This window comes from Lipophrys pholis, assembly GCF_963383615.2.
Source record: "Lipophrys pholis genome assembly, chromosome: 12".
Lineage (NCBI taxonomy): Eukaryota > Metazoa > Chordata > Actinopteri > Blenniiformes > Blenniidae > Lipophrys > Lipophrys pholis.
In genome coordinates, this window is record NC_137641.1 from 12,185,815 (window position 1) to 12,252,720 (window position 66,906).

Here is a 66,906-nt window from a genome sequence, read left to right on the forward strand (position 1 = left end):
CTCCTCGTGTATTTTTTTTTTTCCTTTTGTCTCTGTTTTCAGATTTTTCTTGTGGTGTTTAGTCGATGTGTGTGTGTGTATTTTATGTTGGATCGTATTGTCAAAGTTACCATCGCCTGGAATGTTTTTTAAAGTTGAATAAAAAAATAAATAAAATAAAAAAGTCGATCAGTCACGTGTGTCTGTCTATGAAAACTACAACTTCCTGGTTCTGTGACGCCCCCTGATTTCAGCCAATCAAGGCGCGCCGCAGCGCGTGTTGTTTTGTCGGAAGTCTCCGTGTTGTTTTGACTTGTGTGCGTGGACCACGTGGAGGCGCGGAGTGACAAGTGTGGTGCTGCTGCGGCTTTATAGGCTCCTCACTCCGTCAACAGCTAACTACCAGAACTTTTTGTCGTCGCTGTAAGAGAGAGCGAGAGAGTGAGAGATGTCAGCTGGAGGTCAGACCACCAGGAGCAGGGACATCCCGGCCGTCAGGAGAGTCGCCATCCACGATGCTGCTCACATGCCCCAGGACTACTCCAGCACCCCCGGGGGAACTCTGTTCAGCACCACTCCTGGAGGTAATGCCGGGGTAGAGTCAGATTGAAAAAAAAAAAAAAAACAGTGAGCTTGACAGCTTGTTATGATCCTTCACATTCATAAAGTGATTGATATCCTCCACCCTGCAGATTACACACGACACGTGGCTGCGTGCTTAAATGTAGTACTGTTCAGTCACATCCTATTTATAGACACGCTATTACAGCATGCTGCTGCATGTTTACCATGCTCACTTTAGAAATAAAAAGAACTAAGGGCTGCTCTAGTGGTCATCCGGTCTGCTGCAAATTACTATGATCACAGTACGGTTTGTCAAAATTGTGCTATACATTGCAAAAAAAAAACAACCTTCAGCTTGTTTCATGAGGTCACAGTGAGATTAGAGGAGACAGTATATGTTAGCAGGTCAAGGGTCATCAACCTTAAAGGGGAGCAATGTGAAGGACGAGTTACAGACGCCCTGAATGTTAAGAGTTCATGTTTAACGACTATAAGTATTTATGTATGCCAAGAGGCTCAGACAGCTATTAATAACAGTGGATGTATAGTGGAAAAGTAAAGATGCATTTTCTTTTTTATACCTGTCATTGTAGTTTTTACTTATTTAACACAGTTGGACATTGTTTTGTCACATCGTGGGTGTCAATGGGTTTCCACAGTTGTTTGACCTATATATTTTACTCTTGTAGTCAAACACACACCAGCTGGAGGCCTTGGGAAATATCCACATTGGTGATAAAAAAGTTTCACCACCACCACCCCCCTCTCTGCTTGTGAGAAACCTGACTCAGATGCACATGTCCACTGTAGATACCGGGTCCTGTTCACATCAGCAGTTGAAACAGATCAAACAAACCCAATTAGGTCACTGAAGGTGTGTGAACACATATATAGGAGACATGAAACCAGGTTGTTAGTGAGGAGCACGTTGGTGACATGGTACCATGTCCATTCAAGTACAGAATCACTGTAACAGTAGATATTCCTGTCCAATCTTTACTGTTGGATTTTGTTCTATATTTATTTGTCCATATTTACATACAGACAAATGTCAAAAATGTGAAATATCACTGAAGTTTTAATCATTTTAACTCTTGATGTATAAACAAAAACTCTTCTCACTTTTTAATGCTTTTAATTGTGATGATTATTGCCTATGATGGAAGCGATTTAAAATCGATCCAAATAAATGTTATCCTTTTTTATGGATACTTTATTTTTGTGAATATTAAGATAACATTAAAAAATAAATTAAAACACATGTAAGAGCTCAGCTGATGTAAAATATATTTGGCACTAATATAAGAATTGGCATTTTTTGTATTCAGTATTCTTTGTGTACATGTATAAATATTACTCAGTTTTTTAAATAACTGTAGTAAATTTGTATGGTATTCAAGAAGTTTTTTTTATATAAATATAATTATTACAACTCAATTTTATTTCAATGAACACAGTTTCAACTTATATAATTATATAATTTAGTGTGAAGATTTTTATTTCATTTTAACAAAAGTAGCAACTTTGTACTATTCACATAGATGATGTTAATTTTATTGTTACTGTTTTGATATTGGTTTACTTTAAAGTGTATGTTAAAAGTCAGGGTTTATTCATTTATATTTTTGTTCTTTAATAATTCAGACCGAAGCAAAGGCAGCTATTTGTCATAGATTTATAAAAAAAAAAGTAAATACCTAAAAGAATAACACATACTTGTTAGAACTAGTCACTAGTACTCACATCTTAATATATTGTATGACTTCTGCTGAAGCACAATATTGACAAAAGGCTGCTTTTCCTGTGTTTATCTCCTGTCATCATGTTCAGGTACCAGAATAATCTATGACAGGAAGTTCCTCCTGCAGTGTCGGACGTCCCCTCTGACTCGAACTCCCCCGAACCTGCCTGACATCCCAGGAGTCACCAGGCCTCTCAAACCTGACTCCTCCAGCGATTCCAACCATCCTGAGTTGACGCCCCGCAAAACCACCGACCACAACTCTCATGCAGAGGAGAGCACCGGTAAATACGTCTTCAAGTTTTTTATATGAAACTGAGAAGATCTGTAGCCTCTCCTGTAGTTTCCTCCACTGAACTGCCATGTTTGTGTTTTTCTTGTGTAGGGGAGGATGCCCAGTTTGAAATGGACATCTGAAGAAACCTCACTGTGAATGAAAGTAATCCTAACATATCATAGTTTTTGTTTACTGGGATTATAAACAGAAATATCTGTTAAAATGAGGATGGTCTAACTCAGCGGTGTAGTCTAATTTCAGATTTGCTCTGAAAACAAGATGTTTTTCATTGTTGTAATGCCGGATATTTAGTAGTGAGAAACAACACTGACACCTCATGCCGTTTCTTTACTTTTATCACGACATCTGACTTTGTACAATATGACCCATAACATATTTTACAAGTAGGTCAAGGTTTGGATATTTTCCAAAATTGTGTTTTTAACGTTTTATGTATTTTGATTTATTTTATAACATTAAAGACTTGTCTTTAATTTTATCAGCAAATAAAACGGTATCTGCTCGTCAAACTGATGTTGCATTGAATGACTCGGACCACTGGGGGGCAGCAGACTCCTTCCGGAGGTGAATGATTGACGTTCTAGGAAATATCAGGAAGGTTTTGTGAGTTTTTGGGTGAAATTAAAGTGAGATTCTGAGAGACACTGGAGCTGAAGTTGATAATTACAATACGACGACTACCAGACAAAGTTGAAGTCTTCATACTCAAACTTGAGTCAGAGAGGAGGACTGATGTTATGAAAAAATAAAGCATGGCTGCAGAAAGTTTCCTCCCTTCAAGAGGAACTGGATTCTAAACTGAGTCAAACTTATTCTGATAAACTTAAACCAAATAAAATTTTGTGCTGCAAGAAACTGATTCTGAGTGTTGTAATGGTTATTATTTTTCACTTCTCTGTGGAGTCCTGTATGGCCTGGCTCTTTGTGGAGTTTGCATATTGATAGGTGGATGTATTTTACAGGGGACGCACATTTCTGCATTCCTTCTTTTAATCTCCCTCCAGAAAATTTAATTAAATGTCACTTGGAGTCTGGTTTGTATTCCAAGTATTTTAAAGTTATGAGACCCCCCCCCCCCCCCCCCCCCCCCCCCCCCCCCCCCAAAGTGAGAGGTTTTGGAAAACGTCTCAATGTGAATCTAAGTTACTAATTCTCTGTACAAATAAACAGTTTTAATGTTATTTTTGTTTATACTAAAAGATGGAAATTAGAACACACCCTGTCACCACCTCAGTGAAGTGCTAACTATCAAGATTTGCGTAGTTATGGTTAATATGGCTGAGCAAGTGAACAAAAAGAATAAAAGAATATAGTTTGTAGGGCTTCATTTCAACTGAACAGCCATAATTCCACTTTCAGCAAGCAGATTCCGAGACATTTTGACTGTGGGCTCATAAATGACCATGATTTATTTCTCATCAATCGTACACAATATACAACTTCAAATAAGGTTCATGTCATTGCATTTTTCACATTCATAATTTATTCTAGACTCTTGTATTTCAAGAAGTGACACGTGAAACCTGCTAAATAAATATTTTATTCTAACACAGCAATCACTGTACAATTTAGACCACAGATATATCGAAACACTTCCATTTCAGGAACAAAAATTCAGTTCTTTGTGCATAAAAGAATAATTTATAGTGCTTCGGTCACAGAGACCGTTAAGTTTTTGAATTGATCCCACTGTTATAAGGGGGAAAACCAAAAAGTTCCTATCATTTCGTCAACAGTATAAGCGATCAATGTTGCATTAGTTGCATTTTTTTCATTTCTTGCATGACAGCAGGAGTCTCTGCTGCAGTGTCGGGCTGGACGGGACTGTAAAGTGGGTGGTTTAACGGCAGTTTTCAACCATAAAGTTGCATTACCGCCATCTGCTATTTCCTACAGTGTTTCCCTCCGCTCTCGTTGCCCTTCTGATTCTTCTTCTTTGCCTAGGTTGAATAGCGGTTGGCATCAATGAAGTTGCACTACCGCCATCTGCTGGTTCCAGCTTGTCCATACCATTCGAACCGCAATAAAAAAAAAAACAGCTGATCCAACCTGTAAGGTTGATGTCCTCAAAAACACCTTCCTGTTCTCCACCCTAATGACAGCCACACTCCTCCACCACCATGTTCTCATGATGCCTCATCGTGATCTTCCCTTTCTCGTAGTACAAGGTGGAGAGCGGTGACAGGCGCGTGGGCGCGCAGGACAGAAACGGCACCTTGTCTGAGTGGTACAGCTTCAGCAGGCCCTGAAAAGAAAGGAGAATGAAAAAGAAATAAACAGGTGATTAAAACACAACAAATAAAGTTTCATCTGTATGTGTTGCATAGGGAGACGATTATATCCTTACCTGCATGTATGCATGGTTGGTCGGAGTGAACTTCTCATCCACCGGTGCCGGACAGTTCCCTCCACAGCGATAAGCATTGAACCGTTTCGGATAGATGATCCACTGGTTCCAGCCAAGCTTCTGAAAGTCCACCCACATGTCTTCTTTTTGGCAGAGAGGACGCTTGGTCTCCAGTGGGGTGGCTCTCACGGGCCTCGACCTGCCCTGCTCTGTCGGGCTTCGAATCCTCGACATCTCCCTCCACTGGCCGACATACCTGGAGTGCTCTGCCGTGTGGATCAGCATGGGAACTTGCTGTCCAACTGGGTTCTGTCTCAAGAAGATCAGCATCATAACCTTGTCAGTTGTTGGGTGCTGGACTGTCTCCTTCACTTCAGGTGCGTCATCGGGCCTCTTTGTGGAGCGGTCCTTCTGCAGCCAGTGCTGCAGGATCTTCGTAACGTTGAACACTTTCCAAGAGGAGCTCATCGACCTCGGGCGAGCCCTGAAGCGGCCGACAAGTAAGCCGTTCGTTGTGCAGTCCACGCCAGGGCAGCGGTCGGAGTGGTAGATGTCTACCGAGGCGCTGGAGGCCTCGGTAAAGGCTGGCAGGTGGATGTGAAGTTCAGCCAGTTGAACGATGTCACTCGAAGACAAGGCGGTCATGTCAAAGGTGAAGGACCACCTCTTTCCTGCCTGGTGGCATCCTAAAGGAAAAGAGAGAGTGGGAACTTTAAAACTTCACTCAATGGAAAGCAGAATTTCATGCTACATTTCTGTCACAATAAATGTGAGCTTTTCCTAATGAGCTGCAAAAAAATTTAATAAATATAAATCATTAATAATAATAATAATAATAATAATAATAATAAATTTGATATTTGAATGTAGAATTTGAATCTTATTCAATCAACCAAAATACTTAAGGAGCTCAAATACAACTTTCTTTAACCATTAAAACAAATACAAAAAAGGAATATGGCAACCAGGTAATTTTTAACTGATGTTAAGATTTCCAAATGATGAGCCAGACACTTTAAGTAGCAATAGTAACTAAATCGGAAGGATCTATTTCTAAACTCCATTAATATGCTCTGGTAACTCACTCTTCGCCATGGTGCTGATCACGGAGTCAAAGTCGTGGAGATCGGGGTTGTCCTCAGTGAGTCTCACGCCAGGTACCGGAGTCCTGACCCGGTCCTCGATCGTCATGGTCCGGTAGAGCTGCATCATGTAGAGATGCAGTCTGCTGCTCTGCCGCCGCTGCTCCCGCCCGCTGCGCCCGCAGCAGCCGGTCCAACGGGCCCGTGCGTCAAGGCGCGTTCCGGCTGAGGACTGCGCGTCGCTGGACTCAGTAACCAAACCAACCAACAGAAGAATTCCAAAGGTAAAATCCATCCTGTCTCCAGGTGACTCCGCTCTACTGTCAGATTGCAGAAGGGAATGAAGCGAAAGGCGGATGGTCGGATTTATGAGGACACACCTTTGTCCCGAAGTCCTTTGAAGAGACTTGTCCAGAATCAGTTGGTGAATGGACCGTCAGATCAGAAACGCGTCGAGCTCCTTTGGGCCCGAAACGCGCTGACCTTTGAAGAGGCAGGAGATGTGAAAAGTGTCGCTGATTAGAGAGATCACGTTGATAAGCCATGAGATCTGATTAATGAGGACGCACGGCGGGCGGTGATCAAAACAATCCTTTGGCTCAGTTGAGAAACTTGAGTTAAAACCTTCTTTGCGCTCGACGTTATCCTATTAGTGATTTACCTGTTTGAAAAATCGACTTGTCAAGGAGAGACGTAAACGCATCTTTCTTAAACCCTAACTCACGTTTCTGGTGACGTTTACAAATGAAAATATAAACTCATATGCATGTAAAGCTTACTAATGTGGTGAAACAGGCACGAAATAGAAGCCACATTGTATAATAGTTGTCAGATGAATTATATATCCAAGGGTCTATTTTATTCGAGATATCCGATGGGGTTGAAAATGGGTTTTATTGTGTGTGAGATAAGCTGATCGCGGCTCATCTGTAAAACTAACTGGACTTGACCTCTTTGGACAGAAGAAAGAGCTGCAGGCACTCTTCAAAGCCTCCATTCTGTTTGATGAGAACAGCCAAGAAAATGTAAGCCATTGATATTAAACTAGTTCTCCTACTTTGGAAGTCCACTATTGTAGCAGCGTCAAAGAAACTTCAAAGACAAAAAACCCTGATTATAAATTGGAAAAAATTAAGAAAACCGTGTCTCTTTGTGGTGCAAAAACCTGGACTGAAACCTGTAAAACGCTCCACTTGTCCTGGTTCAGATTAGAGACTTTGGTTTTGATATCACGCTTCGTTACGTGTCACTTTGTGATCAGTGCTCAACTTTTGTTTGATGTTTTTGTAGCGGTCGACCGTCTTTGTACAACTGTGGGTATATTGACATCTCATGTCTTATTTGCACCTCTGTAGTGACTGACTGCCTTTGTGTATCACAATGGGTTTATCTTTGTGATGGATCGTGATAGGCTTTTTGTTTTATGAATTTATATATTTTTTAAACAAGTGAAGTGGTATACAGTAGGGAATAATTATCAATAAATGGGTCTTAAACAGAATTATTAAACACAGAAATAGTTGAAAGAGTTAGGGTTAATCGTTTAATCGTTTGCAACTGATTTACAAAAATCAACAAACAGGAGTTGCGTTTAAAACCTTTCCAAATGTGCACCAACTCCTCCGAGGAGCTGAATATTCAAAATATTTCGTATGCCATAACATTCACCACTTAGAGCATCACATATATTCCGCATTTACACCAGGGGTGGCTGTAAAAATAAACTTTTTCCGAGTAATTTATAACATTTTAAACTTAAACTGGGGAGGATTGCGACATGAAAGCTCCAGAATTATTAATTAACTTAAAGAAAATAAAACAACATCAATTAGTCACGAGCATCCCACAACGTTTCAGACTATATATTTTATTTTCTAATGGTTTTATGTCGTCTTTCAAACCTAATCGGAAGTCACTGTGAGTGCGCGCCGTGACGCACGTGTTGCACTGAGAGCCCATTAAAGCCTCCCCTCTCAGCTGGCACTGTTTGTTCCGATGAGCAGAGCGGGCCAACATGGACCGCTGCCTGCTCGTTGCTTTGCTCCTTCTTGTGAATCTGGAATTCTCCAGAGGTAACTTTCAATTTTCTCTGTTAATTCCAAACCGTATATTGTCAGATCTGAACAAAACGCTCGTTTTTCGTGAAATCGAACCAAACATCGCGAGGGACCGTGCATGACATTTGGATTAGGTTGCTCGTTGGATTGATTTTCTCATAAACTGAACTTCCTTCACTTAATTTGTACTTTTTCCACGTTTTTAGGTCGTTTTCTTTTCCATGTTCATTCTCTGCTTTTGCTAACTTTATCTCACAATCCAGAGTCACAGATCTGAGGACATGAGAATCTTTGTTTGCCTTGGAGTCACTTCCTGTCAGTTCATTCTATTTGGCATGAGTGGAGCTCATTGATCAATTTAAATTAAATCAAGTAAAAAAAAAAAAAAAAAACTACATTGATAGCGATTGACAAGTTGCCGTAAAGCGAGCCCCGTTTGCGACCTGCCGTAAACTGCCGTTAGCAGCCTAAAGCCATTGAGTGGATAAAATGTCAGCAGTCTGGAGGTATTTTAATGTTGACAACGAAACCTGCTTGGTTTTACTGAAAATACTGTTTATGTTGTAGTTTTTTATAGTTTATGTTAGTCAAGCTGATTCACTGGGTTTCATTTTTAATTTTTTTTATTTGCCACAAAATCCAGGTGAAGTTGTTTAGGTTAACATAAATAGGCGATACAAGACTGCAGAGTGTAATTGTTTTTTTTGTTTTTTTTTGTTAGGACTGAATAAAGTTTAAATAAGTTCTTAAGTCAGTCTGAGAAGAATTGTGATTCAATAAGTGAGTTTTACAATAATTTCTAGCTAAACAAAGCTTCTGCCAATAGTGCTTTTAGCTTCAGGCATCTTAGTTGCTCCAAAAATAGACTGAGTATATTTGCAATAGCAATGTAAGTATCAGATCGGGAAAGTATCGGTATCGGCAGATACTCATTTCTGAAAAATCTGATCCGTATCGGGGGCAAGAAAGTGTGATCGGGACATAACTAAGGAATTACATGAAGATGATGGAAAATTGTAATGAGTTGTCACACTTGATACTGAAATCTCTTCTGTTCAGTCAGTTTGAAGCGACTGAATTAACATAAACTATTCAACATTTTTCTTTTTTTTTTTAAACACTGTACTTTAGAACTGTATCTATCATCTATCCATAACTTTTCAACAACCTTACTTGGTTTATCTGTTTGTCAAAGAAAATGTAATGGCTTGTGTTAAAATGTGGCATAGAGGTGGGAAAAAAAAACATTTGCTCACTTGGCATCAGTTTTCTTACTCTTTTTCTGGAGAGCCATCGTCTTGAGTGTAATTGTGAGTTTAGTTTAAAAAAAAACGTAATCCATGTGACTTACACGGGTTGGATGAATTCTTCCGGCTGCTTTTCACTTTATGTCGACAGGACAAAACTCTGGATGCTTTCAAGGCCAGTGGCAGTGCGATGATGGCCTCTGCATCCCTGATGTATTGAGATGTGATGGACAAGGGGACTGTCTAGATGGATCTGATGAAATGAACTGCCCTGGTTGGTATTTATATTGCTTCTCAAAGAAATTCTAAAGCATAACGGAACATGACTCAAGACATACTTTTTTTTTTTTTTTTTTAAAGCCATCTTCAGTTTTTATTGGTTATGGCACATTTCACAGAACATTAACACAATGTGTTCTACTCTCATCAATAGCGGTTGACCCTTTTTGTCTGCTGAGTAAATGAAACTTCCACATTTCTGTCCAAGCAAAACGGGATCCCTTTAGTATTTTCTTCCTTTTAACACGTGCACTCTCAGGCTCCTTGGATTGTCCATGGGGTCAGTTTGCTTGTTTGGACACCGTCGGCTGTGTTGACTCGTCGGCCCGCTGCGATGGACAAATCCAGTGTCCAACCGGCTCTGACGAGGAGAACTGTCCGGCCATCGACGGCTGTCTGGACTCCGAGTGGATGTGTCAAAACCGCATCTGTATCCCCAAAGAGCTGCGCTGCAATGGGCAGGACGACTGCATGGACAACTCTGACGAGGACGACTGTGGTGAGGAAGATGACGACTTGGGCTACATTCACACTGCAGGTCTTGGATGTTCAATTAGGATTTTGTGCTGAGATCCGATTTCTTTGCGTGATCGTTCACACTACATTTTGATTGCAATGTGACTTGACTATGCAGACGTCAGTCGCATTGAAAGACATCGGATACATATTGAATTCGGTGCCACATATGATGGAGGCCCGGGTCCAACATTCATGGGGTCACAAAACAGATTGGGTATGGGACATTTGTGTGCAGAAAATCAGAATTGGGCCGAATTTACTTGCAGTGTGAACGCAGCTTTAGAGTGACTGACACACGTATTAACACTATCAAATGAGGTGGGCTGTATGGTGCAAAGCAATAACCACAAGAAGACCTTTTTTTTTTTTTTGTGGCAACTGCACGTTGTCCCTGTGCGTTCACACACACTTCCTGTTTCTTTGGTTTTCTTGCACATGCGTTTGGTTAGTTAGTAGGAGGTTTGAACGTATGTGACTCTATGTGAATGATTGGTGACATGTAAATTGAACATGGGCAATCTGTAAGTATAATGCAGTCAAAGGTAGAAGTGCAGCTCATCTCTCCTTTCTGCAGATGTGTGCACCGAGAGCAGCGTACGGTGTCCTGGAGGGACGTGTCTCTCTGCTGAAAAGAGGTGTGATGGACAGTTTGATTGTTCCGACAGCAGTGATGAGCCTTTAACCTGCGGTGAGCCAGAAGGGGTCTTTACTGCAACAATAAAATGCTGCATGAGCATGAATGCTTGTAATGTTTAATACCGTGCTTCCTGCAGGTCGAATCTGTGCGATCAGCAATGGTGGATGTAGCCATGTGTGTACCGATGAGCCCTGGGGAACCCGCTGTACTTGTCCTGCAGGGTTTACGCTCTCTCCCAATGGAGTAGTCTGTAAAGGTGTGTGGGCCGCTCTGAAATCCCAAATAACACTGAGAATAATCGTCTGGATGCTGTCAATTAACTAAACAAGGCCAGATATATGGTAGTAATGGATGCTGTAGTAGAACTTCAGCAGATCTAGTTGACCCTTCATGCCCGCTTTTGCCAAATAACATGAACGTTTTTAATTTTCGTAGCTCTTTCACATATTTCTTTATATTTTGTCAAACTAATGTGAACACTTATTTCTCAGATTTGGATGAATGTGCCACACCTTTCCCTCCCTGCCCTCATTACTGCCTTAACACTCCTGGGTCCTACTATTGCCACTGCAGAGATGGCTTCAAACTGTGGGAAGGCGCCACATGTCTGGCTTCAGGTAACAAGGCAACTTTTTATTATTTTTTTTAGATCTAACTATGTAGTGCACGTGCATCACTAAGTTGTTTGCTGCCAGTTTCACCTCATTTTGAGTAGAGTAGTATTGTTGCGGTCTGTAATATACCGACATACTGACCTACACAGAGAAGATGCTTGTAAACGGCTTCATCTAGATCTGATCATAATTGACTCTTTTGATTCTGTCTTTTCAAATGATCAATGCCAACAAAGTGCACTTGGACAATAATTTAAATCGTAATTGCTGGTGACTTTGATGTGGATGCGCTCATGACTAAAGCAAGAAACCCTTTGTGGTAAGATTTGAAGAGGGGGGGCCTTGTAGTTTAGGTAAACAAGCAACAAGCAAGGCCTCTAAAGAAATTTATCAAAGACAGTAAAGTGTTTTTACTGTTATGATGAAATGCAAATTTCAAACAAAATATGCAATGTAATCAACATTCTTTGTCCATCCACAGTCATTGATTTATAGTCTAGTGCTGATCTGATTGATGCAATTGCCTTGAAGTTGTTTCAGGTTATTTTAAAGATGAAAAGCTCTATTTTTGTGTAAATAATACCGCCAGCTCCATCCAATATGAATTTCTGTTTAGGTAATGGGACTCGACTGCTGATGGTGCAGAAGAGCACCATGGGATTGTTGAATGTGAAGTCTCAACAGTTCAACGTTATCCAGACTTCAGTGTTTGACCCTGTGGCCTTGGCATTTGACGTTACCAGAGGGTGGTACTACTGGGCTGACCGCAATGGCAAGATTTACAAAAGTGATGGACAGGAGAGCTGGACTGCTTACAACGGTTAGTTAAGGATGTTTATTTTCTGGAATTTCTTAAAAGCCTGTTGAACAAATGGATATAAAGTTTTGGTTTTCTTTTTTAGGAGATCCTGGCATTATTGGTCTTGCATGTGACTGGCTTAATGGAAACCTGTTCTGGACCAATCATGAAACAAAATCGATCTATATGCAGTCGTCGGATGGGAGAAGTTACACAATTGTTCTGAGCAAAAACATCAGCCCATCCGAGTTGGTGCTTGTACCTGTGGAGAGGTGTGTGTGTGCAACATTTAATCTGTTTGAACTTCAAGAAATATACTTGAATCCATTTATTCCTGTGTTGTGCTCGCTTGGTTTGTTTGGAATGGTGTGGCTTTGAATGATGACTTTTGAATTTAGAGAATAAGATTTTACAAAGTCTGGCACTGTGGTAATGTCAAGCTATCAAGAAAACATGATTCGTCATAACGACTCCCTGTCTTCCAGCTCAATGTTCTGGATCAATGCGGGTCCAGGTGACAGGGAGACAATAGAGAAGTCTTGGATGGATGGGTCAGAAAGAAGCTGTCTGACTATCATCACTGCTCAGTCTGCTCACAGCCTCACCGCCGATGTCGCTGCCATGCGGCTGTACTGGATCAGTGACTTTAAGAAGGTGAGTTTTGGAGAGGAAAACAAAAATATCGGAGCTTGTCGTGTAAAAATGGTTTGCAATCACTACATAACTGGGAATATTTTCACATTTGTGCTTCGATCCCAGGAGATTAGTGGTGTAACACATTTTATTGGCATTGGAGTTCCTGTCTAAAATTCCTCATTATTGCCATTTTGTGAAACCTTTGTAAAGATGTCTACCAGACTATAAGCAACTTGTCCATTGTTGTATATTGAGCAAAATCTATCTACATCAGCATATCCACTGTAGATTTTAGAGTGATTTGTAGTCGTGTATTAAACAGTCACCATATTTTTCCCCCTCATTCAGTCTGTAGAGACGGTGATGATGGACGGGTCTGGTCGTTACTCGTTCACTGGATTGTTCAACGGAGGACCGGCTCTGAGCTTTGCTGTGTTTGGAAGTGTATTCTACTGGGTTGATGACCGAGGACTGTGGCAAGTCGCACAAAACCAACCAACTCAGAAGAAATTACTTTTGAAAAGTGATCTTCCACTGTTGGCGGTGTACCATGAGCTACAGCAGCCCCAAGGTACTTTCAAGACTTTTTTGAAATCTGCAGCACATTAACGTTTTTCTTTCTACTTTTCAAGTCATGGTGTAAATGCTACCCGAGTTTGCAACTCATTTTTAACCCTTTAATTCCTATCCACATCGGGTTAAGTTTTGGGTTTGATTTTTGTTGGCTCGTGATCAAATCCTAGTCTCAAATCTACGAAGCAAAGTGAAATGATGTGCTTGTAAAAGGGAGCAATTGAAAAAAAACTTATCCTGTCACTGGTGACTGCTTATAACCACAACTCCCAGACATTTTGATATCTAGAAGCCTCAAACTACCAGAAAGTAGAGAAATGGAGTCGAGGCACTAACCATCACAGTGAACCAAAGGCCTTTGGCCAAATTTGACTGAGATTGGACGGGTTGTACTACAAAGTGTCATATTTTAGAACATGAGCTTTTTGTTGTCAAAAACGGTAATATTGAAGAACTGCCAGATAATACAAGTTGAAATGGTCTTTAAAAATAAAACCAAGCATTGTAGTTATGAGTTAAATTGGCAAGAAGTTTGTATTGAGTTGACTTCAAAATATAAAAAAATTCACATTTTGGACAACATATTGTGTCATGACACTATGAATCTTTATTATGTTCATCATTGTCAAGGTCAATAAGATTTGTTAATGATGTACAACTTGTCACTGATCAGGTTCTTCAGCGTGTACAAAGACTGATTGCCGACTCTGCCAGCTCACTAAAAGCAACCTTGACGGATACATTTGCACTTGTCCAAACTCCAAAGTACTGTTGCCTGATGGGAGCTGTGAATGTGAGTTTATCAAATCTTTAATTTACCTGCTTCCTTTAAGCTCAAATATCTACGTCTTGCTTGAGATCTTGTTTAATGATAAACATCAGTCCATTTGATAGCAAAAGGAAAGCTGGCATTCGACTATAAATCTTTTTGGTTTCACAGATCCACGATTCCTGTATAATACGGCTACAAATATCCACTTAGTAGAGTACAGAGCCAGAGAGGTTATTGACACCCAGCTCTTCACCGCCAAAGATGGCATCCTGTCTTTTGATCTGGACTGGCAAAGAGACTGGGTGTACTGGGTCAACCAGACTGGTCACGTCCAACGCACCAGCCTCAAAGCAAGCAATGTCGAGGCCGTCCCAGCTGCTCTGCCAGGTAAATACTCGAACTGCTGCTATAACTTCGTCATGAGATTTTTCTGCCTACCTACAGTATGAGTCACCCGATAAGCGTTGAAATAATCCCCAGATTTCTAGCTGGCAAGAATCTAAACTCTTTCCATACCTCTTTTCAGTTTGTTTTATAACTGTGGACCAGAGGACTGGAAGTCTTTTCTGGGTGTCATGCGACCAACACAGCATTGGTACCGCTGTCGATAAACACCCACAGCGACTGTACTACACGCCGCGTGCGATCCAAGACCTGCACCTGGACTGGATGGGACGTCTGATGTATTGGTTGGAAGAGGATCGGATTCTCAGTATGAGCATGACGGGAGGCAAAACTAATGAGCTGCTGCAGTTAGCCGGAGGCTTCGGGGAGAGCGTCGCGTTTGATCTCAGGGCTAATAGTTTGCTGTGGAACTCAAAACAAGCAGGTTGGTATCTTTTATGAATTCAACTTTGTTTGACACGCTGGAGCACAAATGCACCTCCTAAGTCTGATTAACTGAGCCTGAAAGAAACCAGTTGACACATTTTGAAATTGTCAGTATAAAAATAAAGATGACTGATTCTTTTAGGCTTTTCTGTAGCTGTACAATCAGTCTTGACTTTTCTTAGGCTCCCACCATAACTTGCAATCAGTGTAATTCTATGAAATGGTATTATAATAGAAAACTGACAAAATAAGACATAAGGATTCTGGATTATAAGTGACAGTGGGAAATTTAGTATTTTAAATACTTGACAGTTTAGGTCCTTGCTCCTTCTACAGGCCTCACAAAACTGAGTTTGCTGCAAGACAAAAGCCACAAAGCTGGAAGAAGATGGAACATCTCGGGTTCAGTTGCAGCTGCTCTTGAACCATACCTGCTCACAGTTTCTGATGACGTAATTAATTTGTGGGATCAGCGAGATGGACGCCTCATTGGAGACATGACAGCGAAGGATCACGTGTTCAGTGCGATTGCCCTAGTTGGGAAACTTCAGACAGGTCAGATGAAACTAATCTGTTTATTTATTCACTTTCAGAGTTTCTTTCATCAGCTTGAGCCATATTGCATGTTTTCCTTAAAGGGGGTTTGGATTGTTTGTTGCTGTAATCTTGGTGTTGAATCGTGCAATCTGTTGTTCCTCACATTACATTTCTATTGAATCCTAACCTATAAAAATAAGTAGTAAAAAGGCACTTGCCAAGTCGGTTTCTCTGGAAAAAAAACTGCCACTTTTAAGCCTACCTTCTTATTCAATTGGATTTTGACTTTTTTTTTAAGCTCTTGAATGACTTGTTATTAATCCAATGTTGTGCTAATCTCCTCAGTGCTCGGTTATCCAGCCTGCAATGAACCGTCTGTGGTGTGTCGACACTCGTCAGTCTGCCTTTCACCAGCTCAACTGTGTGACGGCAAAACCGACTGCCCTGAAGGCGATGATGAGGAGTTTTGTGTTGGGACATGTCCCTCCAAAGGTATAAAGTTGACTTGGCACTGGATTCTTTTTGTATGATGGTGCTGCCTTTAGGTTTTCTATCTTTTTTGGCCGGTTGATTATTTTTTCTTTTCTCGCCTGGTCTCAGAGGATTTTAGGTGCAGGGACCGTAGAAGTTGTATCACCAGAAATCTTGTGTGCGACGGTCGCTCTCACTGTCGTGATGGCTCCGATGAGGTTGATTGCTCAACCATAACGTCACTTGTAACGCCGGCAAGCATCCTGAAATGTCGCATGGGATCAAAGCCTTGCAGTGATGGCAGAGAGTGTGTTTTATACAGCCATGTGTGTGATGGGGAAGAGGACTGTAGCGATGGTTCAGATGAACTTGAATGTGGTGGTAAGTTTTCTAAAGTGAAATTCAATAGCATTGACAGTTAGTCTTCTTAATTTATTGATGTAATGTTGAACTATTTGGTTTGACTTATTTTTTTCTGTTTTTTGAAAGATGTTCCACAAGCGACCACAACTGCTGCAAAACCCAAAAACAGTCAAATTGATGAAAAACCAGCCTGCTCCAGCCCATCTGTCAAATGTCCCTCTGCTGACGTCTGCATTACTCCACAACAGTTTTGCAATGGGAAAAAGGACTGTCCTGATGGCTTTGATGAAAATAACTGCTTGAAGAAATGTCCCTCAAAAAGTAAGCCATATTTTGTTGTAACTTTGAAATCTAATGACCCAAAATGGGTATTCAGTAATTTTCTTCTGTTCCAGGTGACTTTCTCTGCAAGGACCGTCGGAGTTGCATCTCTAGCAGCCAAGTTTGTGACGGTCGTTCCAATTGCTACGATGGCTCTGATGAAGCAGCCTGTTCAAATGTGGCTGCTCCTCCTCAAACAACTCTGAAATGTCGCCTGGGCTCCCGACTGTGCCGAGACGGGACTGAATGTGTCCTTTACAGTCACGTCTGTGACGGGGAAAGAGACTGTCGAGATGGATCAGATGAACTAGGCTGTGGTGCGTATTTATCTGAAGATGAGGACGTTGAAAAGGTTTATTATATTTTAATGTGCAATGATCTGCGTATTGTTACCTAATGTTGTTTTTCTAGATTCCACAGAGAGTACCAAACCTATTGTGGAAATCCCAGGGTTGAATGACTTGCCTGCACCCATTAAAGCATTCACTGAGCCTCCCACTAAGCCACTGTGCACCAGCCCTTCAGTTCTGTGTCCAGGTTCCTCTGTGTGCCTCAGCCCAGCTCAGATATGTGATGGAAAGAAAGACTGTCCTGATGGATCTGATGAGAAATGTCTGCAAAGGTGTCTGTACAGAAGTAAGTCGTTATGGGATAAATTTACTTTTACACAATATTGTTTGCGCTCCACAACATAGAAAATGGAAAATATGACTATGTTCTCGGAGTTAATTTAAAGGTTTGAAGTGAAATCACTTCATCATTGTTGTAAGTTTTCCATATACATGGCAAACTCAAATGCAATTTTACCTTTATCTCTAGCCGACTTCCTCTGTAAAGACCGCCGGAAATGCATCTCCAAGAGCCAAGTATGCGACGGTCGATCTGATTGCATCGATGGTTCAGATGAGGTCGACTGTCCAAGTGTAGATCTTCCTGCTCCTCAAAAAACTGTCCTGAAATGTCCACTGGGATCCAAGCTGTGCCAAGACGGGACTGAATGTGTCCTTTACAGTCACGTCTGTGATGGAGACAGAGACTGTCGAGATGGATCAGATGAACTGGGATGTGAGTATCGTAGCAGACACTAGCCTCATGATGTTATGCCATCATCCAGATGTTGCAGAGTGTCACTTCTGTTGTTTGCTCACATTTAGGTGACTCTCTTGCATCTAATAAACCAGTAACTGAGCCTCCCACCAAACCACCGTGCACCAGTCCTTCAGTTCTGTGTCCAGGTTCCTCAGTGTGCCTCAGTCCAGCTCAGATATGTGATGGAAAGAAAGACTGTCCTGATGGATCTGATGAGAAATGTGTACAAAGGTGTCTATACCGAAGTAAGTTACTTGAAAATATAATCTTTGCTACTAGTATCTTTCCCCAACAGGAAGAAACCGGGCTGCCTAAAGGTCTTGCTGGTGTTGAGTGCTACATGGCTTTTCATAAAAATGTCACTACAGACAGTTTTGTGAAATGACTTAATCCTTATTGTTGCAAGTTTTCCATATACTGGGCAAACTCTCATGCAGTTTCACCTTTTTCTGTAGCTGACTTCCTCTGTAAAGACCGCCGGAAATGCGTCTCCAAAAGCCAAGTATGTGACGGACGATCTGATTGCATCGATAGTTCAGATGAGGTCGACTGTCCAAGTGTAGATCTTCCTGCTCGTCAAAAAACTGTCTTGAAATGTCCACTGGTATCCAAACTGTGCCAAGATGGGACTGAATGTGTCCTCTACAGTCACGTCTGTGATGGAGACAGAGACTGTCGGGATGGATCAGATGAACAGGGATGTGAGTATCGTAGCAGACACTCATCTAATGCTGATATTCCACCTTCTACATGTTGCAAAGTGTCACTTCTGTTGTTGTTCGCTCACATTTAGGTGACTCTCCTCCATCTAAAAAACTGATAACTGAACCTCCCACCAAACCACCGTGCACCAGCCCTTCAGTTCTGTGTCCTGGTTCCTCGGTGTGCCTCAGTCCAGCTCAGATATGTAATGGAAAGAAAGACTGTCCTGATGGATCTGATGAGAAATGTCTGCAAAGGTGTCCTTACTGGAGTGAGTAACTTGAAAATGTAATCATTGCTACTTGTATCATTCCCAAAAAGAGAGTGCGCTGTTTAATTATCTTAAATGTTTTCTCAGAAATTGTCACGAGAAAGATTTTGTGAAATGTCCATAGTCGATACATTTTAGGTATACAATAACACACGGTGCCATTTATCTCTTCGATCTCCTTCAGCTGACTTCCTCTGCAAGGATCGTCGGACCTGCGTCTCCAAAAGCAAAGTATGTGACGGTCGATCCGATTGCAGCGATGGCTCGGATGAATTCAGCTGTCCGAGCCTAACTCTTTCTCCTCCTCGGAAAACATCGCTCAAATGTCGCCTGGGCTCCAGACTGTGCCAAGACGGGACCGAATGTGTCCTTTACAGTCACGTCTGTGATGGAGACAGAGACTGTCGAGATGGATCAGATGAACTGGGATGTAGTGAGTATTCATCTGAAAGATTTTCTAGGTGGACTGAAATACATAACATTAGCTGTTACGAATAACTTGACGTCATTGCTTCAGATGTTGCAGAGGGTGCCACTTCTGTCACTGTGGAAAAGTCACATACAAGTGTCTCACGTGAATCCAGTAAACCATTTACTGAGCCTCCGACCAAACCACCGTGCACCAGCCCTTCAGTTCTGTGTCCTGGTTCCTCTGTGTGCCTCAGTCCAGCTCAGATATGTGATGGAAAGAAAGACTGTCCTGATGGTTCTGATGAGAAATGTGTACAAAGGTGTCTATACCGAAGTAAGTTACTTGAAAATATAATCTTTGCTACTAGTATCTTTCACCAACAGGAAGAAACCGGACTGCTTAAAGGTCTTGCTGGTGTTGTGTGCTACATGGCTTTTCATAAAAATGTCACTCCAGACAAATAGATTTGTGAAATGACTTAATCCTTATTGTTGTAAGTTTTCCATATACTGGGCAAACTCTCATGCAGTTTCACCTTTTTCTGCAGCTGACTTCCTCTGTAAAGACCGCCGGAAATGCGTCTCCAAAAGCCAAGTATGTGACGGACGATCTGATTGCATCGATAGTTCAGATGAGGTCGACTGTCCAAGTGTAGATCTTCCTGCTCGTCAAAAAACTGTCCTGAAATGTCCACTGGTATCCAAACTGTGCCAAGACGGGACTGAATGTGTCCTCTACAGTCACGTCTGTGATGGAGACAGAGACTGTCGGGATGGATCAGATGAACTGGGATGTAGTGAGTATTCATCTGAAAGATTTTCTAGGTGGACTGAAATATATAACATTAGCTGTTACTAATAACTTGATGTCATTGCTTCAGATGTTGCAGAGGGTGCCACTTCTGTCACCATGGAGAAGTCACATTCAAGTGTCTCACGTGAATCCAGTAAACCATTTACTGAGCCTCCCACCAAACCACCGTGCACCAGCCCTTCAATTCTGTGTCCTGGTTCCTCTGTGTGCCTCAGTCCAGCTCAGATATGTGATGGAAAGAAAGACTGTCCTGATGGATCTGATGAGAAATGTGTGCAAAGGTGTCCTTACTGGAGTGAGTAGCTTGACAATGAAATGACTACATTTTGAACATGCACGTAGAACCAGATATAGTTTGGCTTCATTGAGTTCGAGTCAGTATTTGTGGTTTTTTGTCTGCAGCTGACTTCCTCTGTAAAGACCGCCGGAAATGCGTCTCCAAGAGCCAAGTATGTGACGGACGATCTGATTGCATCGATGGTTCAGATGAGGTCGACTGTCCAAGTGTAGATCTTCCTGCTCCTCAAAAAACTGTCCTGAAATGTCGCCTGGGATCCAAGCTGTGCCAAGACGGGACCGAATGTGTCCTTTACAGTCACGTCTGTGATGGAGACGGAGACTGTCGGGATGGATCAGATGAACTGGGATGTGGGTATCGTAGCAGATTCCGCTCATGTTGATATTTTGCCTTCTTGATGTTGCAGATTTTGTCACTTATTGTTCGTTCACATTTAGGTGACTCTCCTGCATCTAATGAAACCTTTACTGAGCCTCCCACCAAGCCACCGTGCACCAGTCCTTCAGTTCTGTGTCCAGGTTCCTCCGTGTGCCTCAGCCCAGCACAGATATGTGATGGAAAGAAAGACTGTCCTGATGGATCTGATGAGAAATGTTTGCAAAGTTGTCCTTACAGGAGTAAGTAACTTAAATATTGTTGTTACTTGTATCCTTCCCCAAAAGAGCAAGGGCACTGTTTAATGATCTTCGTGGTGTTGTGATTTAAATGGTTTTTCATTATCACTTTAGAAGAATAGAATTGTAAACTGTCTATAGTCGATAAATTGTAGGTATGCAATAACACTATAGTTCCATTTGTCTCTTTGACCTTCCTCAGCTGACTTCCTCTGCAAGGATCGTCGGAGCTGTGTCTCCAGGAGCCAGGTTTGTGACGGTCGAAGTCATTGTCGCGATGGCTCCGATGAGGTTGGCTGTTCAGATGTAGCTCTTCCCACACCTCCTAAAACTACACTGAAATGTCGATTAGGATCCAGACTGTGCGAAGATGGCACTGAATGTGTCTTGTACAGTCATGTCTGTGATGGAGACAGAGACTGTCGAGATGGATCAGATGAATTAGGATGTGGTGAGTGATTTACAATTTAATGTGAATTTTAAGCGTCAGTCTGTTTTTATACTACCTCTGTTTTTATTGACTTTCTTTAGATGTTGACAAAAGTGCTGCTTCGGTTGAGGAAAATTCACATTTAGCCGATGCGCCTTCACCCAATGAACCATTCACTGAGCCTCCCACCAAGCCACCGTGCACCACTCCTTCAGTTCTGTGTCCAGGTTCCTCGGTGTGCCTCAGTCCAGCTCAGATATGTGATGGAAAGAAAGACTGTCCTGATGGATCCGATGAGAAATGTGTGCAAAGATGTCCTTACTGGAGTGAGTAGCGAGATTAATCCTTATATTTGTCACATGCAGATATAGTTTCACTCATTTCTAGCTATATTCTTTTATTGTTTGTAGGTGACTTTCGATGTAAGGACCGTCGGAGCTGCGTCTCCAAAAGCCAAGTTTGTGATGGTCGATCGGATTGTCATGACAGCTCAGATGAAGTCAACTGTCCAAGTGTAGATCTTCCTACTCTTCCTCCTAAAAAAGCTACACTGAAATGTCGCCTGGGCTCCAGATTGTGCCAAGATGGGACTGAATGTGTCCTGTACAGTCACATCTGTGATGGAGACAGAGACTGTCGAGATGGATCAGATGAACTGGGATGTGGTAAGTATTTATGTGAAAGTGGTTGAGTTAAAGCACCTGGGATAAACAATGCATTGCCATGGAAAAAACACTAAAGGGGTGAAAGAGTGCATATATGATATAATGGGTGGAGAAGAGTGTCAGATCTGATGTCGGAAAGAAATTTAGCTGCAAGAGCAAAAGGGAGGTTGACAATATGGTCGGGTGACTTGCTCTGATGTATGGTTTGATAGCAGTGAGACAGGAGGCAGCTTTGGTGGCAGAGGTGAAGATGAGGTTGCCATTGGGAATTACCACAATAGACAGGATGAATAAAAAGATTTGAAGGACTTTGAGCAGATTAGAGATAATTAGACAGACCAAGTTAAGATGGTTTGAACATGTGCTGAGGAGAGAGTTTAAATGATGAGCAAAGGATGTTTGAGATGGATCAGTCAGGCAGGAGGACAAGGAGAAGCCCTCAGAGGATTAGTTGTAGTGATGGAGGACATAGAGCTTGTTGGTAATAGAAGAGAAGACATGTGATTGATTGAAATGGAGGCAGATGGTCCACTCGGTCAATCCCTAAAGGAGCATCTGAAAGATGATTCGTTTAGCGGTTCACAATCTGATGATATGCTGCTTTTGTTTTTTTCATTCTTTGTAGATGTCGCAGAGAGTGACACTTCTGTTGTGGGACATCCAAACCTAAACATCCCTCCTGTAGCCTTAACTGAGCCTCCCACCAAACCACCTTGCACCAGCCCTTCAGTTCTGTGTCCTGGTTCCTCTGTGTGCCTCAGTCCAGCTCAGATATGTGATGGAAAGAAAGACTGTCCTGATGGATCTGATGAGAAATGTGTGCAAAGGTGTCCTTACTGGAGTGAGTAGCTTGACAATGAAATGACTACATTTTAAACATGCACATAGAACCAGATATAGTTTGGCTTCATTGAGTTCGAGTCAGTATTTGTATTTTTTTGTCTGCAGCTGACTTCCTCTGTAAAGACCGCCGGAAATGCGTCTCCAAAAGCCAAGTATGTGACGGACGATCTGATTGCGTCGATGGTTCAGATGAGGTCAACTGTCCAAGTGTAGATCTTCCTGCTCCTCCAAAAACTGTCCTGAAATGTCGCCTGGGATCCAAGCTGTGCCAAGATGGGACCGAATGTGTCCTTTACGGTCACGTCTGTGATGGAGACAGAGACTGTCGAGATGGATCAGATGAACTGGGATGTGGGTATCGCAGCAGATTCCGCTCATGTTGATATTTTGCCTTCTTGATGTTGCAAAGTGGCACTTATGTTGCTCATTCACATTTAGGTGACTCTCCAGCTAATAAAACGTTTACCGAATCTCCCACCAAGCCACCGTGCACCAGTCCTTCAGTTCTGTGTCCTGGTTCCTCTGTGTGCCTCAGCCCAGCACAGATATGTGATGGAAAGAAAGACTGTCCTGATGGTTCTGATGAGAAATGTCTGCAAAGTTGTCCTTACTGGAGTGAGTAACTGGAGAATATAATCATTACTGCTTTTATCTTTCCCCAAAAGAGATAAGGTGGGCTGTTTAATGAGCTTGTTGGTGTTGTGCTTAACATGGTTTTTCCAAAAAAAGTCACTGTAGAGAGATTTGTCCATAGTTAATAATTTTTTAGTGTACAATAACTTATGGTACCATTTGTCTCTTTGACCTTCCTCAGCTGACTTCCTCTGCAAGGATCGTCGGAGCTGCGTCTCAAGGAGCCAAGTTTGTGACGGTCGAAGTCATTGTCGCGATGGCTCCGATGAGGTTGGCTGTTCAGATGTAGCTCTTCCCACACCTCCTAAAACTACACTGAAATGTCGATTAGGATCCAGACTGTGCGAAGATGGCACTGAATGTGTCTTGTACAGTCATGTCTGTGATGGAGACAGAGACTGTCGAGATGGATCAGATGAACTGGGGTGTGGTGAGTCTATCTAAAGTTTATAATATCAATGGGATTTTTCTTAAGGTGGCAATTTCAGAGTGGAACTTGGTAACCTTAGGTTTCAAATCTAACTTTAAATTGCATATCTCGTTTCAATTTTAGATGCTCTGGAAATGACTACTTCTACAAAAAGCCCCCCCACCAGGCCACCCTGTAGTCGTCCATCAGTTTTGTGCCTGGGTTCATCTGTCTGCATCATGCCAGCACAGTTCTGTGATGGACGGAAAGACTGCCCCGATGGGTCTGATGAGGACTGTGTCAAGAAGTGTGGTGACCAAAGTAAGTGCTGGCAAAGCAAATTCAGGTTTTATTTTTGGCTTCATTTAATAACATTGGCCGTAGTTATTAAATGAAGATGCTTTCTCCGTAGCTGACTTTCTCTGCAAGGATCGTCGTAGCTGTGTCTCCAGGAATTTGGTTTGTGACGGCCGCTCTCACTGCCTTGATGGTTCCGACGAGCTCAACTGTCCGAGGCGCACTGCTCCTGCACCACGCACACAGGTCTTGGCGTGCCGCATTGGATCAAAGCTGTGCGACGATGGCACGGAGTGCGTTCTGTACAGCCACCTATGTGATGGAGAGGACGACTGTGTGGATGGTTCTGACGAACGGGGTTGCACTAAAACTTGCGAACAAGGTTTGGACTAACAGTTGGGAGCAATGTTCAATCATCAACCTACAAGATTGAGTAATTTCATTACTTTGAATTCTGCTCTGCATCCCCCCAGGTGAGTTTCAATGTGCCCATGGAAAAATGTGCATTCCTGAGGCTCAGGTGTGTGATGGGAAGTCACAATGCCGGGATAACTCGGATGAGATGAACTGCTGGAAACCAACCAAGAGCTGCGAGCATCGCTGCGCTGACGGCAAACGCTGCCTCCCAAAGAAACTCCTGTGTGACGGAGAGAGAGACTGTCCTGATGGCTCAGATGAACTGGGCTGTGGTAAGCTCTAAAAATATACTTTCTGGGATTTGTCTTTGCTAGAAATCCTGCACTTGTATTCGTTTATTACCTCTGGTTTGAATCGCACGTATAAGTTTATCTTGAAAGTCGATCAAGGATTTCATCAGGTTCTCTTCTTCCAGACGCCGTGATTGCTGCGACAGGAGAGTCTTCTGCTGTCACTCCTGCATCGATTTGTGTTGCACCTTCAGTCCTCTGTCCAGGTTCAACACAGTGTATACTACAGCAGCAGCTGTGTGATGGGCAAAGAGACTGTCCAGATGGGTCTGATGAAAGTGGCTGTGTGCTCAAATGTGAAAATCCAAGTTAGTATCCACAAAGTTGCAGAAGTTTACATGTCATACAATTGACGTGAATCAAAATAACAAACACACACATGATGCGCTGTGCTGTGAGGCTACCATTGTCACAGCCGAAAAGAAAATGGGCTCACAAGAGAAAAACATAGTATAATATTTTGGTTATTTTACCACAGTGCGTAACTTGGAAATAAACTGTAATCCTATTCCTGTTTTGGGGAGAGAAAATGCAGATCTTTATAAATATCGGCAGTCTGTCGTTGGTTACAGAAACGGTCTGAATTTCCTTGCAAAAGCGACAAAGATCAGGCAACATGGGCTCAAATCCCAAATGTAATAGCAGCTGATGCACATCTTTTTGCAACCCTAATTGATCTATCGAGGAGAAACTGGTGAAATGGATTTGTCATGATTTCACTGGGGAAAAAAAATCTATTTCAATGTGACAAATTTTTAAAGTTTTCAATGTTCTACATCATGTTTCTAAAATTAATGACTTTTCCTACCCCACATCAGACGACTTCTTATGCAGCGACCAGAGAAAATGCATCCAGATGAAAGAAGTATGCGATGGCCAGATTCACTGTCCCGATGGCTCGGATGAGAAGCAGTGCTCGCCACAGAAAGACACTGCCACCTGTAAGTCGGGAAGAAATGTTAATCACAATTATATCCCCAGGCTGTAGTCATATTGAAAGCCACAACTATATATATGGTTTGCGTCTAAATTCTGAAGACGTCCAAAAAACCTCCCTTAAGCAACCTCTGGCAAGCCGATTGCTGCTTGTCTGAGATCAAAGTGTTGGTTGCTCTTATCACCCATTTAATGCTTTTTTCTTTTTTTCCCCCTCTGCCAAGCCATCAATGTGCCCAACACTCCATCAGAACCTTTAAAGTGTCGCAGAGGTTTCAAGCCATGTAAAGATGGACTGGACTGTGTGATGTACAGCCACGTCTGTGATGGAGAGAAGGACTGCAAGGATGGCTCCGATGAAGTTGGATGTGCCAGGAAGTGCAAAGAGGGTTTGTTCTTTGAGCTGGAGAGAGGCTTCGGAGGAAATTAAAGATCACAATTGAAGTTTTTTTTTGTTTTTTTTTCTCCCTCTCCTTCCCAGGTGAATTCCTCTGTTCTCATGGGAGCAGATGTATCCCACAAAGCAGTGTGTGTGACGGGCAGTACGACTGTCAGGACAGATCTGACGAAATGAACTGCTCAACCCGAAGCGACGGCTGCAACCACCACTGTGACAATAAAACTCGCTGTATACCAGACACCTTCCTGTGCGATGGAGAAAAAGACTGTGCCGATGGGTCGGACGAAGAAAAGTGTGGTGGGTAACTTTTAGCAGTTGGAGACAAAGTTGACAGACGTCAGTTGACGTCTGTATTCGTTTCCTTTCTTGCCAGGTTCGGTAACTTGTTTGAAGGACCAGTACCGTTGTGTTAGCGGGCAGTGTGTATCTGAGGCTCTGAGGTGTGACGGATACGCAGACTGCAGCGACCGCTCTGATGAGGCCGACTGCTCCAGACCGCCGCGCTGCCCGGCGCAGCTCCGATGCCCGCACAGCCACGAATGCTTGCAGAAAGAGTGGCTCTGTGACGGCGAGGAAGACTGCAAAGACGGCTCGGATGAGACGGTGGGGAAGGACAGAAGAGCAAAACATGAATTGAAGGGGCACTTTGTATCTGTGTTTCAAACCATATTCATGCTTTTTCAGAATTGCAACGCCCCACCGGCAAAGTGCAGGTCATACCAGTGGCAGTGCCGAGACAGCGCTCAGTGCATTCCTGTTTTGTGGAGGTGTGACAGTATGGCGGATTGCCACAATGGCATGGATGAGGACGGATGTGAGTGCTCGGGTTCATTTTCTACTTCAAACATTATTTGAGCATGTTTAGACAAGATTAGTTGTACATGATTGAGTTGGATGATTCCATCAATTTTAATAATGGCTGGTAGTTTACATTTTCTTGTCAATAAATCAGTCCTGTTTAGAACAACTCAAAATTGAGATACTGGTGAGGGAGGGATTGCTTCTATTTCTGAGCATGGATTGTGTAACAAGCGTTTAAAGAAAATAGGCATGAAAGTAATTGTCTTTGCAGAATCCTTTTTTTTTTTTTTTGTTTGTTTTGTTTAAATGAAAATGATTGATGTGCTTTCACAGGCACCAGGAAAAACTGCCCCCCTCACCTGTACCAGTGTGTCAGTGGAGAGTGTATTGACCCCAAGCTGGTGTGTAATGGCTTATCCAACTGTCTTGATGGCTCTGACGAAGGCGTGGGTTGTGGGCAACGCAACTGCTCCAGTCCATCAGCCCCTCGGTGTGACCATCTCTGCGTCAGCACGCCAGTGGGACCAGTTAGTATTAAAATTTTATAATTCTAGACTCGTCCTCATTTAGTTTTTTTTTCACTAATCTTATTCTGTTTAATAGTACTACTCTGGGATTGTTACAATGGATTTGATAATCCAAAGAACTTTCTTTCTGCAAGTATACAAACTAATGCTGTGTTTTTTTCATTCTCCCCTAGACCTGCTTCTGTACTTCAGGGTTCAAGCCACAGTACAACACTCAGACCTGTGTTGATGTTGACGAGTGTAATTCAGAGCTTTATGCTTTATGTGAACACACCTGTCTGAACACCCGTGGGTCCTACACCTGTCACTGTCACCCTGGATTTTACTTGGAGCCTGACAACAAAAGCTGCAAAACAAAAGGTGTGTGACAAGATGGTCTGCTAAAAGAAAATAATAATCAAAGAAAGTTTCCAGATTAAACAAACAGTCACTGCACATTTATTAAACTTAAGGGTCTACATATGGCCTCCATCAGATCAGTATAAACATAAGACTCGCTGTTCATGTTTCTCCATCTTCAGATGAGCCTGTACTTCTAGCATCCATACAGTCGGAGCTTTTATTATTTGGAGTCCACAGCGGCACTTTGCGAATTTTGTCTTCGGTCAGTCAGCCAGTCTTCTCGTTGGATTATCACTGGGCCCAACAGAGAGTGTACTGGCTGAGCCCCGACTACCAGAGCATCCGCTTTGCTGACATGAACAACCCTAACAACAAAAGGACACTGATCAAAGGTACACCACCCAGGGTTTTTCTACACCTTTTTCAGCAAGCCTCAAAAATATTCAGTGAATAAGAGTAACTCCAGGAGTTTGACCTGGACATGTCTTTTTTGCAGGAGTGAAATCAGATTTTCTCGCAGTGGACTGGGTTGGTAACAATCTTTACTGGGTGGATGGATTAGTTGGCCAAATATTGGCAGTGAAGCTGAGCAATACCACACTGAGATCTCAGGATTACACCGTAGTCCTGGGTGACGATTTAGAGCAACCAAGCTCACTGGTCTTGTTGCCACACAAAGGGTGAGATTCACAACTTGGTTTACCAACCGAAGCAATAAAATTCACCTTTAACTTTAACCTTTAACTTCATGCCTCGTCTTTGTTCTCAGTTTAATGTTGTGGTCTGAGATTGGCAGCAAGCCTCAGATTGAGCAGTCCGGGATGGACGGTTCACGGAGGAAAGTGGTGGTGAGCAGTGACTTAAGCTGGCCTGTCAGTTTGGCCTACGACCTCCTGGATAACAGGATGTACTGGGCCGATGAGAAGCTACGCTGCATAGGTTCAGCCTCTCTGGACGGTGACAACATCAAGGTAAAAGATATTTAAATGATTGTCTTGTACAGGGGTGAGAAACTGAACGCAGAAGGCATTAAAAATATTTTTTTCTCAAGTAAAAGTAATATATTATCGAATTTGCAAGTAAGAATTGTGGACTTGGCACAACAGTGAGGGACGTGAGCCAACAGATCAGTTTGGAACAGTCAAAGCCAGCGCTCCTTTTGACCAGAGAATGTGAGCGTCAAAGCCAAACTGAAAATGTGCACGCTGTTTGCTGTAAAATGCAATGAAGAGAGGGATGTCCTTTTGGGCAATTTCCCTGTATTTCCCACCAGGAAGCATGTAAAAATATAAAAAAAATAGCGTGATGTTTAAATGGCACTAATTCTTCTTTGAAATGTTTAGCTTGTGAATGTTTTCATAAAGCAACTGCACTAAATATTTGGAGTTGCACTGTTATAGTTGCCTGGGCTTGAATGTCATCACTGGACAGAAACTAGCTTGACATCCCTGGTTTAGTGGATTATGAAGATTTACAAATTTAAGATGTGGGGAGATGCACCATGTTTGACCCATTTTTGTCATTCATTTCTTTTGCCCTGTGACTTCTTTTTTTTTTTTTTTTTTTTTTTTTTTTCTAGATTATGCAGTTAGCTGAGACTCCAAACCCATTCTCCGTGGTGGTCTTCAATGATCGCATTTTCTGGTCCGACACCAAGCGAAGAGCTGTCCGCTCGGCCAGAAAGAACACCGGCAAAGATCAAAAGGTCCTTCTTAAAAGACCGGGGCAGCCGTTTGGACTGAAAGTGAGTTTCTACTCTGTAATGGGGGGGCTTTCGCTCCTGAAGACAGTCATGACTACAGCATTTAACAGCGATGCCTCTGTTCTCGCTCTTTCTTCAGCTCATGCATGCCCTCTCCCAGCCAGCTGTCTCCCAGCCCTGTGACCAACTATCCTGTTCCCATCTCTGCCTCTTGGCCCCAGCAGTAAGCAGCCCCTCTGAATTGTCAGCACCTATAGGTGTTTGTCGATGCCCGAAGGGGCTGCTGCTGTCCAAGGACAAGATCACCTGCTCTGTGCCAACCGACTCGTCATTTGTCCTGTTCTTGTCTCGCAACACAATCTATCAGGCAAGTGGTTGTTGATCGTATTTGACATCCTGGCCTGCAGGCCTCTGCTCCTGTCAGACCCTTGTGGTTTCAGAGGCCTTCCTGGTTAAAGGCATTTTAGCGAACATACATGCTCACTTTTCTTCTCCTGCAGATTTACTTGCACTCTATGCGTCGAGACGGCGTTTCCCTGAAGAAAATGCCAAACAACCGACCTTTAGCCCTCCCAAACTCAAATGAGGCCCTGGAGCTAGACGTTTCCATCCGCGATCTTTCTCTGTATGTGGCCTATTCGGGACAAGGATCAGTGGATGTTTTGAGGCTGAGCAGCTCCAGATCTCGACAGGGCCTCACGTGGGCTGAACAGATCCTACAGCTGGAGGTTTGCATCATTTTTCTAAGACGATTGCACATGGACATAAGTAAATCTGGAACCAAGTGAATGTTTTCGTTATGTTGCACGCAGGACCCATTGGTCTCAAGCGCACCCAATTTTAATGGTTCATAACATTGTGACTTTCAACCTGCTTAAGTTTCCAGTAAAAATGCCCCTTTCTTGTCAAACTAACTTTTTAATCTCACAAGGATGACGTGGTCACAGCTCTGGCCGTCGATTGGGTGACACTCAACCTCTACTGGAGCAGCAGTGAGAGGCCTGATATCCATGTGACCTCACGTTATCAAACCCGCACCACGTCACTGCTGCAGGGATTTCTCATGGTGAAAGCAGCCTTACTCTCATTTGCTCTTTTCTGCACATCCGACGTCTTTATTTTCAATATTTAAACTCTGCTTGAAATAATTCTATGCATTCCTGCCAATATTACAACTGCATACAGTGTTATTTAAAGGCTACTTGCACTGGAAGTCTTGGCGTTTTGAAAATTGTAAGTAATTTAGAATTCCCAAAAGCATAGTTTATAAGCTTCTCACTAGTCAGCTGGTCAATAATCTATGTCCAGAGTCTTCAACGTGCGGGATAATGAGCACCTTTCAGAGCTTCAACCAAATTCTTGGTTGAATGTCTTTTCTCCTGTTTTTTACATTTTAAGATTTTTTTTCTGTTAAATGCGTCTTAAATGAGTTTTGTCTTTTCAGGGCACCACCTCCATTGCGCTGCATCCTCCCACGGGTCGCCTTTGTTACACAGCAATATTCATAGTGAGTGGGAAGGCTCAGACAGGGGTGGTCTGTGCCTGGATGGATGGTCGTAATAAAGCCGTGCTGTGGAGGAAATCCAGCATCCCTACGTCACTGGTGTTTTCCAGTCAGGGAAACATGATATACTGGGCAGACACTGGTGAGCATCAGTCTCTTTTACACACCTGATCACAATGTCAAACAGTTTAATTGAATTACCTTTTGTGAATTTATGCATGGATTTTTCTCCTGTTAGGTGAGAGCATAATCAGCTCCATTGGACTGGATGGAACGGGATATAAACAATTCACCACAGGGCCGGGCCTACTGCTCTCCTTCACACACACTGCTAATATCTTCCTGTGGGTCACCCTGGGCAAAGGTGAGGACCATCTTTTTCCACATTATTATTCCAGATAAGGCACCGATGAGCACACTTGAGTCATTAATGAAACTTTTTTTGTATTCATTTGATTAAATTTGTTCAGAGCTGCTCGGGCCATCAGCTTAGTTCCATCTCTTTATCCCTTCCAGGCAGCAGGTGGCATTGCAGACTAATGTCACAATGAATAATTCACTCGGCTTATTCTTGGCAATCTCTTGCACATATTTAAACTCTAATCTACTCTATCTGGCCCATTTCATTTCAGTCAAACAGTATCGAGTAAATGCACTTTATCCAATCGCTTCAGATTTTTGTGATATAGTGGTTTGTTCCTTCTAACATGTGGCCCTTTTATGAAACATTTTTCTCCTTCCCTCTGCATAGATGTAACCAGGGTGTGGTTTACTGATGGCCTCCAGCCTAAACAACTGTGGTTTGAGACAAAGACCAGCATGGTGAACATCAGAGCCTTCAGCAATGACACCCAGACAGGTAGGAAACAAAACAAGTCTACAGAAAACCCCAAGGTAATGTAAAAAGTGGCGCATAATAAAACGCAAATACTTCATTGCTGTAATAGTCTAAGGTTTGCAGTTACATGCAAGTAAGTGGTAATAAATCAGAAAAAAAAAATCCCAAACATTTATATCAACCAGATATTTAAATCAAGAGCTATTTTAAAAGAATCTTTTTTCAGGGTGTGTTTTTCTTTTTGTGTGTGTGTGTGTGTGTGTGTGTGTGTGTGTGTCTTCACAACATCCAAACTGATTACAGCCTCAGTAGATGGACACACATCAAGTCTTTCTGCTGTGTTTTCTTCCAAGTTCAGGAAAACAGCAATGGACGTCATGGAACAGAAGACAGCAAGTAGGCGCGTGTCTAAAAGTGATCTAGATAGCACTGATAATGGACAGCATTCCTCATCCGTGACACAATTTCAGCCCACAACTTTAAATACTTCTTTCAACGAAAAAAAAAGTCAGTAAAAAATTTTCTGAGTGCATTTCAGAGTTTATATTACTTCAATAAATTAAATTAGAAGCGTTTCCCCAACGGATTAATAAAGTACTCCTGTTTCTGATAAAGAAGGTTTAACCTTTTTCTCTTTTAAAATAAGTCTGACATATTGGTCCGGTTAGAGTCATCACAAAGTATGCAGAAGTAATAATAATTTGAAGAGGAAAATCTGTAGTTGAAGCAGGACAGCCAATGACCAAATGGACCTTTTTTACAAAATTATTTGAAATGCTTTTAAAAGTGTTCATGTATCTAATGTGATTTTTCGAACAAAATAATGAGCTTTTCCTTCAGCAGCTTACCACAATCAGCCGTTTAGTTCCACTGTTGTCTGATTCTTATGACACTATACACATTGTGTATAGTGTCATAAGAATCAGACGTTTGTTTTTTTGCCAGATTATTTTTTAACAAGATGCCTTGCTAATAAGTCTTATACCATTGAACACCTTGTTTGATTCCCCTTTAAATAGTGCCACATTTCTAATCAATGTGCCTTTCAGGCTGAGCAGTAAAACTGAAGTTGTGCCCATAACAAACGAGCCAAAGCATTCTCCAACAATGCCAGCTTTTCTTTGGATTTGGAGATTGAAGCATGTAAAATGTCGATATGTTTTGTTAACATATCCACATAAAAAGGAGCCTCCGTGGCGGAATCATACAGTGTGACACCCCCCCCCCCCCCCCCCTTACCCATGGTGGTCAGCAGCCTGCTGTGGGGTTACATGTCACTCTTCAACCGCGATTTGTTGTAAGTTGGGAAACATTGTTGTGATGCACAAACGGAAAGCTGACGATTCCATGAACGGGATTGATGTCAGTGGACAATTTTGGCCAATGTCATGGAAAAACTTGCCAAATAGTCCTAAGAATGCAGTGTGCTGTGTGTTTGACACTCCTAATAGTGGCTGCAGTTTGTATAAATATATTTGTGATGACATTCATTACAGGTGAAGTGAACAATCGGGGCACACTTAAATGACTTGAAGCTTGTCTATTTATGCTGTTAAAAAGTGAGTCTTGTACTTGCTGTAAAATCTGAATTTAATGACCACTAGAGGGGATGTGAGACACACCGGATGTCATGGAATCAAGGAAAGGAGTGAGAACTGGAGGAGCAGGTATTGCAATGAGGTCATAATGACTGCACGTGAATGCATATGCTGATTCATCCTGATAATGCAAGTTTACAAAAAGCCAAGGTGTTATAGTGAGAAGCGGAACAGAGATGAACCCATACCAAACTGTGGATGTAAATTAATGCATGTTGTATCAAGCCGGGCTGTTTGGTAGCTCATCCACTGTGTTGACGAAGTGATTTACAAAGCATATTAAAGTGGCTGTGAAATTGGTAGAGGCTTCTGGATCCTGTTTAGTTTGTCAACGTGGCTCATCAATGCTCCAATCCCTTTTTACATAATGTGTTTAAGCCGACAGTGCACAGCGAGTCTGTTATGCATGACAAACCTGAGCACGCATTCGTTTGTTAAACGGAACCACACCAAACCATATTGTTGGTAATAAAGAAGGAATTACTTCTTCCTGCATTCTCATGTTTTCACCCTAACTTTCCTCTCTGTTTTGGACCCGAGGAAGCTGGTGAAAGTGTGTTATTGGACACTGCAGGCGGACTGAAAAGGCTCACTTAGGCTCAGTTTGAGTTGAATAGCTGAATAGATGGCAGAGTGATGTGATACCTGGGGGAAGATGAGGCTTGGCAAGCTGTGAGAGATCCCACTCTTGTCACTCTGTGCCGCAAAGGAAAAGAGCAGTGATGAATAAAGCCATGTACACACTGTACTCAGACAGATAGTGCTACTTTGTGTAAATTGTATGGGGGGATGAGGTGAATACATACAGTTGGATAGAAAATAAGTTCATCCCTTTTGAAATGATTGGCTTCTCTTGGCATGTTGGGACCGGCAAGCATCCAGTTCTTTCAACCACTGCCCACAGAAATGGGAGGTGTCTTCGGGGGGGGGGAAATCCTCATGGTTGTGTCCAAGCAAAATTGACCGTATTTAAAAAATATTTTTTTAATTTGTGCATTCACTTAAGTCTAGGGTGAAACACAGTTAGGTGCTATTTAGGTCCTTTCATTTCAAAAGTTAAAGCAACTTGAAACATTTATGATCCAACATTGAATTTGTGTACAATACACATTTGAGCAATGCCTTGATTTCCCACTCTTTCCTTGTGCTCTTGAACAACGAGCTTCAATGTCGTTTTTGCACACAGAGGTTTTTTTCCCCAAATTTGGATTATAATAAGATACTGATTGTCTGCGATAATTTAACTGTAATTTGCACTGAGATATAAGGAGTATGTGTACATGTAGTAACAATGAGTGTACTCTGTAACTTTAAGGTCAGCTTTCATTGAAAAAGTTTAAATACCATGATGATCACTGAGGCATAATATCCCACCTTTACCTCTCTAATCCAGGAGAAAATAGTTGTTCCAAAAACAACGGAGACTGCGACCACCTGTGCCTGCCGTATCCCGGAGGTCGGACATGTAAATGTGGACGGGGCTTCCTCAGCGTCGACATTGCTTCATGTGTCCCACTTCCTTCCTGTCCTGCTGGAGAAAAATCCTGCTTTAGTGGCGATAAATGCATCAGCAGCAGCAAGTTCTGCGACCAACAGATTGATTGTCCAGACAAGTCTGATGAACAGGACTGTGAGTTTCCGTCACCTGTTTTTTTTTTTTTTTTTTCCCTCGATGGACTATTTGTGGTTTATCATAGATTTATTTCTGTAAGCATCTCTAATGATGACTGTTATTTTTAGGTCCATCCTCAAACAGGCCCTCTCTTGGGTCGAAAACCAGTGGGGATCAAACTCCACAGTCAAACGCCAAGAACTCCGTTCTTCCAGTGAAGAAAGACTCTGCTTCCTGTGATCTCCAGCACTGCAGCGGTCACGGCACATGCATCACAGAGGGTAAAGTGACCCGCTGCCAGTGTCTGCAGGGTTACAAGGGGGAATCCTGTCAAGAGGCCGACCATGGACATGGCCACGCGCCTGTGATCCTCGGTGTTTTCTTCCTCGTCGTTCTAGTGGTGACCGGCATTTTCATTTTCAGTAAAAGGTACTTGCAGTTCTTAGAAATTATTAAAGTCACATGCTGCTGTTAAATTGTAAAAGACAGCCATTGAAACCTCGACTTGATAATGGAGGGATTAAAACATGGCCTCCGTGATTTTGTTTCAACAGGAGAGAATGGGCTGCCCTCCGACAAAGATCCACAGACAAAGAAAATCTAATGGCCAACATGGGACTGCCATCTGAAGACGAGAGCTCCGATTCAGAGGTAAAACCCAAATACTCCAGATTTGAATCTGTGGTTGTTCACTAATAATCAGAAAAACATGATTTGAACAATTTGAAAATCTAACTTTTATATTCAACAAAGCAAGACCTGTAATCTACTCTGGGTCCGATCATAAAGTTAGATACTGTTATTCGGCATGCTTGATATCACACCCAGTTTTAACAAGAATCCCACCAGTGTTGAAGGTTTTATAATCAAGCTTGTTTCCTTTGTGCATTGTTTTGTAACTACAATGCCAAAGGGAAAAAAAAAAATCCTTGATTATGATCAAGAAGAGATGAAAACGTTTGAGATCAGTGCTGTGCAATCTGATGTGCTCTGTTCAGATTACAAACGGGGTCATACCAACTCCTCTGATGTGGTCATAATGTCAGTTGAAATGAGCCGATCTAATAAAGTGTCTACAAGATGCAATTTTAATAAGATTTGTTATTGTCATTGGAACCACAGCTTTAGTCTTCTGATGCGAAGGATTGTTTTTTCTTATTCAATGAAAAAAGTAAGTTTTTTAATTAATCGCTAAAATGTTTAAAAGCTTTAATACATTGCTTATCCTTCATGAATATAAAAACGAAGGTCTCACTGGTTTATCTAATTCTAGAGACACTAAAATATAAAAAAACAAACTGCAAAGTTGCAATCAGTATTACTTGATGACATTAGAATTTAAAATGTTTTTAAACCTAAACAAAAATGAGTGGATAGAAAAAAAAAAGCTGTTTTCATAAAAATCAAGCTGAAGTAGCAATGGGGGAGAATCTGGTGTACCGTGCCTATTTCATACCAAAAGCAAAAAGATTTTAGAAAAAAATACTAATTTCTGAGACTATCAATCTATAACTTCTAGATGCAGCCTTATCTCATAAGATGCCTTTGTTTTTATTTGAATAGGTGATCATTTTTAATCGTTTCTAAATTGTAAATGTTTAAATTTGTCATGTGCAATTTCATTAGTTTCATATTTCTGCTTCATGTCAATGGGAAAAAACAAAAAAACCTCAAACCCTTTCTCTCCCAGGAACTGGATTCCCCGGTAGACACGCTGCCCCCCTCCCTGCCATTAGTCACTGTATCTGAAAAGGCTGATGAACATTCACTGACAAACCTGTGACTGGACAAACAGCTGGGATCTGAAGCGACCGGTTGAATAAGCAGCTTTGCAGTGTTGGTTTATCTCGGGTCAGATGTCGTAAATACGGTGATGGATTCTGGCATGCTGATGTAAGCAGTTTCTATTGTAATAAACAAAATAATTAACCAAAAATGACTCGTATGGCTTTTTTTTTTCTTTTTTTTTCAATTGAAGGTTTTCATAAAAAACTCTGCAACTTTTCCAAATGAATCACCGGTAGTTTTCTCAGTTTGTAACATTTAAGAACTCGCTTGTATAGAAAGAACTGCTTTATTGGAAGTTTCCAAGCTATGGCCTGTGGTCACCCTCAGGCCCTTGATCAATATTCAAGTACGATTTCCTTTCAGTTGGTACTGCTTTGATTGACCAGAAGTAAATGCCTGCTTTCATGAGGTCTGACCCTTCATATGTTTTTACTGTAGGTCATCTTCAAGTGTAGTGTTTTGCCTAATAAAACATACTCAAACGCAACGTACAGTACAATAACAAAGAGAACTGACCATTACATTGCAGATTTGCTTTTCAGGTTTAACCCTGTCCATTATGTAGATGGGTTTCCACTCCCTACTGTATTTCTTGTACATACAGTGTCGTGTTACTAACTCTCTAAGGGAAGTGTACTTCCTCGATAGAGGTTTTGCTGTGATAAAGGGACAACGTGACACACATTTTTCCTGCTCCAGAATATGTGAGTTTTTGAAAAATGTAAATGAAAGGTGAACTGCAAGCGTGATGCATACCACAGAGCCTCACAAATGTCAGTGACTCCACCAATCCTGCGTGCCTGGGCGGAGGCCTGGGAGCAGGGTTTAACAAAAGCCATGCAACGATCCTTTTGACTCCACCAAGACAGCAGAAGGTAAATAAGCCTTCAGAAAATAACTGGAAACAATCCACATTGATCGGCATGTTGAGTATTTGACTAAAGTTGAATAACTCGCTGCTTTAAAAAAATAAAAATAAAAATTCTGAACCAACACTCAAACTGTAAAGCAACATGTAAAATAAATACAGAATATACTTGATCTGTTTTACCTCAAATGTAAAGTTTCTACTACAGACATGTTTGAGTTGATAGATTATAGGAATGACTGGTTAGGATCAAGATTAGAATGTCATAACTCAGGAGGTGAAGGACAAGATGGCTTTATATTTGCAACCCAGATTTCTTTATTCTGGAATCATCAGAGGTTGCAACAACTGATTTAATGACGGCTCAAGATTTTGTCTGCACACTCGCTTCCTTGTATTCCTCACAAGAGGCTAATATATAGAACTGAAGCTTTTCATTCTGTCATAAATTTAGCCTGATAAAGTAAACAAAATTATACATTTGGACATTCTAATTAGTGATACTGCCAATGAAGATGGAAAAGTTGTCATAAGAAATCTGCAGCCTCCAATCTTGCAGGTAGCTAAAGCATGCGTATGTCTCTTGCGATGTACCTCTGTGGGATCATCTTGCGACCGCCCCAGTGGGTCAACTGCCTGATGTGAGTCATGGTTACTTCATCCATATATATATATATATATATATATATATATTTTAGCTCTTCTCATTCTCTTCTTTCTTGACTGTATTCATGTCAAAAGCACTGAAAATTGTTCATTACTAATCAAAACAATTGGGTATCGAGACTTAATGAAGAAAAACAGGTACAGACCTATGAGGAAGTATTCTTAGTTGATTTTGAAACTCGATAATCTGTCTCTCGGATCATGTTCACGGCACAACAGTGGGACTGTGACATGTTGCAATAACCACAAGGTAATGTCTATGATTTGTGTTGACTAATTTGTATTTGGTAAGAGTCTGTCAATGACATGATTAGTTGTAACAAGGCACAATATAAATCTAACAGAAGTCAATTTTATTTCAATTTTATTTTTTTTAACAACTTCATTGTGAGCTGTGAAAAGTTTGCAAGCAACTAATGTGCAGCTCCTTTTGGCTTCCTCGCCAGGTCTCTGACGACAGCAGAACAGCTGTGTGAATGGTTTCAGGTAAACATATCCGAGTTGTCGGGGCTTGCCGCCAGGGTGTTGTTTTAACATGCTTCCTCCTCCTCCTTCCATCCCCCATCATTCCGGCAAACACACCTACGGTAAGGTAATGGACTATTCGTTAAGATACGTGTACCGCTACCTTTTGTTCATCTTTATTCCTCATTTGCAATCTCCTGGGCTACATTCTGTTAAAGACGCCACACAAAAACTGAAGGTTTGGGGGATTTTTTCCCCCCCAGGATGTAGAAGCATCAGGATTTATGACTCACAGTGAGTCAATATGAATTAAGCTTCCAATTAGTTTGCAGTCTGATGAAATTTAAAGTTGCCACACCTGGACCTTTTGAGCGTGTGACAGCCCATTCTGAGATAAGGCAGAGGAAGGAGGAGGGGATATTATGTGCGTGTTTATGGAGAAAAGAGAAGGCTAGGCAGGTATTCACAGGTCTCGGCTTTCTTCCTCTTCCCACCTTTCTTTTGTTTGCAGCTTCCCTCACTGAAAGAGGAACTTCGGATTCAGGACCTTCAGATAACACTCTACGACACTCTGTGCAACCTGTGAAGAGTGATTTCAAGAGTCCAGCGTGTGTTTTAGAACACAGCGGCCACCTCGTTCTTTGCTTCTGTGAGTACATGTGGTTTTGTTGTGTTTTCTTCTGATGATTTTCACTCTTGAAGCCAGTTTGGAACGCAATCTTGCTACATTGATGGGAAACCTGAGAGGCAAGGTGCTCTGATAAACCCATCACCAATGGCTGATCAGGAAAACCAGCTCAGTTCAAGTAGTTTAATTATCAATATTGTCTTTTAACTAATCTGTATGGGCTTTTCCTCACTGTTGCGGCTATTGTATGTTAACCCGGGTCTTATTTCATATTCAAGTGTTTTCATTCGTCTTGAAGGGCTCAACGATTAATGATTTGCTCCTGCCTTCATTTAAAAGTTGAGACACCTACCTCGGATGTTTTCTTTCCAATATCTAGACAAAGTCGGCCGATCTGTAAAGGAATTTATGAGCCGATGGCATCATCCCAGGCGTGGGTGGAGTCAATCATCATTCTCCTGAATTTCTAATATATTTCTGGTCAATCTCTTTTGATGTTGCTGTTGACTTAACGGAAAAACTTTGGGCTGTCAGAAATATTGTCTATCTTCCTACGTTGAAAACATCCCCAGCATATGAGTAAAATACAAAACAGGCAAGTGTTGAGCGCTTCCTGGTGTCGGGCTCATTTGTATATGATAATGTGGAAGTAAAATACACTTGAGGATGGGAAAACATTGTCCGACGAGCAACACACTGCAGCTTGCGTTGTTTTTTTATTGCGGAGAGGATACGTTTTGAGGTCCTAATCAGCAGGTTTTAGGAAAGCCTCTATCTCACAAATTCTGAACAATCTGCAGAGAACTTATCTCGAACCATTTGCAGGGTTTTTGCAGTTGGCTCAAAGGATTGCATAGTTTTTTGGGGGGTAAAATAATCTCGGTCGTTGCGAATCTCTCGAACGTTTCTCAATTTATTGTTCAAATGAGAAAGTGCATGATTGTCCAGTCTGAATCGTTCATCCAGCAGCTTCTGCACTTGCTTTATTGCTTCCATTTAGCATTACATCTGATGACAAAGTCATTTCTAATGTCAAGAATTGTTGATCGTCTCACGTCACTTACATGCCTTTGGGTTGTAGGTTTCAAGACAGTACAGAGTACGCAATTCCTAAATCTCACAAATATTGTGCGGATTGAAATCCAATTGCGCCCAAGCGCAAACGATAAGTAATTTTAATATTTTCTCATATTTTTGTGTCTCCAACTTGTCGTGACCTCAGTGAGATACAAACTTAAGATCTGGTCAATTTTCTTTCATTAGGTGAGAATGAGATGACTTTAGATTTAAACACTCTTGTGATTTGGGACATTGCTCAGAGACATTATAGGAGTAATTTCATGCAGCGCACACCACCATAGACGGAATAAACCAAAGTTTATGTGGAGGGAATCTGAAGGACGGTCAATAAAAATGATTAACAATACTGTTCCAACAAAAAAACTGGCCTGGGGCAAATGATCTCTAACTTTTAATGTCACAACACCTCCCTTCAGTTAATATCCTCCCTGGCTGTATTTTAACAAGCCTGACTGGATTGTGTGGAAACCTGAGTTTGGGTGTGAGACCCAGAGCCAAAGCTGTCGGGTCCCGGAGACATTTCACAGGATGTTTTCAGTCCAGTCGTCCCCAGCTATGATACAGCTGAAGCAAATCTCACTTTGAGTTTTGTGATACGATTTTTTTGTAGAAGATTAGTGGACCTCCAAATAATACTTAAAGGAGTGCTGTGTGACTTAAAGAAGGACTAACTTGAAGCTCCAGCCTCGGGACATCCTTTTCAGCCCTTTGTATGTTGCCGTGTCTCTGTTGTGTTTCAGGGTGTGTCCCTCCCACTCATTCATCTCTGCCCTCTCCTGTTCTCCTTCTGCTCACTCCTTCCCTCACCACTCCAGTGTGCTCGTCCTTCCCATTACTCCCTCGCCCATCATGTCCACACCTAACCCCGTTGTCCTGCCGAGAGGCTTCAACTACAGTTTGCCTGCCTGTGGAGTGTATCACTGCAACAGCCACGGGACCTGTGCAGCCCCTCCGGATGACAGTGTCGATCTGGCATGCGACTGCAACCTGGGATACAGGGGCCAATTCTGCGAGGTGACCGTCAACGGGTCCCTGAGCGCACCTCTGACCCTGAGTGTGATCGTGGTTATCGTGGGGGTGGTGGTCCTGGCGTTTATTATTGCCAAAATGAGACAGAGACAAAAGAAGGAGCAAAGGTACGGAAAGACAATTCGATTCTGTCACTGGCTTTTCAAGATATTGCAGGGATAACTTGATGGTACGGTACCTAGACTGCCCATGAGGAAGAGCATGGGACAGTTGGGAAAAGCTCGGACTGTTGGAGGTCTGAGCCATTAGTTTAAATCAGTACTGCTCAATATTAACAGTGTTGGATGCTATTTATAAGTTGATTTTCGTGCATCGGTCAAGTTTGAATTTTAAGGAATTGTGATTCAGATTGCCACCCTTGAAGACAATGTCCTATTTTAACAAAATAAACATAGAATCTTACAGTTGAATTCAGTATTTAAAAATACTTAAATGTCCACCATGAGCCAACATATTCATTGGATAAGGCAGTCACGCCATGTAGAGGTAGGCCTACAAGCACAAATACAATACACTAAACAGAAAATACAAGAGGCAAGGCAGATGTATTGCATGTTTTATCTACTCCGTTTTTATTTGATTCATAGTTTCTGATTTACTTCTGGGACAACCAATGTTACCTGCAGGCCAGAGAAAGGTCCCATCGAAAAGATCTGAAGACTCGTTATGTGGGACAAAACAGTCTGTGTTGAAATGGGGGGAAAAAGTACAAATTTAGCTTGCGCTCAGCCTCTTAACTAATTGCTTCCGCCTCAGGTGATTTGAATATTTCTTGGCAAACAGTACTTCAGTAAAATGGATGTTGGCTCTGTAATGAAGTACTTAGCAGTTTTTTGGTTTAACAGGCAAATCGTCCTGCGAGAGAGAGACTGAGAGAGAAACGCAGCATGTTACAGATGTAGTTGTTAGGTGTTTGGTGGCTTCTTTTTTTTTTTTTTTTACTTTGGAGGTTTTTTTGTAATGAACCGGTGATAATATACGATGCATTGCTCGGAACGATACTTCTGTTTCACCATCTGATTTTCACCACATCTTTAGTACAAATTGAGCAATTTACCAATTTTTTATTTATTTTTTTGTTCTTGTACAGGAGACAAGTGGCAACAAAACAGGGCTACAACATCGCTGTATAATGTGGATTAATATAGCTGATACATAAGGTAAGCAAGTGACCAGAAATAGTCTCCAAATCCGTGTCAGTATTGCCTGTGAAACAAATTTCCCAGAATATTGTCAGATAAATATTTAAATAGTGTAAATGTCATCTGATTAAATTCAAGTCAAACCAAGACTTCAGTACAAAGTTCTGCTACTATAGTTAAAATTGCTACCAGTCTTCTATCAAATCAACACTTCACATAATACCTTTAAAGAGCCTATTTTCAATTTTTTTTTTTTTTTTTCAATGCTGATTGGATTATATGCAGGTAATGGGAATAAAGCCAAGTAACATACTGCCGTGAACCAAGTCAACATCATCGTCTTGCCACATTAGAGAGGGGCCACCTAAAATATATATTTCATATTTCAGCTGATGGACGTAATATATTCATTGGATGTAAATTTATAGTTGATTTAGATTTTAAACTAATAACTTGCCTACTATTCTATAAATGGAATATTACACTACTGTGTAAATATTTAAAGGCAGTCATGAGTAAAATACAAATATTTCAGTTTGCACAGTCCCAACCGTTGTACTATTCGTGCAGTTGGTTCTGTTCGTTCATTTATTCTATGAATACAGACCTGCATGTTCCTTCGTGCTTAGAAAATGCCAACCTCACATGTGCTGCACATCATTCACATAATACCATCAAGAATCTCCGATAATGCAACTTTTTCTTGAACTGATCAGCTTTCCGTGTATTATCCTTGTGAGGGTTTGAGCTTGGATGTTAAATATTCGTCACGGAATTCTCTCAAACTTTTTCCACTCTGTTTTCCAGGTGAGCCATATACGGTATATATATATGTATACGTGTGGACGGACAGCAACATTATTTAGCTTCCACCTGCATCCCTCTGTGGAGCTCACCGCCATCCATATGATTCTTGCAAAATGCTGGAACAGGTCGACATTTCTGCCTTGCTGACTGACTTTATGTGTGTGATCTTCACCAGCGCTGTCCAACTCAAATGCTGACGTGACATACTGAAACAGTTTTGGTGATTGGTTTGATTTGTTCTATGTGACACCACAAAACTCTGATCCAAACTTATTATTTTTCCTGTTTTCATAAGTGTTAAGACAGATTAACCAAAATGGCATTATTACCTTCAAATTTCTTTAGAGTTCAGTTTTCTTATGTAAATAGGCGGCAGAAGAGTGATTAAGATGTTTACAGATGCTGGTTTTACCATGTTCTTTTTTTTTTTTTTTTTGACTGAACTTGTCCCTCTCCTCTGCAAGAGGATGTAATGGACTAAAACATAGTGGTTGTGTTGAATTTATCACAACGATGTCAGGATTTGTCTGTACATGTGTCCAAATCTACTTCCCGAATCACATTACTTGGATGCTAAACTTTGTTTTTCCACGGATGAGCAGTTGGTGTCTTCTAACACCAGCTGCAGTTTTCACAACAGTGCTAAAGTTTGCCCGTCACTTACTCTCCATGAGGGAGCAGCACCTTGTTCCGTCCTGCACACACTGGTGCTGCCCTCAATACTGAAGAACTGCTTTCACAGACGCTGAAAACCAAACATGGAGACACTTAATTTTCATGCTTTGCCAGTAATTTTAAGCAGATTGTTTTAATAGCTGTCATTATAAAGGGCACACCATAGCAGATTTTTTTCTTTTTTTTAAAGGGACTCAATAATGTTTGCACAATTCTTGTAATGTTACCTGTGTATCTACCTGCTTTCATCCTCTGTGATTTACTTTTTTCGCCCTCATCGCTTACGATAAGCTGTCCCTCTCCCTGCAGAAATGCGCCTGGACACCACTGGCATTGTTTATCTGTTATTTCTGTCCGTTTCGAAACAATAGGGCTTTTCAATTTGTTATTCCAAGACCTGAGTGCGGTGGGAGCCTATTTCAACATGAGCTTATACAAAACCAGACACTGTAATGCTTTTTGCTCAGTACTCTGACTCTGAAGTTCAAACGGAAGATAAAATCAGCCTACACACATCAAAGCCACACAGCATTCATCTTACCTGATTGACTAATCAAGATACTTAATGTAACACAGCCAGTGTTAAGTGTTTTTAGGGGCTTTACTTTCTGATCTCTTGTGCAATACCGACTGAACCACACTGTTTTTACATGCCTTCTGTCCATTGGCTGCTGGTCGTCACATTATCAAGACACAAATCATATGAATTTCTCAGTTTCTGTTTTGGCATCGCTGCTTTCTACAATTGCCTTTATCAATATAATGGATGCAACAGATTTGCTGATGTATAATGTTTACATGTGCTTTCATGTGTCCGACAAAGGTTTGATTACATGTTGGTCAGGGGTATCAAACTTATTTTAATTCAAGGGCTGCATACAGCCCAGTTTGATCTCTACTGGGGATCAGTAACATGATAGCATGTTTTTACCTTGAGCAGAAAAATATTCACATTTCATGAATTTAAATTTGTTTTGAACAACTTTGAATTTCATGAGGGGGAAAAAAAGTGCAATCGGAAATTGCATCTGTAATTCTTTTCAGAATTATGATATTGGCAAACTACGTGTCAGGCTGCATCAGTACTGCAGCATTAAGCGTGCAGATTTTAAAAAAACAAACTAGTTGTCAAGGTATAGAGCTGTTTCCTTGGCAAAAACATAGCCAACCTTCACTGCTGCATCACTGATTTTTCAAATATTGTTGCCATTGTTTTTATAATCCCTACTCTGGCTGAAAACGTGTCACCCCCTGTGGACAAATTGGGAACTGTAGTTTTTCCTCTTTTAATTGTGTTATTTCAAAAAAACGTAAGCAAATTGGAATTTGCTCTGCAAGTCAGTGAAACCAGGACTTCAGTTTCAGCCTTTAATATGTCTGTCAGTCAGTCGAAACTAAAACGTGCTTACGTAATTTTTAAATTCCTGTTGTGTTGAAGATGTCCCACACATTACAATTTCACAGTCAAGACAAACTCGATCCACTGAACTTTGACTTGTATTTTTCTTTATATATGGATAATGATGTTTGAATTGATTATTGCGATAGTTTACCACAATGAATCCTTTTTTTTTTTTTTATTTGTCCTCGAACATTTGTACTTTTTCAAAATGTTATCTTGGTTTGCTGTACATAGTTACTGTTTTACATAAACTGTATTTTATTTTCTGTAACCATTTTGTGTTCCGCCTTCTGAATATTTACAAGATCTCCTGTAAGCTCATGATTTATATAAAGCCTCAATATTAATCCCACCACAGATCAACCATTATAAATAAAGTCTGTTTAGAAGAAAAGTTTTGTTTCTTTGGATCCTATTTAACACCTTGAGTGTGATTTGTCAGGTTGTTGCAGGAAGATGTGCTCCTCTCTTGAATTTTACATGAAACAACACAAGTGTGGTTCTTTTTTTCTTTTCTTTTTTGATGTTCAGTTGTAGCTGCAGGGTGTCCCTGTTTATTGGCTCTCAGAACAGAGACTGTCAGGCTGTGTGTTTGTAGTACACGCTTACTGTTGAACCTCTCTGTGGGATCCAGTGACGTGATAATATCAGCTACTGTGTTTGTTAAACTCTGCTGGGACTGAAGGCTGATCATTGCCGACTTCGTCATGTGAGGAAGAATGTTGTATGGTCTGAACAGATAGCAGTTTTGCATGCTTGCCGTACAGGCGAAGCAGTGTGAAATCAAACTAGAGGAAAGTTCAGTACTGTACTTGCATGTGATGAATTATTGAAGGGGATCTCCACTGACTGCATGCATGATAATAGGGTTTCTGTCAACAGGAGCACTGCAACACTTGCAGAACAATTGAGAGAAATGCCTCAAATTATGCCTTCTACTGTTTGGCATACAGATAAAATGTAGAAAATTGGTTACAAACAAGTTTTTTAATATAGTTTCCAACCTGAAATCTCCCATTTTTCCCAAAACATTACTGTGAAACCAAATGGTGAAACACGCCTTTAAAGTGAAAGCATCAGGCAGTTTTGCACCACAGCACTAAATTCAACAGCAGTTTCAAACGCCTTTTATTTCAGTAGCAAGAAGCCAAGCTTGATATAATTAATTCTGAGAAGAGATGTTTATTTTCTTAGTATTATTGCAAAACAGACATTCTGAAAAAGTTCAGAATTATAAAAAAAAAACTTGAGAAAATTTTTTGCAATCTCAAATCATCGACCAGATTTCCATTCTAAATTTGCTGGATGTTAATAATAATAATAATAATAATAATAATAATAATAATAATAATAAAATAAAAAAGCTCATTTACTTGGCTGCACAATTTTTCAGGTTTTCACAAAATCACCCCCAAGAAAAAAAAAAAAGTAGCTTTACTGCCATCTACAGCTCTGGGTCTAAGTGCTGTGTGTTCAACTCAGTGGACAAATAATACAAATAACAGTTTATATGTTTTTCCGCTGTGTTGAATCTTCCGGCAGACCAGTTTTTGTTCCACTGGCCTTATGTTTGACACTCCTGTTCGAGATGGTTTTCTTTGATAAGTGCAACTTTGCTGCTGTTAGAACAGACAAAGATTCGTGTCCCTGCTGCTTTGTCTGTGTATTTGTGTCACGTTAGGGGAAAATTATTTTGATAGTTTATAGTTTGCTTCTGAACAGTAAAGCGGAAATAAGTGGTTTTAGAACAAAATATAGTTGCAAACTTCAAGGTGAGAATATGTGCTATGGAAGACATTGAGTTTAGGTATTTCATTATATAATCTCAAATTGTTGTCTAATCATTAGTTGGTCTAAATGTGCACATACAGAGGATAGAATGACTATTTATAGAATAAATAAAGTAGCGTCTTGATTTAAACCAGCACTTACGTGGCAAGCTATTTTTTAATTGCAGGAGCCTTTATTTATGTTGAGTGACTCTGAAGCTCATCTGCATTGTTATAAATGAAGCTGTTTTTTTTTTCATTGAGCAGAAGAATGTAGTGTTTATTCCCACTCCCTTGGCACCTCGATTATTTTTACCCAGTGTATTTTTAGCTCCTAGATAGATGGCGTGATGGTAGAGGTTATAAATTGTGCAAGATGTTGTTCTGTCGCTTTCTTCTTTTGTACTTGATGAAGAAAAGCAAACGATGATTTAATATTGGTTGTCTAAATTTGTAGAATAAGTAAAATTGGTTGGCTGATATTGTGCAAGTGGTAGAGTTGCTGATCGTGGACAAATCTGTGTATGATTTATATACTGTCCCTGTGCACCAGTAGGTTTTCTCTGTGTACTCCTGTTTAGCGTACCTGAACGTGTAACTGTGGGTCTCTGCCCTGTCCAGCACGTATCCTGCCTTCACCCATATAGTCAGGTGTGTTCAGCTCCAAGCACCACATGACCTTGGATATACAAGATGGATGGATGGCACATCTTTCTGCTATAAGAATATACATGTAAACATTCTTTTTTTTTTTCAACACGCCCATGGGATTACGTTGACCAAGTGATAAAACACTGCCTGAGGTGTATGCAGATCCCGAGGGAACCAAATAAAGATTTATACAGTTTTATTTAACCTTCCTCCTATTCGCAGATTGTTTGGTCATGTCTTCCACCACTCCAGAAGGCACTCACCCTGAATCCCAGACTGACAATGAGACAAAACAGTGTCTCCTGCTGCATGTGAACTCAACCCCCTGCATCCTTTGCAAACCGCCTGCTTCAGTGTCTCTGATCCAAGGTATTGTGTTTTTCCACTGGACTTCCCCTCCACTCACCAGGAAAAGGTGGTACGACAGCTAAATGTAGGCTTTAGTTACCATTGATCATGTACTTGATTAAGCTAAACAGTTGATGTGTTAATGTAAAGAGAAACTAATAAAATGTACAAGTTTATCAGTGTTCATTTTCATATTCGTGCAAATTTAGATGTCCCTGTGTTTGGTGGTTTTATTGACTTAATGCTGCTGTGGCTACCTGCCACATTCGATTTTTTTTTTTATGTTTATTTTGGTGACCAATTCATCTGCACAAGGCTTGCCAGGAACTACAGAGGCCCAACTGTTTGGAACAGTGACGCCTTGTCTGAGATGTTTAGCCGGTCTGAACAGGAGTGACAATGTTGTTGGACAAGATGCAGTAAGAAAGCCAGCTCTCAGACCGGTCCAACGGCATTGTCTGTATACTTACGAGGTGAAGACAGCTAGCCAAGTGTGTGAAAACCCTGAAAGTGCTGTTAAAGCTCGCCTGGCCTGTGTGTTTGGAGTCTATAATGACTTTTGTTTTGTCTGGTTATGGCAATGCAGGAAGCCATCACAATTTGTAGTTAACATTGTCGAAGCCCTGGACTGGTGGTGTTGTATTTATATTACATTAGTAACTCTGCCACTAAAGTCTCCACCAGCATGCCTTATTGTTTTTTTTATGCTTGGCTCTTTGATGAATTATTACAAACATCTAATCTCAGTTGAATTTCCAAAAGAACCAAAGTAATTTCCTGTTCTCTGGCCTCAAACAGGTTTATTGTCAGCACGCATCCTCCTGCGGTCCAATCTGAAAGCATTTCCTTTGCCTCCATTCAAGCTCAACAGAAAAATAGAAAAGGTAAAATTAAAAACAGCAACTCGGGCTCATTTTCTTTTTTCTTTTTATGTATTAGGACACTGCACATTTAATAAACAGCACTTTTACATATCTCACAACACAATATTGAGTACAGCATTGATTAATTCTAATCAAGACTGGCCATGTTTACAAAGTGCATCAGAATACAGTATTTACATTAAAAATAGGGAAAAAAATAACAGAAAATGTAGGGGGGGGTTAGCCAGTTTCCGCACAAATATATAGGCTGATTTAAGAATGACGAATATTTACAACTTGAACTTGGCATCATTTAAAGATTGGACAATACAACCACCATCACATCACTTTCCTTCAGGCTTATTAAACAGCAGAGCTTTAATTCTCCCCAATTCAGTGTTAGTCTTACAGCCAGCTCTTTTCTTTCTCCCACATTACAACGTTTATTTCTACCTATAAGACTGTAATTACACCTGCTTAAAGTGTGTAACCGTGATCCATTAGTGCTGTTAATCAGAATTAAGCAGAGCCACTTTAATCTGCAGCCTTGTGTCACCAATTAAACACCCCTCCAGGTAGCTGGGTCAGTCCAAATGCAATCCTGTAATACTCACAGAGGCATTTAGAGTGATTCTGCTTCACTTCATGTCTTCACAATATTCCCATAGTATTTTATTTGATCTCTGACTGCTTAAATATTCTGTTATGGCCACAAAATACCTCTACATCACCCATCATGGAGTGGATGGGGACTTTGACAATACTTCGTAGTTTCTCTAAGTCAGCACTACAATACTTCTCTTCTCCTATAAAGCGTGCCACCCTCAGACCCTGCAGGTTTTTTGCTGTTGTTTTTCCATCGATGGCTCTCATAGATCTGCGTCGTAGGGTGTGCCGTTGAAGGAGATGTTGGAGGGTGCTGCGGGGCTCTTGGCCCGGGGGAAGGACACGTCATCGTCCAGGGAGTCCTTGCTATACGTGCTCCTGGGCCGGTCCAGGGTGGGCACGTCCACCTGTCTGGACGGGGGAGGATTCTGGCTCCTGAAGCGATTGTTGACCTCCTCCACGGGTCTCTCGCCCCGGTTTTTGCCCCCGCAGCAGCGGCAGATGCCGATGAACATCACGAAGCCGCCCAGGACCTCGAATATCCCGCCGATGTAGCCCAGGATGATGCTGTAGCCCACGCGGATCTCCGCGCCCGTGGTCACGGTGGTGATGTTGGTGAGGATGTGCGTGTACCAGGAGATGGGGATGATGGTCATGACCCCGGAGAGGAAGATCAGCAGCCCACCCAGACCGGCCACCGTCCAGTTTGGCCGGTCCGTCCAGCAGCGCACCCCGGGGATAGCCACTGCCAGTCCGATGAGGGTGACGATGAGGGAGGCCACCATCAAGCCCTGCGCCACATCGATGATCTGCTCTTCGAAGTACTCGGGGTCGTCCGGTGTGCAGTCCTGCGAAGTGGAAGTCGAGGTGGTCGTGCAGATGTCAAAGATGCCCTGTTGGATGATCTCGTTTGCAGGTCTCTGGGGGATGTTGTGGAGGGTCCTCCAGTTCGGGGCCACGGTGGCGGTCAGGTCCAGGATCCAGCCGCAGGGAGCCAGAACCATCCCGAAGATCAGGATGCCCGGGGTGCGCATGGAGGTGCGGATCCATTCCCGCGTCGTGCGTCTCGTAAAGGCTGGCATGGTGCTTTTGTTAATGTTGTTGGTGTTTGTGTGTGTTCGCAGTGCCAAAAGTGCATTGGCTTTGACAGCTGCGGCAGTGGATCTTTTAATAAAACAAGTCTGGCCGAAACCTGGCACGGGGCGGGGCTTTGCGCTCACCTGTTTGGCTCTGTAAAGAGGACAGGTGTGGCGCTTTTTCATCCTCTCAGCTGCACCGAGGGAGCAGAGAGTTTCGATGAGCCTCATTGTCTTGCAAATAACCAATAAGATAATGAACAAGATAAAGTGTAAATAGATTATTCCTGTTTCAACTCATCTTTTGCTGTTTCTTATTTAGAAAACAACCAAAACACTCTGAAGGGATGTCGGGTTTTGCAGGTTATACTCTCATAAATGCAGACTGAATTTCCATGACATTTAAAATGAATGGAGCTTCACCCACTTTAATGGCAGCAGCAAAAGTAATTTATTTGAGCGGCTTTTAACAGTCAAATAAGTGCAGGGTTGACTGGAACAGGGTGAAACAGCTTGTAAGGTGGAAAGAAATGAGAGGTGTCCTAATGCCTTAAAACAAGTCCATAAGATAATTTTGAAAATGTAAACATAATAACAACAATGATTTGACTTGTAGCCAAATTTAGTCCAATTCTAACAATGTTTTGAGGTCTGTTTTAGTACACATTCTCAATACTATTTCCACCTCAGCCTGTGGCCAACACAAGTTGGCCACAGGCTGAGGTGGAAAGGAAGTGCTAGATAAATAAACAAGATATGTTTACTATCTCACTCCTTAAAATTAGGATTAAAGTCAAAGTGTTTTGTCAAAATACGCCAAATTAACTTTAAACTGATTATTTTGACAGTTTCAACTTTGCTCTCACAACATATTCTATTTAAAGTGGCAATTACATTTATTGACTCAACACTTTCAGGACAAGCAGGTTGCAAACTATGTAAAGCTGAAGCACTTTTTTTCTACGGTGTGAGTGTTTATTTGGAAGTGTTTACTTTCAAACGCAAATTGAGCTCGAAGGTTTGTGAATAACTCAAACTTTCGCAACCTGTGGTGGGGTCAATAGTGTCTTTCTGGGTCATCAGGAGCACAAAGTTAGGAGACCCAACCAGTTTTTAGACATTGACGACAAAATTCACATTGAAATTATTCCACCAGGTTTCTAGGTTGGTAAAAATGGGAGCGAGATGGTTCAGGATTGTAATTTTTGTTGTGTGCCTCCGTGGCACCTTCATGGTAGGAAGGTTTGTAACATGTTCTACTTGTATAACTTGTGAGTGAGGAATAAACCTCTTAAATTGAATGTAGTTCTACAGGAATCTACTAAGGACAGCCCAGATACCTTTCTGCTTCTGTGTCATTGTGTTTCTCCGAATAGCATGTTGCATTCTTTCTATCTGCAGATCTGCTTTGTTGTTTCATTTCCCCTTCTGGTTTTGCATTCACCCTGCTCTCTGCAGGACTCCGACTCAAGTTGAGCGGATCTTCCAAAGAAAATGGATTATTCATAACTGCTAATAAAGTGTCCTCAGAGGGGAGCTGCTCTGGGTGCTCATTAATGATGCTCTTAAACCCTCGAACATGAGCAACTCTGGTGAAAGCAGACTGAATCAAGAGTGTGACTGTCAGACAGCCATCAGCTGTATCGATCCCACGGGAAAGTGAATTACTTGCTAAGGAACTGCTCAGCACAGGAAAAGCTGAAGTTACACCCTGAGAACGTGTTCTTACTTTGTCATGATAACCCATCATCAATAGCCCATCAGAATTTAACCCCAGACTAATGCGTTTGTGATTGACTGACATTTGATTTTCTGTGACAATCAATATGAAGAACTGCATTTCTCTGGTCACGGTTTAAGACATCAATGTTATGTTGTTCACTGGAGTAGTAATTGCAGCTACCGATCATTTCGTGCCCTCAGCATTATGAGGAAATCAATGCTATAATTCCTCTTCGAGAATAAAAAATGTACATCAAAATAAATGTGTTCCCTTTGCAAATCCAAGGTAATGTTTTAAAAGACGCTGTAATGGCTTTGGTTTGGTTTTGAAACGCGCTCGTGTCCTTTGACACGGAGAGATCCGTTAAAAGAAGAATGATAGGTATGTCAGACGTGACGCCACAGTGCTCCGTTCCCTTCATACAAGCTGAACCACTGTGGCACCTGTCACGTGTAAGCAGCTTTCACACCATCACCCATGTAGTGGCGAATCCAGAATATTAAACCACAACACAAGGTAGCACAAGGACCAGAACTGCCTCCAGGTCCATTGTGTACGCAAAGCCACAAAAACAATAAATTAACATAATATGTCAGTGGGAGTTTGCATGATCAGTTACACCTTTTATAGGCAAATCTGTAAGTAATCAAAGATGGTGGCTGAAACAAATCTTGCATCCTGTGATTGAAACACAATTTGCTAGATCACTGGTCCTTCAAATGACTTTGCTAAAACCTCTGTTTACATTTTCCAATCATCAATTTTGTTTAATAAGTTTAACATTACAAAAAAAACAAAACCTTTTGTAACCTGCCCATGCAAAGGGACGAGTCGATAGCACATTTTCTCACTTTGGTTTTATTTCGGTAGGATTGTTAGCTCACGCACATTTAAAGTCTCACGTGTATATTGTTTTTAATTAATTGAAATACTGTCCTTCCGTACATCTTCCATATATCTTTTTCTAAATTAAGTCTGCAGAGTGCTGCAGCTGACAATGGGTTGAAGGCAGGTTACACCCTGGATCACTTGCCAGTCCAGAGAAACACACTACACACATTCACACCCACAGGCAATATGGAGACACAGAGTTCACCCAGTTTTTCAACTGGGTGAACTAAGCACAGAATGAGACGGGACTTCGATCAAAGGACATTCTTGCTGGGACGCAAGAGTGCAAATCACTACCCCACAGTGGTTCTCTAAAGATGCTCTGAAAATGTTGACAATGTTTTTTGGCTTCCTTTATTGCCATGTCACTTATGTTAAGCAAACCATATACTGTACTACAGGGGTGGCAAACATATGGGCTGTCGGCTAAAACTGTCCTGGTCATGAATGACCTAAAGTGTAACAAATTCTAAAGACAGACATAACTTCTATTCCTAATTTGTCCACTGGATGAACCATAACACAACTCTGAGACTCAAAAATCAACCAAATAATGCTGAAATAAGTACTAGCAAGGACAGTCTTTACCCCCAACATAAGTCTGAACAGAAAATTTTTATATAATATTTCAGATTATAGTTGTTATAAATTAAGGTTTGACCATCATTGCTTTTGCAAAATAAAGTTCATGTGAACATTTTTCTGTATCTTTGCAATGTAAATAAGAGAAACATTTTATGCATGGGTTATTATCAGTGATGTGGCCATACTGACATCAAAACTAAAATTATACTTATGTGGCTCCTGAACTTAAAAGAATTTGACAAATTTGATGATTTGCTGTGCTCATTCTTGGTTTTATAAGTTTTGCTTCAAGATGTTTTTGAAATCTAAAACTAGAGTTACATTCGTGATGGAATTGTTTTGGAGTGTGGAGTGTGAACGTAGGTCATGGCTGCAAGTCATGATGGCAGCGTCACATTAGAGGAAGTAATTTATGGCAGCTGTTGGAAGCCTGCCACTGATGGAGTGTGATGAACGTTATGTGTTCAGCAATGTGTGCTATATCCAAAAGTTGTGTTTTTTTTTTGTTTTTTTTTCAAAACTGTACATTGCCCAAAATGTGATTGTTTTCACACACAAAACAGAGGGCTTTCAAAACAAAAGACACATATCAGTCTTGATCCAGTCTTCGATTATTGATGCCATACATACAAAAAAATATGTGAAGTGCAGATTAAAATGTAAGCACAGGGCTAAATATACTCATCTGCACCCGGAGGCTTGAAAAGCTGTCTTGTAGAATGTCTGCTACTATCTGGTGGCCAATTATTGTAACTACTATAATATTCCTTCAGTAAAACTGTCCGCCCATGAAGGGAAGTTTTTCCAAACTCTGTGCAAAGTATTTGTTTTTGAAGAGTGATCACTTTCTCAGTCATTAGCTGCAGTGTTGCATTTATAGGGGGGGAAAGACATCAGTCTGACATGATGTCTTGATGTTTGGAGAGGATTTGATCTTGGTATTTAGGTTTCTCTCTATAGACACATGGGGCACTGATTTGAAAAGCCAGTAATTCAAAAATATGGTTTTGACTTCTAATATGTTTGGTCTGTGATATATGGAATTATCTAGATTCTCAGTAGGCTGACTGCATAGATTTATGCGTTCTGTGATGTAACCCCTCAGAATTTTGATTTAAAAGTCTTTTCGGGCAAAGTTGAGTCCAAGTTCACACTGGAAGTGCCTGCCTTCAACCAAACACATCCACAAAGCAGAACTGTTTTGAATCACATCATATTTAATCATTGATTAACCTTTCATCTGCATGTATTTTTGAAAATTCAGATAAGAACTGTTACATAACCAATCAGTGTCGTTAAAGGCTAAAAATGAAGATAAAGGAAAACTCATGAAATGAAAAAATGAACTTGAAGAAGTCCTCAAATGGAAAAAGCTCAGTTCAGAGTTCAGATAAGTTATTTTGGTTTAGGCACAATTATTTCTTAAAACATCGGCTATTAGTTTGATGTGAGATCTTGTCCTATGGTGGTAAAATATCACAGGGGTGGCGTAAACCAAACTTTTAAATGTTGATTGTACCACTAATAAATACTGAGACAAAAATGACATAGTCACACAATTATGGAATCATATTGATAACTTCATTTTCCTCAATAACAATGAAGTCAAAACTCCCATTTTTAAATAAAATGTGTTTATTTTCACACACACTCACACACACACACACACACACACACACACACACACACACACACACACACACACACACACACACACACACACACACAAACAGGAACATTAATTAAGTATGATGATGTAAAAAAAAAATGCATGTGTTACTTTTGGTTAAGAGATAGGACTGCTGACATTAACAGCATGATGAGCTCAACGTTTTGCAGGTTCGTGTTTCCTACAATTATTTTGTTTGTTTATTCAAGGGTGGAGGTTTTTTTCAATGGTTGGGAGAAGCAATAAGTCCTTCAATGAGCAGATTCTGAGAGGGATGTCAAATGTACAATCGCACCACATTTAGACACAATGTAACTTTGGGTTCACTGCCGGGCTCTCTAATGTCATAATCATAATATATCATTATGGGAAGGTTGTGAGGTCAAGCATTAATCTGGCCTTACTGGCAAGCTTGCATGTGTTCTCTGGATAAGGATTGATAATATAAAATTTCATCTTCCCCTCTTGCTGATTAGACACCTTGATTTGAAAATAGCTTGAAGATCTATGGTTGTCCTTGTTCTTCAGGCTTATTCTTTATCATAATTCACCTTTGTAATACGATAAAGTGGGCTGCACAGTGGTCAAGTGGTTACCACTCTTACAGCAAGAAACTCTGGGTTTAAATTTCAGACAGGCCTTTCTGTAAGGAGTTTGCATGTTCTCCTTGTGAATGCATGGGTGTCCTCCCACAGTCCAAAAACATGCATGTGTGGTGAATTGGTGACAAAAAAAATGATGACAGGAGGAGTGAATGTGACTGTGTGAGGTTGCCTGTCTCTCTCTGTTTGTCCTATGGTGGACTGGCGACCTGTCCAGGGTGTATCCTGCCCTTGGCCATTGTGAGCTGGGATTGGCTGAGCAGGATGAAGCAGTTTTCACAATGGCTGGATGGATGGATGAATGAAGGAATGGATAGATGCACTATTTCTCTTCAGGAATCAAAAGTAAAAACCATGTTGGGAAAAATCACCCCTCTAGGATCTCTACACCTTTCCCCCTGGTGACCCTCTCGCTCCTAAAGCTCTCTGGCCCCCCCTAGAGAATGGCCGTCCAGCACTAGGAAAACCTTTATATTCGTACGGATATAAAAAAATAAATGTTCACACGTATTTATGTTTATATATTTATTAAAAAATGTATAAACCTGTTCCCACACACATGCAGGGCTGGTAATGCATGGATCAAGCCACTGTGAAGTTTAAGAGGGGGTGGGAACATTTTTTTTTAAATCTTAAAAATGATTTGTTGTTTGTATTTTAGTAGTTACTTACAAGTGTTTTCAGTGCATATTCTCGCATAATTAATAAATAACGTTCCTATTCACACATTTCCTGTTAAGCTTATTTGTTACATCCAACAAAGTCAGTAGTTTAACCCCCCCCCCCCCTTCCCTTTAATTGGAATAAATTAGATAAGAACGCTCTGAATTGTAATTAACAATAATTTGCACATGTCGTGACTTTGCAGTGTTGTTTAGAGTCAAGCGGAAGTTTGTTTTTTTCCTGACAGGAAAACGTCGCCACTGTTTGTGTTGCTAGTGGGGACAGTCGTGTTGTGAAAATGGCGACGCCTCGTCGCTCCTCTCAGCAGCAGCAGCAGCCGCCAAGCTCCTTGCTATCCTCCCCTCCCCGCGGCTCCTCTCGGCCCTCCACTCCGCCCGGTTCTCCCTCTGCACCCGCCGACGATGCCGCCCCGCTCCCCCTCCGGTCCGCGGCGGAGAGCGCGGCTGACGGTGAGGTAACCCCGGCCTCTCCCACCTCCACTTCCCCAGCTCTGGCCCTCACCACCACATCCAGCAGCAGCAGCAGCAGCGGGGCTAGCAGCAGCGCTAGCTCCCCGACCACCACCGAGGGCAGCGAGACCAGCCCAGGATCCACGCCCGACTCAGGCAGCGGCACTCCGGGCAGCAGCAGCGGCAGCGGCGGCGCGAACGGTGCCTTCAGGGAGCTGTTCGAAGCCTGCCGTAACGGGGATGTGACGAGGGTGAAGAAGCTGGTGGATGCGGTGAATGTGAACGCCAAAGACATGGCAGGACGCAAATCCACACCCCTGCACTTCGCCGCAGGTAACCACAACAAAAGCAGCCCCACGGAGCAGCGTCACACCGGTGTTGTTGTTATTGACCACAGAGGGCCAGCTATCAGCTGCTGGTCGCTCTGGATGGAAGCGTGCACACCTCCAGGTTGTTTGTTTACATGCGGGCAGACCGTAACATGCTCCCAGATTTAATCAAATACGAGCTGAAAGACTTTTTTTGGGGGAGGGGGGAAGTTCCCGGGATCTTCTGTATGGTACTTTATCATTTCCACCATAGAACAAGAATGCTCTTTGTTTACCGTCATACATTAACTGTATTATTGTTATTACTAATATTAAAGTATAGGTTATGATGTTCCAGCAAAATTATTGGCTCTATTATACAGACCTTCACCTAAACATGCAATATGTGATATTCCTGTGCAATACTGTGGTCAAGATATGACTTGGAATAGATAGGTAAACATTTACTTTACTAGTTGCACTTTCACTTCTTGGACCCAATTCTAACGAGATAAGTTCTTTTTTCTTTAAACTACATGCACATGTGCAGTTGAAACCAGTGACGTTGATGTTGTTTTTAGTCACTTTTCCCATGAGTATTGAGTGTCTGTGCTTCAGACATCTGGGCTGTTGCTACTGTGTGATGCAACATTGAAATAATGAAGGGAAATACATCCTTTGGCCACACAATCTCTGGGCTGATTGGCTAGAATGTAATCTATCTATCTATCTATCTATCTATCTATCTATCTATCTATCTATCTATCTATCTATCTATCTATCGCCACAGGCATGCATTTGCATTGGCTCTAAATGTTTACTTTGTTTACTCCAATGTGTTATCATGGAGATTATTTATTTTTGCAAGAAAAAACTGATAATAATAATCTAATCAAATGCCAGAAAATATCCGCAATTAAAAAAAAGAAAAAAAAATCGAATCTGCAGTAATGCTCATAATGTTGAGCTGTTTTTAATTCTGTCATCAATGTGGACAATAAAAGAAAAACATGCACAGCTGTTTTACATCTGTGGTCCCTCTAATCCTCCACTACCAGATCAAAACGGACAGATTCCATTGTGTCACATGACATGTTTGTTGCGAAGGCAGAAAGTCACTGATAGTAGAAAATAAAAAAGTGTATTGATTCTCAAAAATAGCTGAATATGATGTTTTAAGTGAAATAGGACCTCTACATGAATAGAAAGATCATTTCAAACTGCATTATAGCTTCAGTTGTTGTGAACACACAGGTCTTTTTTCGTGTTCTGTCTCAGGTTTCGGACGGAAGGACGTGGTGGATCACCTGCTTCAGACAGGCGCTAACGTGCACGCCCGAGACGACGGCGGTCTGATCCCACTACACAACGCCTGCTCCTTTGGTCATTCTGAGGTGAGGCTTCACACGTTTTCTGATGATTTTGAGAAGTCGGTCTGTTGTTCAAATCCAGAGCGGATCTAGGAGCATCCTGCACTCAGTATTTATTATGAGAATAAACTGTTGTTTTGTCCACACGTGGATTGTAAACTGTGTTCTCAACTTAAAGATCACATGGAGAGTAACCAATCATTTTCTCTCGGATCCTGCTTTGATACTCGGCTCATGCCTCAGCATGCATGTTTCGGATTATCTGCGACAGATGTGCTAATCCTTTTTGTCCCCCTTGGCTCTTAACCACAGCCACCAGTCCGACATGTACTATTTGAAATGTTTCAGAGGCTTTACGAGCTTTGTTGGAGAGCACTTTGCAAACTTGTCAAAACTGTGACGGTATGATCAGAACAGCATCAAAGAGCAGTTTTGATGAGGTGCCTGCTCCAACATATAGCTCTTCATTGAGACACTGCATACCTGAGCTTCTGAAAATGACGTGAGCATATTTGAAATGAAATCATAGAGGGCAGCAGTGCAAGGTGGGGTGTTTTAGTTCTTGTTAATTTGAAGCCAATTGTCCCAGTAGCTCCTGACAGCGGCTAGTCCTCACAATGTACAAATTCAGGGTTTTTTGTGACAAAAATTTACACAATTTTGATATGAGCTTTAGTTTTGTTTATCTGCTCTGTTAAAATATGTCACTTTTTAAAGTCAGAAGCCTTATTAGACTTGTTTCGCTATATTTGGATTGAACTGATGGATGTCTGGTTTGTTAAAGTTATAACAAGTTCCTACACTACATGGGTTTTATTTCACGTATTAGCCCAAAAGCTTCCATATTTTAATTTCCTGTCAATGAATCCGAATAAAATGATGTTTTTCATAATATAGAAACATTATCTAGTAATTTTCTGTTGTCATTTTGTATTCCAGGAAGCCACATTTTCAACAGCAATGATGACGCTGATTCAGAGCATCAAGTACTTGTAATTTGACTCCAGCGTCATTGTTTTGCTGGCTGCTGCTGTGCTTGGGATAGAAGAGCAAATAATGAGAAATGTATTGAGATGTAGGAGACGTTCTCTGGAAGCGAGTGTTCATAGTGCTTTGACTCAAGGGAGTCATTATTTACATACAGCCAACATTGTGTGGAACAGAAAATATGGAAAAGCATTTGAGGTTATTTTGTTGAGGTTAAAAAAAAAAAAAAAAAAAGGATCTGCAGAGAAATTAAAGGTTTAGATTATTCAGTAATGAGAAAGGTTGCTGAACCATGAGATGTTGCTATTCGATGCTTTTGTGTATTGTCTTGTTGAAGAAAGAATGAATGCAAATTTAAATTTTGTTTGTAGGTGGTGTCCTTGTTGCTTTGTCAAGGGGCCGATCCCAACGCTCGAGACAACTGGAACTACACGCCGCTACACGAAGCGGCCATTAAGGGAAAGATCGACGTCTGTATAGGTGAGGGCTCAAAAAGTATGCATGGCATAAAAAATGAAAATATTTGGTCATTAACTGTGTGATATGTCTGCATGTGTCTTTAGAAATCCTGTCTCTCAGTGTCTGATTACATCATGACCGTGAATTATTTAGTGGCATTTGGATATCTCTCTGTGGCGACTTTGCTATGTCTGCCGGCTAGGTAAGATTAAAATGGTCAGTCGAGTGAGCCGAGAGCAAACACAAAACATGGCTCTGACTCCCACTGCAGTTTTCTTGTGTCCCTGGATATAACACTCTCATTTCCTTTCTTAACGCCGTAGCTCATTTTTCGAGGATAAAATCTGCATTGCGTGTGTATGTGTGTGTGCGTACCCTCTGTTGCACATGCATCCACCCCTTCCAATCCCTCTAAAGTCACCACCTGGAGTTCTGTATAATCATACATTAATTTTAGAAACAGTAAACCACCCACAGACTGAACTGCTATTATTTCCCAGTGAAGAGCGAGGCAGCAAATGACCCTATAAATTGCAATTTCTGTGTAACTGCTTATTCTTAGTTTCCTCCCTCATACAGGGGACACGAGAGCATCGATTCCTTTGACTTGCTGGGAATTCACATTACACTTGAGATGAGCAGTGTGAACGGCAGCTAAATGTGAAGCCCCGTCAGTCTGTGCAGACTCTGACCTCTGTTAGGCTGCTTGTCATCACAGCTCGCTGCTCGTCGGCCCCAGAGAGGAAAAAGTCTGGTCAGACGGACACATCTCCCTCAAGAGGAGTGTTCTTTGTGTAGGCTGCGTGAGGATATATTGTTACGCATTTATCACTGACTTTAATTCTCTGACACATTGCTGTCCGTAGGTAGCATCTGCCTCTGTGAAAATGACAGGCCGCAATCCATACAGGTAGCGTCTATAGATCCTTTCCCATCAGAACAGCACCTCAAAATCTGTGTGATTTTTAAAGTGCTGAGTAAAGAAATCACACATTACTCGGTGTGAATGAGGAAAATAACAAGATTTGAGGTGTTAAAAAACACACCGTGCGATGTTCACGTCATGTTCTTGTGTGGATTTTACAGTAAATGTAAGAAAATGCATTTAAGTTGAGGGGTGAAAAAATGAAGAAGGCTGCGTCAGAGATCCCTGTGGAAAATCTGAAGGAGACAAGATTGCCCACAGCATGAAAACAGGCAGAGCTGAGTAAAAATATTCATGGATAAGCGTCGCTCAGTGTGAGGAAATCCAAAAAAACCCAACTGTAATAATCACCAGATACACCTTTCTTGGAGTGCTGAGAACAGCAAGAAGGAAAAGTTCTGCCTTTTTTTTTTTTATTTGTACCTTTGCAGTCAAGGAACATCTTGCCACTGAAAGACTGCATAGCAGCAGAAGGCTTCAATAAGCTGGAGTACAAACCTCATCCCGCTCTTAGACTGCTCGTCAGTTATTGATTCATCAGTAATTATGAATGAGAGTGAAAATGAGGTAAAAGGTCTCACAGGCATTGATTCATGTTGACTGTTGATTTTCTCCTCTCAACATGTGATTCTTGACAGGAGCACTTAGGATTCATTTAGAGTTTAGTTTCAGTTTTTGATTGAATGCCTGAAGCCTAACAGTGTTGATATGATGTTTTATTAGTGGTCCCTTTCGAAGGAACAGCTCACGCAGTGTACTGGTGTCTACCAGCTTCTTTCTTCCCGAAGCCCTCTGAATCAGCAGACGTCCACTTTTAGAACCACTGATTTAGGTACGTGATGTAAAACTGAGACACAAGCTAAAACTTCAAGTCAACGCGAGCTTTATTGCCAATTCTGCTGTACATACAAGGTACACAGTGGAAGTGAAATGTCATCTCGCTTTCCCTCCTACGGTGTAGACATATGTCACCCAAAATAAAATAAAACAGAGAATATACACAAAATGTATCACTACAAATATAATAAAAATAAGAAAACAGAGAATATAGGCAAGAAAAGGGGTGCAACAAAATTTTGAAATAGAAGTTAAAAAACTGAAATGTGCAAGCTACAATAGAATATAGCCTGAGAATAGCTGTAATTGGCTATGGATATGGAATGTGCACCAGACCTCACTGAGGACAGAATATCAGTGGGACTTGAAGCAGTGGCCACTGCACTCAATGCAACAAGTCATTATATGGAACTAGGACGGTTCCATAAATGCGATGATGTGATCAAAATGAATTAATTGGGGCCATGTGGTTTAACTTTGTGGGTTTGTTTTTAATAAAATGATCCTGACGTGGCCTCTCTCGCCCTGGATGCTGAATCAGGGTTTTTCTAACAGCTGACAGTGAAACATTACCTGCTGTATGATCCTGTTCACCTTAATCTTCATCTCATCACCTTGACTACCTGCAGCCTTCGACACCGACCGCTTTGCTTTAGCACGACCTGTTGTAAGCTTCATGCCGGATCGTTTCCTCACGCCGTCGTCGTGCGGTACTTTTCGAATGGCTTGCGCTGATTCCTAGCAATCACTGCCAGCCCCTTTAAGCACACTTGTAGAGTCTAAAGTGATTCAATACAAGAGCTATGTGGTGATTTCTGCATTGAAAAAAGCAAGAATTTTCAGTTTCGATTTAGATAATTATATAATAATATGTCGGAGGTTGTAGTTTGCAGTAGCTATTGCAATATTTTGAAAGAATGTTAAGTGGCCAACACATTAGACATTTTCCTCGCGACTTTTGTCATGTGTTCATGTGCTGATTTCCAACCATGTGAAAACAGACTTCGCAAGTATCATATTATTCTGAACACCTCTGTCAATATTTTGTTGGTGCATGTCACCTTTTTAACACTTTCTTTGACGTTATTAATCCATCTGGTTGCTTGTCAACAACAAGCGTTGCTAAACTAAATATATTAAATGTGAGATGATCAGTGTGACACGTTTTAGTTCCTGAAACTTGAGAAATTACTCTTAGTCATTATTCCACTCATTTTGGTTCTGTAAATTGGATGAAATAATCCTTTCTATTTCCTGGACTCACCTGAGTCTTGCTTGTGTTGCTGGTTTGTGGCCTTTCACTGATTTGGAGTTTGCGATCACTCACTGGCACGGTGCGTACCCTCCTGCAGCCTTTTCATGGCAAAAACCTTTTGTGGACTCCGTTTTTCAGTCAATAGTTTCTTTTTATTCTCCCGTGTTCCTGAAAATATAATATTTTTAAAAACAGAACCGCCACTTCGCAGAGCTTACATGCTACATATTGTATTGACAGACTCTCGTCAATACGCAGCTCCAATAATCATCATAAGAGTTTGTTGAATCCAATTTAAACACAGAGCGAGGTAGTTTTGACTTGACAATAGGAAAATGCCTGAGAGTTACAATCACCAGACTTTAGAGGCAAAAGGTCAAACAGAGATTGTTCAATAAACTATTTTGAGCCACATTTAGTTTTTACAATGAACAATACTGTGTCGACTTTCGGAAGCTCATTGCAAGGACACCTGCCGTGCGAAGTGTTGCTTTACACCGGTCCATTAGTCAGTATGAATGCTTCCACTTCAAGAAAACACAGTCTAATAATAGTTTTAAGGATCAGGATCATACATTTGATTATGCCATTAGTTGTTTCCAGGTCACATTACCAAGTTGTGAGTTAGTTACAAGTTACCCATCCTCCACCCGGCCACATATTTACTGTACTTTTCTTGCTTTCCTCGAACACAAAAGCTCCCCCAATATAATGTAAAATTCCCCTTTTGATTAGCCACCTGCATGTGAACGTCCTTGACTGCGGGAGCACAGCGATGTTGTTTTGCACTACCTTGTAACGATGAGTGAGCATGAAGGAGAATAGATTTTCAGTTTTTCCCCGCCGTGTATTAAGCTGAATTAAAATGCCAATGTTAATTCAACTATTCTGAAATAAACAAAACAAAAAAAAAGAAGATTTGAACAGGGTCTTCCCTTATAAAATAACGCAGCACAGCTAATTTAGAGTTTACTCGAGTGCTTGTCGGCAGGTGTGGGTGTTCAAATTCACTTTACAGCTTTTAGCTGAGCGCTGAATAACAGAGTTTTTTACTTGACCCTCCGGATGTGCCTCCACATTCATCGTCCTTCCATTACAGTTGTGCAGCAAAGAAAGCATGCTGACTCTTGACTACATTTACAAGCAGTTTGAGGCATGTAAACAAACAAAAAGCATGTGACACTGCGGGGCTCCTTTATTGGACAGAGTCTTAGTAGCCCGTCGTCTTGCCAGGTTACAGATTTGGCTGCAGAATGAGATTTGAAGGAGCTCTGATTTGCCTGTAAATTTGTCTCAGCGTGGTGGACACGCTGTTCCCCTCCCGTGCGTTTGACATGTGGAATAAGAAAGTAATCTCTTGTCATCTGACAAGCAGAGAAAAATCGCCTTAACAAACTTGAGATAAGAAGATCTCTGAACTCTAAAGGCAGCTATAAGACTGACTCTGAGTTGTTAAACGAAGGGGAAATGCAACAGTTATTTGGGTTAAAATCATGTCATTTTAAAAGGTTTAGAAAACAAAATGCATTCAAGAAACTACTTAGGTTTAAGCAAAGACCATGTTCCCACTTGTAATTACTAGACTGAGTCATTTAAACATGTTATATAACTTCACACACTTGAGATATAAAAATCTTACCAACACATAGTCTGATCTGCTCTAGTTATGTGTCCTTTCCATATGTTTTCATTCATTTTACTCTGAAAGTTAAAGCCCTAAAAATATTTTTGTTTCTTATACAGTATTAATTTCACTCTGATGCTGATTCTTTCTTATCACGAGCTTACACAGATACAAATGACACCTCCTTGATAATAGTTTGTAGATTAATTCATCTAAACCCCCTCCGCCAGTCTTTCATTTATCATATATACAGAATTATCCACTATCATCCGTACCATTAGCAAGTTGTCATTACGTAATGAAATACAATGGTTGGTCTTTTGTTTGAAGTCTGTCCTGTCAATCACAGTAGACTATGGGAAGGCAGGATACACTTTAGACAAAGAGATAAATAATCACAAACGCTCACATTTTCCCTAAGAGTATTTTAGAGTCACCAATTAGCGTAAAAAGGTATGTTTTTGTTCAGCAGGACAAAGCTGGAGTACCAAAAGAAAACTGAAACCCCCTCATGGCTCTGAGGCGAAAATATTGACCACTAGAGCACTGACTGTTTAAGTTTCTGTTCAACGCAGACTTTAGTTTTAGTTCCTTCATTGGTCTTGTCCATAATGACTTCAACCACTAGAGGGTGCCGTCAGCAGCAGCAGCTGGATCAATGAAAGAAGAGACTCCATTTTCAAAACGATTCTGGTGTTTTGTGTCCATTTACATGACATTTGTGCTTGGAGCCACTGAAAACACAACTTTTTAAAAACGGCTCCTCAGGTGGGACTTTTTGAAAACTTGCTGTCTCTATGTAAACAGGAGAAAACACACATTTTCGAAAACGCTCCTACTCCCATCTCCATGAAGATGGTGGAAAACACAACTTTTTTAAATGCTGCTACTGCACATGTCCACCATGGCCATAGTAAATAATGGCACGACTCCTAGTTGATATTCTACTAGGACTTGTAGTGTTATAGTTGAGTCACCCGTAATAGAAATCCGACTTCGTCATCTGCCCATATGACTGATCCTGTACTCGCCATTGTTAATGTTTATCGGGTATTGTTCTCTGCATGTGTGTGTGTGGCTTCATTACAAAAAACAAACGGCACCGACTAGTAGCCCAACATGAAAACTACATTGTTTTCACCGTTTCTGCTGCTTCCGTGTAAACGGACATCCTTTTCAAAAAATTGCGGCGTAAAGTCACAAAAATGATACATTTCTTTCAAAATGTAAAATGTAAACGGGGCCTGAGGCGCAGGCTAGTAGAGCCCTTTGATGGTATGTGGTTGCTGTCCACATCTGGTCGCCTTGTCCAGAGATATGACACAATGGACAGACAACTTGAATTCTACCATGAAGCATTTCGCTAAGACTATTGCACTGATTTTGCGGTCGATGAAGTGGGCTCTTTTTTTGGGAGGGAAGAAATTCTTTGCTCTAAAATGTCAGAAATAAAAGATATTCAACCGCCATCCCAGTTTCACAGAGCGTACCGTGAAATCTTTTAATTGTATGCTTTGTACATCAAAAGATTTTCAGTTTTGAGTGATGCGCAACACAATGGGGTG

At 41.3% G+C, this 66,906-nt stretch overlaps 6 protein-coding genes across 6 annotated transcripts in view; 4 read left to right on the top strand and 2 right to left on the bottom strand.

The window, feature by feature from the left end:
• Positions 1–231: 231 nt before the first annotated feature.
• LOC308118143 (eukaryotic translation initiation factor 4E-binding protein 1-like) lies at positions 232–3,440 on the top strand. The gene is made up of 3 exons (XM_080477417.1): positions 232–563; positions 2,374–2,568; positions 2,670–3,440. Exons 1-3 carry the CDS (start codon positions 428–430, stop codon positions 2,699–2,701), a joined length of 363 nt encoding a protein of 120 aa, XP_080333543.1. The 5' UTR covers positions 232–427; the 3' UTR covers positions 2,702–3,440.
• A 1,234-nt stretch (positions 3,441–4,674) lies between these two features.
• Positions 4,675–6,306, bottom strand: LOC308117927 (nodal homolog; the record flags this gene model as incomplete). Its single annotated transcript, XM_080477047.1, has 3 exons — positions 4,675–4,827; positions 4,930–5,615; positions 6,015–6,306. The coding sequence occupies 3 exons, from the start codon at positions 6,304–6,306 to the stop codon at positions 4,675–4,677; spliced, it is 1,131 nt and encodes a 376-aa protein (XP_080333173.1).
• Positions 6,307–31,692: 25,386 nt separating this feature from the next.
• LOC308118170 (pro-epidermal growth factor-like) lies at positions 31,693–37,021 on the top strand. The gene is made up of 5 exons (XM_080477453.1): positions 31,693–31,921; positions 34,892–35,128; positions 35,239–35,539; positions 35,665–35,761; positions 36,801–37,021. Exons 1-5 carry the CDS (start codon positions 31,783–31,785, stop codon positions 36,891–36,893), a joined length of 867 nt encoding a protein of 288 aa, XP_080333579.1. The 5' UTR covers positions 31,693–31,782; the 3' UTR covers positions 36,894–37,021.
• A 2,204-nt stretch (positions 37,022–39,225) lies between these two features.
• On the top strand, positions 39,226–46,047 carry LOC308117992 (uncharacterized protein). The gene is made up of 4 exons (XM_080477153.1): positions 39,226–39,546; positions 41,421–41,741; positions 42,725–42,794; positions 43,584–46,047. The coding sequence occupies exons 2-3, from the start codon at positions 41,455–41,457 to the stop codon at positions 42,765–42,767; spliced, it is 330 nt and encodes a 109-aa protein (XP_080333279.1). The 5' UTR covers positions 39,226–39,546; positions 41,421–41,454; the 3' UTR covers positions 42,768–42,794; positions 43,584–46,047.
• Positions 46,048–49,210: 3,163 nt separating this feature from the next.
• On the bottom strand, positions 49,211–51,124 carry LOC308118155 (claudin-23-like). Its single transcript, XM_080477432.1, has one exon. It carries the CDS (start codon positions 50,977–50,979, stop codon positions 50,161–50,163), a length of 819 nt encoding a protein of 272 aa, XP_080333558.1. The 5' UTR covers positions 50,980–51,124; the 3' UTR covers positions 49,211–50,160.
• Positions 51,125–57,268: 6,144 nt separating this feature from the next.
• LOC308117975 (poly [ADP-ribose] polymerase tankyrase-1) overlaps positions 57,269–66,906 on the top strand; it is a 99,380-nt gene continuing 89,742 nt past the window's right edge. The window contains exons 1-3 of the mRNA XM_080477113.1: positions 57,269–57,909; positions 59,163–59,278; positions 60,613–60,721. Coding sequence (XP_080333239.1) covers positions 57,405–57,909; positions 59,163–59,278; positions 60,613–60,721 — 730 coding nt within the window. The 5' untranslated portion in view covers positions 57,269–57,404. The remainder of the gene's footprint in view (positions 57,910–59,162; positions 59,279–60,612; positions 60,722–66,906) is intronic.

Excerpts from the sequence above, each read along its gene's own strand:
- LOC308118143 (XM_080477417.1), top strand. The coding sequence starts at position 428 with ATGTCAGCTGGAGGTCAGACCACCAGGAGCAGGGACATCCCGGCCGTC. Across the intron at positions 564-2,373 it reads GTTCAGCACCACTCCTGGAG|GTACCAGAATAATCTATGAC; the intron begins GTAATGCCGGGG and ends CATCATGTTCAG. Across the intron at positions 2,569-2,669 it reads TCATGCAGAGGAGAGCACCG|GGGAGGATGCCCAGTTTGAA; the intron begins GTAAATACGTCT and ends TTTCTTGTGTAG.
- LOC308118170 (XM_080477453.1), top strand. The coding sequence starts at position 31,783 with ATGAAACATTTTTCTCCTTCCCTCTGCATAGATGTAACCAGGGTGTGG. Across the intron at positions 31,922-34,891 it reads CAGCAATGACACCCAGACAG|GAGAAAATAGTTGTTCCAAA; the intron begins GTAGGAAACAAA and ends TCTCTAATCCAG. Across the intron at positions 35,129-35,238 it reads CAAGTCTGATGAACAGGACT|GTCCATCCTCAAACAGGCCC; the intron begins GTGAGTTTCCGT and ends TGTTATTTTTAG.
- LOC308117992 (XM_080477153.1), top strand. The coding sequence starts at position 41,455 with ATGTCCACACCTAACCCCGTTGTCCTGCCGAGAGGCTTCAACTACAGT. Across the intron at positions 41,742-42,724 it reads AGACAAAAGAAGGAGCAAAG|GAGACAAGTGGCAACAAAAC; the intron begins GTACGGAAAGAC and ends GTTCTTGTACAG.
- LOC308118155 (XM_080477432.1), bottom strand. The coding sequence starts at position 50,979 with ATGCCAGCCTTTACGAGACGCACGACGCGGGAATGGATCCGCACCTCC.